General features: G+C 32.0%; 2 protein-coding genes and 2 long non-coding RNA genes across 6 annotated transcripts; 3 read left to right on the top strand and 1 right to left on the bottom strand.

Moving 5' to 3' along the window:
• Window positions 1-5,661: 5,661 nt before the first annotated feature.
• Window positions 5,662-20,574, bottom strand: LOC101258384 (26S proteasome regulatory subunit RPN13). 3 transcript variants are annotated; one of them, XM_004242844.5, is made up of 14 exons: window positions 20,394-20,574; window positions 20,192-20,268; window positions 16,658-16,750; window positions 16,442-16,501; window positions 16,249-16,287; window positions 15,879-15,953; window positions 15,719-15,785; window positions 14,856-14,937; window positions 14,043-14,158; window positions 13,912-13,935; window positions 6,910-7,004; window positions 6,753-6,830; window positions 6,610-6,664; window positions 5,662-6,041 (listed from the first exon to the last, which is right to left on the bottom strand). In XM_004242844.5, the coding sequence occupies exons 2-14, from the start codon at window positions 20,228-20,230 to the stop codon at window positions 5,899-5,901; spliced, it is 966 nt and encodes a 321-aa protein (XP_004242892.1). In that variant the 5' UTR covers window positions 20,231-20,268; window positions 20,394-20,574; the 3' UTR covers window positions 5,662-5,898. The 3 variants fall into 3 exon arrangements, with proteins under 3 accessions (XP_004242892.1, XP_010323381.1, XP_069142830.1); XM_010325079.4 differs by having other exon boundaries at window positions 20,192-20,256; XM_069286729.1 differs by lacking the exons at window positions 16,249-16,287; window positions 16,442-16,501 and having other exon boundaries at window positions 15,879-16,007; window positions 16,629-16,750; window positions 20,394-20,460.
• Window positions 20,575-23,315: 2,741 nt separating this feature from the next.
• Window positions 23,316-24,667, top strand: LOC138337284 (uncharacterized). Its single transcript, XM_069287189.1, has 5 exons — window positions 23,316-23,359; window positions 23,444-23,549; window positions 23,628-23,977; window positions 24,064-24,277; window positions 24,581-24,667. Exons 1-5 carry the CDS (start codon window positions 23,316-23,318, stop codon window positions 24,665-24,667), a joined length of 801 nt encoding a protein of 266 aa, XP_069143290.1.
• A 7,366-nt stretch (window positions 24,668-32,033) lies between these two features.
• LOC138337278 (uncharacterized) lies at window positions 32,034-38,638 on the top strand. The gene is made up of 4 exons (XR_011210862.1): window positions 32,034-32,258; window positions 32,372-32,397; window positions 37,600-37,721; window positions 38,279-38,638. It is a non-coding gene; the product is annotated as an uncharacterized lncRNA (long non-coding RNA).
• A 6,921-nt stretch (window positions 38,639-45,559) lies between these two features.
• On the top strand, window positions 45,560-47,614 carry LOC138337277 (uncharacterized). The gene is made up of 5 exons (XR_011210861.1): window positions 45,560-45,885; window positions 46,049-46,146; window positions 46,236-46,727; window positions 46,823-46,896; window positions 47,172-47,614. It is a non-coding gene; the product is annotated as an uncharacterized lncRNA (long non-coding RNA).
• The last annotated feature ends 13,334 nt before the right edge of the window (window positions 47,615-60,948 follow it).

The following is a 60,948-nucleotide window of genomic DNA, read 5'->3' as shown; positions in this document are numbered from 1 at the left end:
ATGACATTATCAAATCCTTTGGAGTAGACACCTAATCACTATTTTTGTGTTTCAATAAGAACAAAATAAAATATTCTTATATAAAAAGAGTCTCAACTTTTTTTTTTCACTTAAAGGTATGTTCGATGACATTATGCTTAAAGATATTTCAAAGATGTAAATATAATTTTCGAATTCAACAAATTTTTATAGTATAAATTAAGAGAATTCAAGAGAAAAAATATAACTGAGGAGAGAAGGAGGAGAAAGTGGAAAGCAAAATTCGAAATTCCAATTATTATTATTATTATTATTATTTTAGTTTCACCAAAATACTTGATATATAGCTAGATGCTTCAACAATTAATCGAGTCAAATTAATTTTTTCATACAAAATCTCTTTAGCAATTAGTTAACAACTATATTGATTATTTCAAAGTAGTCAAAATGATGAATAAAAAGTAAATAAAAACGACTCTTTTTTTTTAGGTTACTTATTAATTTTCAAAACAAATTACTCCATCGCGTAACCATATATATATATATATATATATATATATATATATATATATGTATGTATGTATGTATGTATGAGTGTGTGTAGATCACGACCAATAGGACCTACAACCAACTTCAACCCCTATTCGAGTCTGACACTCTCTACACATTCTTGACAATCGCCTTATGTTATTACAATTTTCATTATCTCCTTCTCCGCGATTTTCATTATTACTTGAAGATGTTGTTGTTGTTGTTTGTCTATCACAATTTTCTCTATGTTCTGTGACTTCCACAAGTTCAACCTCCTTTCCAATCTTTTTTATTTCCTTTACAAGAAATTCTGGACGTACTGTTCCAATCACTATTAATTTTCTCTGGCCAGTTTTTATATTTACAGAATCAATACCTATTGAACAAATAACGGTGATAACAAATTAGTTGCATGCATAACTAACACAAAAGAAGAAAAGATAAAAAAAATTAGTGTATGTTTCACCTTAGTCATATATGACTGAAATACATATAAAAAGATTAAAATTTCAATTGTGTGTGTCCAAAAAAAATATAATAATTTTTTTCAAATTTCACAATTTAACACGCAAGTTAATACTCAAATATATCATAGATAAGCTCAAATTTGAAACATATCATATTTCATAGACAACAAAATACAATCATCAATTTACCAAAACCACACAAATCTAACAACAAAATACAATCATCAATTTATCAAAACCACACAAATCTAACAAACTTATTTGACATCATTTCAATCATGCATACATGGCTGAACTACGTGAAAAAATGGGCTGAAATTTTAGACATGTGTGTTTGAAAGTTTTTGCCAAATAATCTTCTTCTTTTTTTATAATCTAAACACCTAAATCTACTCCAAAGAAACTCAAATTTCAAACATGAATTTCATGTATTAAAAAAAAAGTTTAATCATCAATATATCAATATGACAATACTTTTAACACCTTTATTATGCCTAAAAATTGTCTAATATTGACTATTCAGGCAAAAAAAAAAAAAAAAGAAGATGAATATTACTTAAATGGGACGATTAAAATAGGACACTAATCCATGAAATTTATACATAATTGGGTAACAACATTAAAGACAATAGATTTATGTTCTTTTCTTTCTCTATAGTGTAATATCTTTAAAAGACATGAAACCTTTAACTCCATGTAATAATGTTATTGTTGTTAATTGTTCTATTAAAAAAAGAAAAATTCAAACTAATAAGATGTTAAATTGTTAATCATGCATTAGCAAGAAAATTCATTGTGGATGTTTTATAAACATCTAGTTTTTTTTTAAATTCTTGTAAGGCATGATTTTTTTATTGCTTTTTTTTTTTTTACTTTTTGAATTCTTGTAAGACATTTTTTTTTTGTTTTACTAATTACTAGCTAATAGAGGTTTTTAACCAAAAAATAAAAATTAGTTATTAATAATATAAAGATGTGATAGTTTAATTCAAAGTTTTAAAATATTTTATTATAAAAATAGACAAAAAAAATTATAAAGATTTTACCTTTTTATTTTTTCCTTTTAACTTCAATATTATTTAAGAGAAATAAAATTATTAAAAATCAACATCACTAAGAAAAAAATACCAATAAGAAAATTTGAGACTTTTAATTTTTTGGAGGCCTAAAGCATAGGTGTTATGTTCTCCCCTTCAACCACTCCTAAATGAATTACCATAGCTATCAAAAAAAACATTAGATCTAAAGTAATCGTATCGACATGAAAATAATAAAAATAAAACAATTATTTTTCATTATATTTTTTCTTTGTTAAATATGAATTACCTTCACGTCTTGAAATGGCTTGAAGAACAAATTTTTTGCACATAACACAGTTGAAATTAACTTGCAGAACAGTGGTTCTAATCATATCTTGGATGATTATATATATAAGCAAATCTTCAATTATTTGGTTATTATGAAAACTAACTAAGAAGGCATTTTAATTCATGAACCTTGAGAGAAAAGACTCAAAAATAATGTTGTATCATTCTTAATGTTTAAATTAATTAGTAGACTTTGATGTGTGTGTATATATATATAACAAATATTAATTGAGTCTTTTTAAAAATGTTTTTGAAGAAGTGGACTTTCATTAAGGAATAAATGGTTGGCCACTTTCAAAAATGATTTAATACAAGTTCAACTAACACTATACCACTAATTAGATTTTCTACACTTGAATAATTCCTAGGTATCATTTTTAAAAAAAAAAAAGTTTATATGAGGTAATTAATATGGATTATAGATTAAGACCAACTCAAAAGACTTATTCTTTGGCTTAGAGATCAACATAATTATTTTGTTAATTTATAAAACATAATTTACAAAAAGTATGCTAGACCAATGACCTAAGCAAAAAGTAGACTTTAATTAATTGTTATCCAAATACTAATTAATTATATATGTTCAACTGTCAAGATTAGTAGATTAATGAACACTAGTAAATTTATCTTAATTAAGTAGATTATTTTTTTATTATTTGGGAATATGTAGTGGGTGGCAATTACTTAAAAAACATCATGAGGTCAAGGTAGGAACTAAATTGGGATATTAAAAAATTGATCATAGTGAAGGAAAATTTCAAACTCAAATGGATTGATTTGAAGGCAAAATGAGAAACTTGAATTAATTATAAGGTACCTAAACTTTTCGTTTAATTTAGAGATAACTTCCTCATAAAGCTAAAATTAACTATATATGAAACAAGAATGTAGACGAGAAATAAATTTAGAATGTTTGGTACGAGAAATATTTTTGAAAAATAAGTTAATTTCTATATATTTTCTATATTTTTTCATGTTGAGCCGGTGAGTAGAAAATATTTTTGAAGAGTTTTTTTTTTAAAAAAAATATTTTCTAGAGATTGATTGGTGAATGAAAACATTTTCCAGAAAGCATATTTTATTTTTTGCTATGGAGTAGAAAATACTTTTTAGGAAAATATTTTCTGACACTGAAAAATCCTCATAATCCATCTAGGACTCAACCCTGATAATCGAACCGAGATCCAACAATGATGATCGATTCAGAGTCTGACCCAAATTTCCAAATTGAGAGCAGACCTGACTCTCGATTCAGGTAATGACAATCAAACTAGGATCTAACTGCCACTCCGACCCCAAACATGGGCACATCTACGAATTCGAGATCTGACCCGACACTCAAATTGGGACCCGACTAAACCCGTCCTCGACACCCAACACTCGACGAGAGATCCAACATTTGATTCGGAATTTGATCCCCTCTAATGCCTAAGATTTGACTTACAAACTAGGATTCAACTGTTACTTCCGAACTATGATGCTACCTTAACACCCTACTCGAGACTAAACCCTGACTCCCGATCCGAAACCAAACTTTGAAATTGGGAACGGAGACCAAATCCTGACCCAAGACCCTAACATCCGACCCGAAATTTGACTTTGACACCAGACATGGATGATTGATTTAGGATTGAAATACGACACTTGACTTGGGACCCAACCTCGCACGAAACCAGACTCCAAAACCTTACTTAAAACACCACCTCGACACTTCAGTAGGGAACTGACCCGATACACAACCCAAGATCTAACCTCAAATTCTGATCAAAGACTTGACACTCAAATTGAGAACTGACCTTGACCCGACTTGAGACCCAACTGTCAAATCACGATCCAACCCCAATTTATGATATGAGACCGAATTTTCAAACTAGGATCAAACTGTGACACCTGAACTGGGATTCGATTTTTTAATTGACATCCCACCTCGACGATCTATTTGGGAACCCAACTCAACGCTGACCTGGGATCTGACCTTGAATGTCGATTTAAAATTCGACTCTGATACCCAAATCAGAACACTACCCCGACAAGTAAATTGGGATCCCACTTCGACTCTCTACTTAGGATCCGACTTTCAAATCAAGATTTGACCCCAACTCTCAACCTTGGAACCGACTTCCAAATTAAGACCCGATTATAGCACTCAATTAAGGATATAAATTTTGAATCGGAGATTGTGGCATCCAACCATGACAAACTATTTGAGATCTGACTCTAACTTCTGAATCGGGACTCAACCCCAACACCTAACCTGAGATCTAACCCCGACACGCAACTCTAATGAATAATTTGGGACCCAACCTCTACTTTCTTCTAGGAACCCGACTTCTTAATCAGATCCCAACCCTAAAACCCGATCCCGGCCTAAAATCTAGACACGACCTTGACTATCGATTGTGATCCAACCACGACACTCTATTTGAGACTTAACTTCTCACTTCCTAACCCAAGAATCGACACCTAAATGCAGACCCAATTTTGAAACATGAGACGATCCTGACATTTAATGTGGGACCCGATCTTGACTCCCTATTCAAGACCTAACCCCTAAATTGGGATTCAACCCCGATTTGACTCAAGACTTGGGAGTTGAGTCTCGAGTCGATGTTGGGATTCGGGTCTTGAATTGAGAACCAAAGATCGATTTTGAATTAGTATCGGAAATTGATTTTCTAGACTTGAGTTATGGTGGAAATTTGAGGTATAAGGTTGAAAAAGAGTTTTGTAAAATATTTTTTTTATTTTTTTGAGGTAAGTTATTTTCCTTAAATTTGAAAAAAGTAGATCGATTGGAAAATATGGGTAACTCGTATTTACTCATTTAAAATATGACCTGCTAATTTGCTACTCCTAATAACAACCTTCGATTTGTTTTGACACAAGAATTAACATTTAAATTTTAATCATTTTGCTTCCCCTAATTCCTGTATAAAATTTCAAACTGCATGGGGCTAATACTTTAATTGGCAAAACTTTCCAATTTTGTTTATTTTCAAGTATCTATTACAAATAGGAATGTTTTTCAAGAATATACAACAATTTATGTTGGACTGATCAAATAAAAGAAAAACACCTTTATCAATATTAGAACAACAATAAGCGTTTGGTCAAGATACTAAAAAATACTTGGGAAAAATTACTTTTTCAACTCAGAAAAATAATTTCTACTACTAAAAACTTGACCAAACGCCTCAATTCACTAAAACAAACTTTCAAATATTTTCAAAAAGACACTTAGCTATCGAGAATTCGAGATGCTTGACCAAACAGTCAATAAATATGTTCTTCGAAAATAGGTGGGAGGAAAAAGACAATTTCGAGATCCAATGAATAAAGCGATAGAACCTCAAACTTTGGTGTTGAAACATCATACATGGACACATAATTGGAAATGACTTGAATGTCTATCACCTCTAACAATACACAACTTATGTCACCCTGAATAAATACTTCTTTACAGTGCTTTTAACATGTTCACATCATCTGAAAATCATTTCTTTCAAGTAAATATTGTGATCACTTCACAAGAGTCTTGATTTGCACTGTTTATCTTAATGCCCTTCATCCATGGGATCACTTCTGTTGCACGTTTGAGATCTTAAATCCTTCTCATCTTGCCTTGATTCATTGGAACCTGATCCCTTGGAAACAGAATCTTCTAGGGCCTCCAGAAAAGATGGAACCGTCAACTTATCTGCAGCAATCATGTATGAAAATTAACCAATTTTAAACTAAAAACGACACTGATAATTAAGTTGATGAAGCATATGATCTAGTGCATCAGAAATGAATGAGAAACAAAGTACAGTAAGGGTCACAAACAGAGGTATAACCAGCTGTGAACTAGATAGACAGAGTTACACTTCACATGAGCCGCAGCTCAAGCTGCAAAAGGCAAATTTCATATTTCACCCACTTATCGCATGATTACAAAATATAGTACAGCAGCAGTTAAAGAATGGCTTAGAATTTACAATATATAAAATTTTGGATGATGTCACTATTTGGATCATCGAAGATTATAATTTGTTGAAATTGTTGCACGGAGAAGAATCTTCCATTAAAGTAAAGGTCAATATTTTTTAATGAAAGCAAGTCATGTATACATACAGGTCACTGATTATAAGCATCCTTGCTTAAGTTTTAAAAGAGATGAAAGAAAGTAGGCAAAATATGGAGCATATAAAATAATTAACCAATAGAAATTAGTGTGTTTCATTCCTTTCAGCTTGAAATGAATTATCAAACAATGTTTTACTTACATTGGCTTGGATCAATTCCAAACTGAGTCAGATCTATTTGTCCAGTTCGAAGAACCTGCAGTGAGAAGAGAGTCAATTTACAGACATAACCTGCAAGCATACCAAAAAAGCTGAATGAAAAAAATGAGATTTTGATGACTCACATAAGTAAATGAATCTAACTGCTGACGGAACGGAGGACTCTGTAGCAATTCCATTAATTCATATGGTGTCCAATGACCCTGTGCAAACATAAGAATTTTCAAGATAACATCAGCACTGTAATCCTTGTAGCTTGCGTACCAAGAGCCAATTTTTTACCTCTGGCAAGTGTGAAGCTAGTTGTTCTTCTAGTGGTATTTCCTCGATCAGTGGTAATATGAGCTCAGGCCTCAAAATATCTCCCAATCCCAATCCTGATACAGTAGCAAGACACGAAGTTAAAGTAAATGGTGTGTATGCTATATTTTTTTGTATTACATGAATGTCCAGATCTTGGTTTCATTCCAGTGAAAAAGAATATTGTTATACTCAAACCCTAGATGTTGTTCTCCAATTGCAAGGATAAAGAAAATGAAAAGATGGAAAGGAGAACCTGTAGGGAAATAAAGCACTAACAAAGGTGCATGACAGTGTAAAGATGTTGTTCTCCAATTGCAAGGATAAAGAAAATGAAAAGATGGAAAGGAGAACCTGTAGGGAAATAAAGCACTAACAAAGATGCACGACAGTGTAATAAATAGCGAAGGATAACCAAGTCTAAACATTCCCTTCTATTTGAATCAAGAGGAGACAAATAAATTCAAGCACAAGCAACACTTTGGGCAGCAAGTATATCAGCAAACTGAATATGACAAGAAAAAACTACATCAAATCAAACGAGACACCTAGATTTTAGGTGGAAAACCTCTGCATAGTGGAAACCACAGGACCAAAGCTCCACTATAATCAACAAGAGTTGCAATATGTTCTCCAAAATGGCCACCAAAGAAAGGTCAAACGATGGGATAGCACCAAAGAACTTGAGAAATAGAGTAAGATCACCAAAACACATATATTGTGCACGAGCTGAAATCTGGTGCTATGGGACTCCAAATCCACCTCTGTCATTTCCCAATCAAAGATTAAGATAAAATGAACAAGCTGCCCATATATCAATGCAATCGGACAAGGAATGAACCAGGAACCAATATTTGAAATTGGCTGCTAGGGCTGAAAGATTTTGGGCAAAAATCTACACTCACACTTTTCTCTATATGGTTGTTAATCTCTATCTATATGTGAAAATAAGACAATTAAAGAGGTCTTACATATGCACCATTTAGTGTGCTTATGGGCAAAAGTGGACTCCAAATTGGACTTTTATTTATCCACATAGCCGAAGACCCTGCTTTATACAATATTTTATCAAAAGGACCAATATAGTGCACCACCATGAGACCTTATCTTAAAAGGATCACACAAATCGGAATGCATCAACACCAGCAAATCAAGCTTTCTTGAAGATGGTTATCATACTCAAAGTGACCAGTCTGATATCAATGCTCCAGTGCACGATGATATGGTTGGCCAACAACCAACTGTTATTGGTGCATGTTATTGATGAACCTGAGAGATCTCTCAGAAGATCTACAAGAGAGAAAATACCTTCATCTTGTTATTCTGCAAATGAGCATGTACTCTTCACTAACGGGGGAGAACCTGAGAGTCTTGACGAGGTCATGGAAAGCGAAGGAAAAGAAAGACGGTTTGATGATATGGGAGATGAGATTAAATCTTTACATAATAATCATACACTACCTAAAGACAAAAAAGCTTAGAAAAACAGGTGGGTCTTCAGGGTGACACATGAAGATGGCCACCCAGTTCCATGATACAAGGCTAGATTAGCTGTGAAGAGATTTATCAAAAAAAAGAAAGGAGTTGATTTTGATGAGATATTTCTCTCCCGTTGTGAAGATATCATCCATTTGCATGGTTCTTGGCTTAGCTGCAAATCTGAATTTAGAGGTTGAGCAAATGAATGTTAAAACTACTTTACTCCATGGTGACTTAGATGAAGAAATTATATGGAGCATACAAGGCTTTGAAGTTGAGCGAAAAGGAAATTATGTTTGTAAACTGAACAAGAGCTTGTATGGTCTAAAACAAACTCTCAAGCAATGGGTACACGAAGTTTGGTTCTTTTATGGGTCAACGGGGCCTCAAGAAGACTCCTTCAGATAATTGTGTTTTTGTGCAAAAACTCTATGATAGTAACTCTATCATTGTTTTGTTATATATTGGTGACATGTTTGTTGGTGATCATAATGCTTGTTGGATCAGAAAGCTGAAGCAAGAGTCGAATAAGCCTTTTGCTATGAAATACTTGGGACCAACAAGACAGATTCTTGGCATGCAGGTTGTGTCCGTGACAGGAGGCCAAGAAATTGTGGCTATCACAAGAGAAATACGTGAGTTCAACATGGACAAAGCTAAGGTTTGAACAAGAAGCAGTATCCTAATAATGAATGGTGAGAAGGAATATATGAGAAAGCTCTTTATGCTTAAGTTGTTGATAGTTTGATGTATTCAATGGTGTGTAAAAGCAGTGTTTTGGGAGGCGAGAAGCGGAAAAAAGCGACGAGGGCTTGCTTTACAGAAGTGAGAAGCGAAGCGCGTACTTTTTTTAAAAAAAAGCGACATTTAGTATAAAAATAAAAAAATATCAAATAACTAAATAGAGGTAATATAGTCTTATTTAGATTAAAAGAAAATAGATAGTCAATAATACTCATAAGTCATAACATATAAAGCAAAAAATCAAAAACATAATTAAATCACAAAGACTCGAACTCCTATTCTTCAACAAGATCTTCAAACTCGTCAAGTGTCATAACCAAGGGTTATAATTGGTCATCATCTTCTTCATCATCAGAAGTGTCAAAAAATAATAAAAAAAGAGCTGCTAGCATACACACTGATCACTAAATAAAAACGAAAAAAAAAGCAAAAGAATTGAAAAAAACGGAGGAGGCAGTCAGTAATTGTGAACAGAAACTGAGCAGATCGCAGCAAAGATGAAGAGAAGAAGAAGAAAAAACTACAGCAGTCGCATCGTGAAGAGAAAAGAAACTCACAGAGATGAAGCAAAGGCGAAGATTTTATATTTCAAAAGAAAAGAAACTCATAGAGATGAACTAATAAACATTGGTTAAAACTTACCTGCAGTCGCGGTCGAGATGTGAAGAGAGACACAGTCTCAGGCGCGGTCGTGAAGAGAGAAGAAGCGAAAGAAGAGTCGTGAAAGAAAAATTAAGTTATATTGTATATTTCAGATTTAAAAAAAAACTAATTTTTTTTTAAAAAAAAACTAATTGTCGCTTTTTTATAAAAAGCGCGCTTTTGCCTTAGTGTCGCTTCTCGCTTCTTTATCTGAAGCGAGCGCCTTTTTCAGATCGCATCGCCTCAGGAAAAAGAAGCGCACTGGTGTCGCGTCGCTTTGAAGCGCGCTTTTCACAACACTGTGTAAAAGACCAGATATTTCTCATGTTGTTGGTATTGTTAGTCGTTTCCTTTCTAATCTATGAATAGAGTATTCGAATGTCGTGAAGTGGATTATGAGATTTTTTTTTTAGGATTGGTATTGTTGTATTCTTCAGCATTGGGAATGTCGGCCACCATCAAAACATGCTACAAAGCAAGTAGACTCCAGCTTTTCCAAGCTCCTAGAAATTCTTCTAACTCCTCTATTTTTTAATGACACTTCTAACTCCTCTATTTCCTCTATATAGTTTTGTTTACACCAACAAAATAAAATCATCAGACAATTCCATTTCACATCATGGACTGCTTTGATCTTGTCGAATCATAAAATATTTTTATGGCGAATCTAGTATGAGTTTGTGTTATGGCCAGGAAAGCCTATTCTTTGTGATTACACTAATTCAGATTTTGTCGATAATGTTGATACTCGCAAGTCTACTTTAGGCTACTTGATTACTTTTGTAGGAAGAGTCGTGTCTTGGAATTCTAGATTGCAAAATACGTGTTGCTCTATCTACTACAGAAGTTTAGCTTACGAGTTGCTCGGGATGAAGAGATTCTTAGGGGAACTTGGTTGTGCCAAGGAGAAGCATGTGCTTTATTTAAATAGTCAAAGTGTTAATTCACCTTGGCAAGAATTTTACATTTCATGGTCGATCTAAATACATTGATGTGAGATACTATTGGATTCAAGATGTGTTGGATTCTAGGTTGCTTGAACTTACAAGGTGAATTATTTCACATGGCTTTTGGCAAAGGAGGAAGTCTTGACACATGAAAACTTGAACAAGAGGAAACACAACCTTTCCTCTAGATGTTATTTATGCGAAGAACAGGTGGAGACAGTCAACCATCTCTTTTTAGATTGCAAATGGACAGATCAATTATGGCAGATGTTCATTCACAAAAGGAAGATCAAGTGGACAAAACCAGGGAGAATCACACAAGTTCTAAAATGCTGGAATAGTGATGGAAATGCAGGAAAAGAGGAGGAGAGATGGAGGATTGACCCAACATGCATCTGGTGGACAATTTGGAATGACAGGAATCAAAGATGTTTTGAAGAAAAGAACAACAATATTCAGAAGATAAAGATAAACTGCCTAGGTCTTTATTATTTTTGGTGTAAGCAAGTAGTAATAGAAAATTCTGAAGATGTTTTTAATGTTATTGACTGGCTGTAACTAGAAGATATTAGGGCTGATGTAAGTATAATTTTTGGTGGGGAACTACACTTTGATGTAGTATACCTGTGGATGTATAGAAGTAAATGTTACCTTTCTCAAAAAAAAAATGGTTGCTTGAACTTGATGATAATGGTTCCGACATGATGACTAAAGACTTGCCAATAGGGAAGTTAGAAGAATGTTGCATAATTGTCAGGATAGTGATCTTCTCCACATAGTAGGGAGGGGAGAGAATTGTCAGATTTTGGGTCTTTTTTCTTTCCTATGAGGATAAATGAAAGCGTAATTTGGATCAACCCAATTTTGCCCATAAACCCAATACTATGGTGCATATTAAGACTTCCTTTAAGGTATTATTTCCAGATATACAAGAGTAGAGATTATCAAACATATAGAGAAAAAAGTGAGTGTAGATTTTCGCCCAAAAACTTTCAGCTCTAGCAGCCAATTTCAAATTGCAATTCCTACTTCGTTCCTTGTCTAATTGAGCAGATATTTAAAAAGCTAATTCACTTAATTTTAATCTTTAATTGAGATCTGTCAAAGGTAATTCAATGTCATGTAGCTCTATTTTTTCAATTCGTGAACAGTAGCTGCATTTTGGTGATTATATACTTCTCTAGTTCTTTGGTGCTATCTTGTAGTAGTTATTGTTGCTCGATATTTGGCAATTCTTTGGTGGTCATTTTGGAAACGTATTGTAACTCTTGTTGATCACAGTGGAGCTTCGGTCCTGTGTTTCTACTCTTCACTCCAAAGAGGTTTTCCACGTAAATCTTTGTGTCTTTGTATGGTTGGTTTAGTTCATATTTATTTTGTTGATATACTTGCTGCCCAAAACGTTGCTTGTGCTTGAATTTGTTTGTCTTCTTTTGATTCAAATAGAAGGGAAAATTTAGACTTCAGTATCCTTCCGATATTACTCTATCGTGCACCTTCGTTAGTGTTTGTCTTTCCCAACAATACCCTTAGAAGAAAATTAGAAGGCAGTTAAGGAAGCAAATTAGACATCAAGCTTTTAGTCTTGTATACCTGTTGTGGATGTGGGTTACTCAATTAAGTTAAGAATTTAATTAAATTTCAAGTAGATTTATATTTTTTATATTTTAAGTAGCTTTATTTATTATTCTAGAATAGGATTTATGTTTCATAGCTTCATAAGAATTAGGTTAAGCTATAGTTATAAGTTTGGAATAGGATTTAGGTTTCCTACTTTCATAAGGATTAGACTTCCTATTGTTGTAATAAGACTCTTATTTGAAAGTGTTTCTTATGAATAAATCAGTAAGTCATATATCAAAAACAAAAAAAAAGAGATCACCATTCTCTCTCCCATTGAACTCCAAAATTTCAACCTCCCTTTAATGAGTTGAATATATATATCGCTCCGTGAGTCAATCCTTTCCTAAAGATTCATAACATTTGATATCAGAGAATGGGTGATAGAGATCAGTTCCAAATTTGAGAAGAGAGTGTCATTAAAGAAACCTAAATGAACTCTAAAATTGCAGCAATGGAACCACACCTCGATGAAAGAATTATCCAAGTCATTCAAGAAGAATTGTCTAGATTGGGAGTTGGCTCTACAAAACTACCAACCCATAGACATAAATCAAAGCACAGAGATGACAAGCATATCAACAATTCATGCTACTAACTGTTATACACAAACTATTCAACTGCCGCTAAAAATCATCCAACAAGTGGTAATTCACATCCGATAGTGCCAAGTTATACAAAGATGAATTTTCCTAGTTTTAATAGCATCAACAATCTATTATTTGGGCACATCGTTGTGAACAATTTTTAGAGCAATTTGGACCTCGTGAAAAAAGCAATCTGATCTGAGAAATAGTCATGCTTCAGCAATCTGATAGAGTTGAAATTTATTCCAGAATTTTTGGATGATTTCCCTGAAATTTGCGCTTGAGGACAAGCTCTTTCAACGCGAATGGAGTAATGTAGTGGATGCGGGGACTCATTTAATTGAGCATTTAATTATATTTTTAAGTAGATTTATTTATTATTTGTTTATATTTCAAGTAGCTTTATTTATTATTCTAAAGCAGAATTTATGTCTCACAGCTTCATAAGGATTAGTTCAAGCTATAGTTATGAGTTTGGAATAGGATTCAGGTTTTCCTATTATTATAAGGATTAGACTTCCTATCTGTAATAAAACTCTTATTTAACAAAGTTATCAAGTTCAAAAAATAAGACTTTTATTTAAAGGGGTTTCTCATGAATAAATTATTGAGTCATATTTCAGCAAAAAGAAGAGATCAAAGTGATCTCTCGCATTGAACTCTAAGGTTTTAGCCTTCGCTTAAAGAGCTGAAGAGATCGAAGTTCTCTCTTCCATTGAAGTCTAAGGTTTCAGACTCTAGTGAGCTGAAGTAATATACTATCGCCCTGTGAATCAATCCTTGCCTAAGGATTCATAACAATACCATAAAATTTGTTAACAAATATTCTTTACTTTAATTTTAATCATCTCACCAACGGTTTAACTACCTCAAAATCCTTTCAACCACAAAATAGTGAACTATGGCGTGCTGCCCAAGCATTAAAAAAACAACCAACAGAAAGTATGAGTTGATCAATTGCCTACCTGCATCAGGATCTACAGCTTCATCTGTACCAACCATAAGAAATAGTATTAGGTCCACATGAAGATTGATTGAAAGAGATTGTTAAACAGTTAAACTTCAGAAAAGTTGAAGGGAAGTAAGTCAACTGAACCTGAGGACCCTATATTACTCAATATTCTTTGAAGATCAGACAACTTTACTGGGCCTGAAGATGTCACATCGCTACTTGCTTCAGTATTCATGCTTGCGCTAACCAAATTCCCCGCCCTGAAAGAGGTAATCCAGAACATTTTAAATGATAACTTCCAGCCTCTAGCAACTTCATAGAAATGAAGATGGTTGTGTACTACTACTTAAAAGGAATGCAAGAAGGAAAAGAAATTATTCAACTGTCTCAGGACCTAAGTTTCTCGGACTCTCCAAAAATGTTGTTGCACCCATGTCAGATCCTCCAAAAATGCACTACTTTTGAAGGATCCGACACGCACCTGATGACATTTTTGAAAAGTCCGAGCAACATCTTGGTCCAATCTACTTTTAAGTGGAAGTTTTTGGCAAATATAAAAATAACTTAAAATAAGTCAAAAATGACTTCTTAAGTTAGAGAGTGCTTGGCAAAGTTAAAAATAACTCAAAATAAGTTTAAAATGACTTTACAAAGTTAAAGAAACAATTTAAGCTCAATCTGAACGGGCTCTAAGTTTATTATTGTAGCAGCATGGTTAGTGAGGAATTATATATCCGATCTGACTTAATTCTGACTGGGATTTAGTAGTAGTTTTTGTAATCAACTATGACTCAATGTCGAACTAAGTTGCTTGTGTTCTTCAGTAAAAGTGAAGTGAGGCAAACCAATTTGCATCAGTTCTTAAAAATCTTTGTTAGCATGTGAATCTCCCCCATTTTTGTGACAAGATGCAACATCAAAAACAGATCTTATACTTCTCAATGATATCAGTATTACCTCGATGAAATATCTTCTTCTACCATATCTTCAGAATTTGGTAAAGGAGCTGAAGCTTCAGGCTCATCTTCGCCAGGAAACTCTGTTCAAACAAGTTAAATTTTACCTAGGTTAAAACAGGTACGTTAAATGAACTTCCACAGTTACCTTCTCAAAAAATAAAAATGAACTTCCACTCTGCCAATTATAGAAGTCATATAGATGAAACGCCCATTAACATCATCCAAATGTAGTTACTAGAACAACATATTAGAGTGCATTCCCCAAATTAAAATTCCATTTTCAGCTCCTTTATGTTGTTACAACCAGTCAACTACTGCCACACTTGAAATTTCATAAAGGTGTAACATTCATGCTCGACACAGAACAGCAAATAATCAATAAATCAAAAACGTCAAGAACCATAATGACACTTGACTTTATGAATAATTTTATGAATTGAAATCAAATTAACAATTAAACAAGGGAGAAGAAAAGCTAGTCACATTGTAAGTCCATGATGCAGAAGCCTTACAAACTATATCAGAAGGAAAAGAGACAAGGGATGGCTAGTCGACAGCTAATACATTTAGGTCTACAGGATTGACAACAGGCAGAGAGGAAAGAAAAGAATTTAAGGCAGAGACTAAAAGAATATATTGGCCTTGACAACTTGAAAAATCTTAATATTTGTTGAGTTCATGTAATCCTAAACTAGGTTGGTAGGAGAAGGTAGGAGAAGTTATCATTCTTTCAATAAACCAACTTTTTCAAGTTACTAAATTTCAGAAAGGACATAAAGCAAAATAAAAGTGAAGACAAAGGAAAATAAAATAGTAAGAATTAAAACCCAGAAAGACAGGCACTGAATAAATCTTGATTACCTAGTGGTTGATTCAAGTAGAAGTTGACTGAGCTACATAACTGTGCATCATTGTCAGCTGCTGGCTCCTGGTAAGAAATGAAGGAAAATTTTATCACAAACTCAAAGCATGATCACAAAATTCAAAAACATAAAGTGATATCTATGGCAACAGATATGACCTGCATCCAAAAGAAAAGCCTTCTATCGTCGGTACAGAACTTCAAAATGTAAACCCTTCCAGATGATTGATTGACCTGAAGAGTTTCGAAAAACAATGAATTAGCATCAGATATTAATGAAGTAAACCTCTAAACGATGATTTTAAGGATTTTTTTTCAAATGGAGGAAGTTTGAACCTCTTGTAATTTGTAAGTGAAAAGTGAACATTTAGATTGGAAATAAAGTTTAAAGTCGGTCATTGGTCACTAGACACTATTGATTCTGTATGTTGTGAACTTCATCTTAATAATCACAGAATTTATTTTGTTGAAATTGAACTTGAACAGTTTTTCAGCAATCTGAGTAACAAGCAACAGGGAATAGAAATACCTTCTCAAAGACTGCCTCCTCTGGGAAAACAATCTGATCCTATGATCAACTTTTGTCAAGAAACAACTTTCAGATTTACAGTTTAATCACTATGAATGGTACCATATGCAGAATAAGAGCAACGATCAATAAAATCAAAGTGAAGCAACATCAAATAACAAACTTCACAAATATTTGGCTGGAACTAGGATACATCTTCAACAATGTTGAGATTACGGTCAAGCCACTGAAAATGGAGTAGTCCCTCTTCACCCTAAAATATCAAAATGACATCTTATCACAATAGGAATTTAGACAATTGTCAAGCAACATTTTGTAAGATCACCACCATGTAAACTAAACAAGGTCTCAAACTTGGGTGAGCAAGAAAAATGATAAACCAAATCAAATATGATTGCTTTTCCCATACCCTGCCTATACGAACAAGTCCTTTCCGTGAATCAGGGATAACCTTTTTGCCCTCCATGAGCATTTTACCAGCACGAAATTCCATCAAAGTTTCCTGAACAAAATAAACCAATGTCTTTTATACCACACCATTAAGACAATCAAATGTCACATGAACAGAAAAATATTTATCATGACATGAGATAGGATACACATATACTGTTTGTTTTTCTAATTTTGATTTCTTTATAAAGGGGGAAAACAATTGTTAATGATACAAATGATACAAACAGAAAAACAATACTCACTTATCTTTGATAACTAACTATTTTCTTATGGAGAAAAGCAGAAAGTTCATATATAAGAGAGTTATGCTACAAAGGAAAGAAGAATAACAGTGAAGCTCTCTGCGACTGTCATCAAATTTGTGCATACAAATTGGATGCCTATGTACTCCAAGATGAACAAAAGGTACTTGCATATTTTCCATCAGACCAGTGACATCCTTGACTTCTTTGAGTACCTTCCATCCATATCCTTCCAAGTGTGAGATGGACCATCTGATGCTTTGTACATCTCCTCATTCCACTACTCCAACTTGTTGTAAGCTCCTTAGCGCATCCAGGAATCACCAAGCTAATTTATTCTACAGTACTGAGGCCATATTGTGATGTACCAGAAGGATCCAGTATTCCACATAAAAGCACCACTTTATGAAGGATCTTCCTCTTTCTTACATTTTCTACTGTTTAAGTAGCCAGACAGACTCTATGAGGAAGTCCTTCCTCTTCAAGACAGATTAAACAAGGAACACCAGGACCCCTCCAGTTCTCCAGATGTCCCCTCAGACACCATAATGGTGTACAATTCTTACAACCAACATTGTTTTTTCAGTATTCTTATGACAACCAATGATGGAGTTAATGTGCTTCTCAACCACCTAACACCTCTGGACCAAACATTACCCATATACTTTGTAAAATGTCATTGCCCATATATTTTCCTTTCTATTTCTTATACTTAAGTAAAGGAGGGAAAATGGTTGCTGCTGCCGCCGCCGCCACCACAATTTAAAGAGTTTGCAGAATAGGTAGACCCACAAAATGCCAAATGCAAAATCTCTCTCAAATTATGATGTGTGCTACTAACTAGAAGTTGTCGCCCACACAAAAGTGTGTTTGTTTTTCAGTAAGCAGAATTTTAAGAGAGGATCTTTCTTTAGAAATACATAATGCTTGCATCCAAACCTTATTCTAATATCTCTCCAAATAAGCCCTAAAACTCTGATAAAGAAGCTTGCCACTTCAGATATATAGGAATTATTTTACATCTTCAGATTTCTAGCTCAGTTCTTTCTACTATAACTTTCGAGTAAACTGTAAAGAACAGAAAAAGCGCAACACTGATACAGGTGGCACTTTAGACTTCAAACTGCTTAGTCTTTTAGCTTCATGTAGTTATGTTTTGAAGCTAAATAGTTCAGTCACTTTGTAATAATGCATCTTCTTGATGCCTTTTCAATACAATTTAATTACTTAACCAAAAAAGTGTTGCATCAAGTATTTGTCTACCTCCAACATGATAACATCTATGCAGTAAATAGTGACTCATCCAAAACCTATTTTACTCTATAGATTATCAAAGGCGCGCTTAAGCCCTGAAGCGAGGTTCAAAACGTGTTGAGCGCTTTGACTCGCTTTATGTGCGATTCAGCGTCTAACATCAAGGTTCTAAGGCTAACATTTCCTTGTCAATGAGCCTCATATGAAGAAGCAACACTAAATAATTGATATTTCACTTTATCATAATTTTTTTTCAATTTCTTTGGACATATATTTGTCATTCGTGTTTATAATTATTTGTCTCTAACTAAACATATATATTTGTATTTTTTTCTCCCTTTGCGCCTTTTTTCATTAAAGCCCATGCTTTATTTGCGCTTTGCGCTTAAACCCTCACGGACCTTAGAGCTTTTTTGTGCTTTTCGCCATTGATAACACTAACCTTAAAATGTAATCTTATAGATATTTCCACTAAACTAATAGATATGTAATCCTTGATGCTCGTAATTTCTCCCTTTTTGGAATGATGGCAATGGAAGAAGCATTAAGACTTATTCTGAATACTTCCACCTCTTGAAAAGCTTCAATGGTCTCCATCTTTGGAAACTGCAAAAGTTAAACCAACATTGTCCCCTGCAAAGACTCAACTGCCTTTTGAATCTCTTCTTTCTCATTGCCCCTCTCCAACCACACACTCTTTACTTCCCCTATTTGGGGTCAAACGCTGGACCCCTATGGTAGGCCTCCAACCTGCCTACTCGGCTCCTTCCTAAATAGCTGCACATAGACTCCTATGATAGCCCCTCCTACCTCCTCCTCCGCTTCATGCACTACACCTTTCCATAGATTAAATGAAGTTTCTCCTCCTATTTGTTATGCGTACCTTGTAAAAAAAGACTTTATGTTTGAGTCCCCCTCTTCCAACCATAATGCCCTTAACTTGTCTATAACTACTATCTTGAGTTATTCCTAGTTAGTATCTTTTAGTACTTCCTATAAGCAAACTATTTCGGTACTCACATACCTTCCTGGTTTGTTTCTTCAAAAATTTCCTAGAAACACACTAAATCAGCACTCTCCTACCTTCCCTGTAATATCATGAAGTTAACCAAAAAGAGATGATTAATACGGGCCTGTTTCGGCGTAATAGAATTGCTTTTTTCCAAGTTTCATTTTCAAACCCCTGTTTGATTATACATTTTGTCAATTTTTCACCCAAGCTTGAAAAAACAACCCCTCACAAAACTTCCAACACTTTTTCAAGTGTATTACATGTACAAATACAACTTCAACTTTCAAGTATTTTTTGAATTTAATGAATTGCAGACCAATAACTTTTCAAGTAATATACATCATGAATGGTTGTGAAAAATTTTCGACCTTGGCCATATGGCAAAATGTTTACCAATCATATCCTTGGGTTCACCATTAAAGTTCTTTGTTAGCAAATCAACTTGAGGTCTTGTACCATAATAATAATATGTATCATGGTCATAAGATGATTGTACTAGATCTAGCAGACCAAATTATTTTGCTTCTACTTTACTAACAAACTTGCATCTTCTTCGTGCCTTTAATGAAACATTTACTTCAAGAAAAAAAATACAATTTCATTATCAATCAATTAACTAACTTTTTCAATACTAAAAACTAATATGGATCTGCTATATGCTCTACTTTGAGTCCATATCCTATCCCTATGTTTAATTTAGTTGTTTTACTTTTCTTCTCAATTTGTTTAAAAAAGAATGACTCTTCGTGTATTTGGTAACTCTCTAATTCCAATATTTTGCATGGCTTGTTTAAGATTATAAGATTCAAAGAGCATTTTGGTAGATTACACAACTGCAAGATTAAAAAATCTCCTTTATTTTCAATTTCAAGTGACCAGATACAAGAGCCTCCTCAAATAAATAGCAAAAAGTCTATAATTTGAGACCTTGATGATATTACAGTACTCCGGGCAAGACAATAGATACAAATTTAGTGGGTACCTGAATTTGGGGAAAAGCGTCCGTTGACGAAGAACCCATTGATTCTCCAATGTATAAACAAAGAACTGAAAACGAAACTGGCAATTTAAGGAAAAACTAAAACAAGTTACGAAACCTTAATACCCAATTTGTAGGTTTGAAATTGAATACTGAATAATTAGCGAAACAAAAGAAAAAAGTGTGAAACAAAGCAACAGTTTACCACTCTATCACTGTGCTCAGATGAGAGAGAAGATTCGTACAGTTTTGCAAACCCAACAACTTGTCCCGTCGCCGTCGCCGAGTTGGGCTGCTCAATTTATACTGAACTTTTTTCTGGATTCAGGACTACTTAGGGATTGTTTGTTTGATGGACACAAACCAATATTCGGAGAATTTACACTAGGTAGCCACTTTTTGTGGGGTGTATTTAACATTTAATCACAAATGTTGTAAGCTTAGCCAAAAGAAAACATGTCTCGATTTTTAATTATCTAAATTAAATAAATCTCATAGTTTTAATATGAATTGCAATCTATCCCTAAGTTTATAATTATATTAATCTCTTCAAATTAAAAAAAAATATAATAATTGAAAATTGGATACATTAATATATAGCTCAGACATTAAATAATATCTCAAATATATTAATATATAGCTCATATACATTAAAAACTAGCTCGGATATATTAAATACGAGCTCATATACATTAAAGAAATAGGGGATTTTGGAGATTTTTAAAAGTAATGAGAGATAATAAAAATAAGTGAAACAAAAGATGTATATTTATATAATTTCGCCTATTTTGCTTGATATATATGAGAATACGATTAATTTGAATTTGCATCGTATAAGATCCATTTAAGGGTAGTGCTTCCTATTAAAGATTGAGTAATTTTTCATATTTGGGACTTAAATTTGAAACATCTCATTAAAGGATGAAAAATATATATTGATATTAAACCTGTTCTTTTCACATTTCTCTCATTCATATTTATTTTTTTAAGAAAAATGTGTTAAACTTGTAAACTCCACTCAGAATCAATATATTCATAAGATAATTTCAAAATCGAGAAAAATTGAACTGGCTTTTATTTTTTTGTGATGATTTAAATATCACAAAAATTAGTATTTTATAAAAATAGAGCAAAATTACGAAATAAATCAAATATATGTTTTAAAATTTTGTATACAAAAAAATATCAAAATAATGAAAGAAATATTTTTTTCCTTTGAACCATATCTTTAACTCTTTGTAATAATTTTTCTTTTATCTCATTATATACAGAGTTGGGAACCAAAATAAGCCATCAAAATATAAAAATGATCAAAATAAGCCATTATTTTAGTTAGTAACTAAATTAAGCTTAGTGGAAAAAAAAGTTTCATTTTATCCAATTTTTCAAACGTTTTCCGTTAGTATCATAACGTGTATTTTTAATGTATAATGGAACTTTTTCTTACACTTTATAAAGTGGAGCTTTTTCTTCCACTTTATAAACTGAAACTTTTTATTACACTTATAAGAGGAATATTTTTTACGTTTGTAAAAAAGTTTTTTCAGTGTTGTCATACAATTATGTTGATTTGACATGTCATAAAACAGGAAAAAAAATATTACACTATGTATTTGTATTTTTTTAATTTTTTGAAAAAACTTTCAATCTCTATTTAAGGTCGTTTAAAATGATTGATATCACCTACAACATAAAATCTTTCAATTTATTGGAATGGCGAAATTATACATGAAATACCGTTTATTATAATTTTCCTCCCAAACACAATGTTAAATATCCAATTAATGTTCGATATCATAAATTCATTTCATCAATTTATAAAAGAATGGGTATAAACAGTATTGATTATAATTTGATTATAGTCGGAAAATACCCTACTTCATTTTTATCACAAGGACAAGTTAATTTTGGAGTGGATTATCTATAATAACGAATCATTGACCGACTTTTTGAGGGTTCCAAATGACTACATAGATCAAATCAAGTTAACAGTACTTGAAATCTATGTTAGGAAGGAGCCTAAGATTACTCAACAACGTTCTATTTATCAGACGATGTCAATCCCCAATTAGAAAATCATAATAGCGTTGATATTTCCAATAACTCAATTTGCTGATTTTTCTAACATGACTCATTATCAAAATATTCTTATCGATCGATATTTGATTTAAATGAAACTATCAATGAACGTGATCGGTAATGCTCAATAATTATATTTCAATCATTATTTGTTGATTTTGTCAATTATTTATTAGTTTATATGATTTATTTTTCTTATTATTATAAATTTTGTGGCGCTTTACCTCAACAAGATAGGAATACTGCTCCAAGTTATGGATTAGATAATTATTTTGGTCAGTAATCACACTTTGAAATGACGAAAAATGTTGGGACATCCTCAATTTTTCATGTCTCACCTACTTTTGGTGCAAATGATTTTCGGTATGTCCAACGTTCGATTTTTTAATTTAAGTAAGTTAATTGCATGTGCGAAATATTTATACTTTTTTACATATATAGGGAAAATATTACACAAGATGAACCCATTGATCATGTGAATATCGATGATCGTGACCATCCTAATTATGGCTCACCTTCAGCTAGTGATATTGATGATTTGCCTAATGCTGAGGAATCAGGAGATAATGTTCCATTTGAGGCATCATCTAGTGATGATGATTTTTTGACTCTCAATCGATCGCCAAGACCAATGTCCATGAGCCCGTTTCGTAATCATGAAATTCGTTATCTTGATCATCTCCCGCATGGTTAAGATATCTTTGGTGATACATATGATGAGTATACATCACAACGTACGTGACATGAACCAAAAGATTTCATGAATGGTGTTATTTATATTGAAAAAGGCATGTTATTCAATTCAAAGAAGCAGTTGCTAAGAGCAGTTAAACTTCTACATTTGAAAGTAGCAAGGGAGTACTTTGTTATTAAATCGACAAAAAAATCATGACGACTTGTTTGCTGGCGTGTAGAACAAGGGTGCCGATTTAGGTTGACTTCTTTGATTAATAAACATACTAACATGTGAAAAGTTGAAAGATACATTGAAGAACATACATGTGATATGGGTACATGTCGCGAATGACATTTCAACTTGGATGTTGAGATGATTGCTAACATCCTCCGTGTTGATATAAAAAGAACGCCAAGGTACTATTTTATCCTTAGATGATTCTTATTTAATAAGAAAATATTCATTTTTATTTGATAATTAATATTATTATTACTTTTCAGGTTTCCCATCAAAGACTGTCAAACAGTCGTTCTTAAAGCATATGACATTTCGATAAGTAGAAGAAAAGCCTATCTTGATCGCAAGCGGGCTTTTGAAAAAGTCTTGGTACTTGGGAGGGTTCTTTTGCCGAGTTACCGAGGTTCATGGAATCTTTGAAACACTTCAATTCTGGAACAATAGTAGAATGAAAAACAGAGCGGTGTGTCGATGTTCAACTATGTGTTTTGGGCTTTTAAACCATGCATTGATGGGTTTGTGCATTGTCGTCCTGTTATATCAATCGATGAAACACATGTTTATGGAAAATATGATATCAAGTTGTTGATTGTGATTACAGTAGATGGTAATGGCTCTATATTACCTTTGGCATTTGCAATAGTTGCAAATGAGAGCATAGAGACATGGACTTTATTTTTGGATCATTTGCACTTGCACGTTGTCAAGGGTCGTAGAGGGGTCACATTGATATCATATAGGCATCACAGAATACTCTCATCCGTGTATAATTCTCTGAATCGGCAGGCTCCATTTGGGTTTCATCGTTTTTGTTTAAGACATTTGAAGGCAAATTTTCAAAAAAAATTCAAAAATGTCACTTTGAACAACCTGTTATGGATAGCTGCAAATCACTGTCAGGAGATTTTTTTTTTGGAAAAATGAAAATGATCAAGGAGATTAATGCGGAAGCATGTAAGTGGCTAATGAAGAACGATCTTGACAAATGGACATTGCACATGGATGGAGGTAAGAGATGGGGCATGCTGACAACAAACAGTTCTGAATCATTCAATGGTCTTCTCAAATCAGCAAGGGGTCTGCCAATTACTGTAATGGTAAGACTCACTTACAATCAAATTATGAATCGATTTATTACAAGATCAAAATTTGTTAATCATCTAGTACAGGAAAAACAACAATGAATGCCTAAACCATTCAAGATTTTTGAGGATAATCGAAAAAAGTCACAATGTCACACACTGGTCAACTATCACCAACAAAGGGAAAACATATTTGAGGTGCAAACATATATGCATCATGGTCGTGGTGGTAATAAGCACATTGTAAATGCATCACAAGGAAAATGTCAATGTGGTAAATGGCAATCATACCATATTCCGTGTTCTCATGCAATAAAGGGATTTGAACAAATTGGGTATCAAGCATGGGAGCATATGGCACCAGAATTCACTGTGCGTAGCTACAAAAATGCCTACTTTGGATAATTCAATTCACTCGGCGGTGAAAAGTATTGGCCTGATAGTCCCTTTCTTATGATAGCAAATAAAAATTATTTACAGAAAGTGGACGTAAATAAACCACCCGTATACAAAATGAAATGGATGTTCCTGCAAGTACACTCACTCGCAAGTTCTCAACGTGCAAACAAATAGGCCATGATAGGCACAACTGTCGTTCACGAACTCGAAACGCCTCATATGGTGATAGCAGCTAAAGAAAGATGTTTAATTGTGTTAATTTATTCTTGTATCAATTTTTATGCAACTTTTTATTCGAACTTTTGATCATCTTCAAGTCATGTTTAAATTTTCAAATTTTTTTATTCACTTTTTAAAAGAAAAAATACATACACAAAATAATAATAATAATATATATAACTAAACCAATAATACTATACACCACAAAAAAAAGATACATACACCAAAATAAAACTATATATGATTAGAATAATTTACTATACACCCTCAAAAAAAGATTCATACACAAATACAATAATATTCTGTTCCGCAACCCTTTTTTGAAATCCGTAAAACATCTCACGGTCTAAGTCCCGTATATCCATCTTCATCTTCATTGTTCCTCTTCCTCTTTTTGGCCGGAAGATCCTTTATGTTCACATTCTTTACAATTCTTTTAACAAATTTTTTTTCTTCCGAGTGTTTGCGGCATACCATCCACTGGAAGAATGAAAGTAACATCCGGAGACGAGAGTGGTGATAAGGTGGTCTGTAAATACAAAGTTAGATAGTAGAAATTAAAAAATAAAAGTATAAATGATAGAAAATATGCAATGTGATGCAAAATAAAAGTCTACAAAATAACTAATATAAATATTTCAAAAAATAAATAAATAACATAAACCTGTGTAACATCGGGATCCTCATAAACTGTCGGAACAACATCCTCTATGATCATCGTGGGACTCTCCTCCACTGTAGATGATGGTCCCGTAGTATGAATCTAAAATTATTAAAACTTAATTTAATATAAAATCAAAGTTTTAATAATTAGTATAAATATTTCAAAAAATAAATAAAAAACATAAACATGTTTAACATCGGGATCCTCAATAACTGTCGGAACAACATCCTCTATGATCATCGTGGGACTCTCCTTCACTGTAGATGAAGAACCCATAGTATGAATCTAAAATTATTAAAACTTAATTTAATGTAAAGTCAAGGTTTTAATAATTAATATAAATATTTCAAAAATAAATAAATAACATAAACCTGTGTAACATCGGGACCCTCATTAACTGTCGGAACAATATCCTCTATGATCGTCGTGGGACTCTCCTCCACTGTAGATGAAGGTCCCCTAGTATGAATCTAAAATTATTAAAATTTAATTTAATGTAGAATCAAAGTTTTAATAGTTAATATAAATATTTTAAAAATAAATAAATAACATAAACCTATGTAATATCGGGACCCTCATTAACTGTCGGAACAATATCCTCATTAAGTTTATAATTAATTGTTAATGCTTACCGCGATATCAAGTATATAATCTCCAACATCTATTGTTGATTTATAGCTCATACATTCGATTCCTTCCTCATCTCGAGTCGATCTTGAATAAGGATCAAATGACATATGTAATAAATTCATGATGTCTGACGTGCCAAACTGATGAACACGCAAATCATCAGCCTCTACTCTCACCCCTGCCTCTATGTCTGGAGGAATAGGTATACCACCAGCGCCACGTCCTAGAGCGCGTCCTCGAGCTCTACCTCTATGCCCCATCCGTCCACGTCTGGGTCCTCTTGCACGCACATGTTCAAATAAAGGATCTCCCTCAAAAAATGGCTCACTAAATTGTATTCCAGCCTCAAGCAATGTATCTTTAACAAACTGAGATACCTCTTCACCATGTGAAGCTGAGGTTGTGTCTCTCTGCCACTGTAATGCAAGACTATACAACTTAAATAGTCCTCTGGACATTGCAATACTAGTACCAGCAGAATGAACAAAGCCTGACGATACGTCAACCCTAATGCAGGCCTACCTATAAGCAATCTTCCATGCCGCATGTACCATAATCTATACACTGCCCTGCTAGTACCATCATTTACCTCAACAACTAAACTCTGATGTCGATTACACCAATCACAAAAATATATATCCATCATTTCAAGAACCTCTGGTCCAAGCCTCCTACGCTGATCATGCACGTGGTGGTTTGTTCCCCAACTAGGAATCACAGGTACATGTTGGGAATGACCAAACTGACGCATTACTCTATCAGGCGAGTGCACTTCAACAACCTCTAGGCAAAACATAGGGACACATGCCATCCATAGAGTCTCATCGACCATACAACAATGGGGCAGTGTATGTAAAATTTCATTGTACGGTGTCCATCAAAACTATTTTTAAAATATAACAATTAAATAAAATTAACATTAACTGATTAGGATACAAATAAAATTATTATTGATTTACTTTTATATGAAAATTATATTTTTTCAATTATTTTAGTAGAGTTGCAAAATTTATTTGATGTACATGATCCTCTGTCATGTGGTCTAACTGGTCTCTAATCGGGATAAGAACATGATGTGACTCAGTATCCCTATCAATTCCACGTGTCCAACGCCTAGCATATGGAAGTAACATGTCACCATCATGCTGAGGAGGAGCTGATGACTGTACATGCAAGATCCTCTCCCAACAATTATCATCATTAACAAAAAAAAGTAGATAATCACACACACACAAACACACACACACACACAAAAAAACACACACACACACACACACATATATATGAAGTAAGTTTCAACCTTTGGACCTTTTTTTTTAAAACTATGTAGGTTTTCTAATAGAATAACATTGTGCTTTATCAATGCAAGTTTCTGTCGAAAGAAGCAAGCAAAGAAAATAAACTATTTGTATGTAATTTAAATATTTTAAAAAATTGAACATAGAAAAAATATTCTTGTACGGTATAATGTTAAAGATTTTTACATTTGAATGTATTTTAAAACTTAAGTAAAGTTACTTGAAGGAGAAGAATAAATCCGCAAATGTCAACCACATTATCGATAGATGCTTAACAAAGTGCACGGTACAAGTAGGCTAGCACTGCACTGCCCCAACTGTACTTACCTACATCGTGGATAGGATCTAGGAATGCCAAGTATTGTAAACTAATAAGGTTTCCTGAAGTGTTCGGAAATAAGATGCCCCCTAATATAACAAGCATGTAAAGTCTAGCAATCCTCTCTATTCGTTCCACTGGAGTAGTATCTCTTATCCGATCTACTTGTAACTAATCTCGAAAGTAGCCGGTAATGCTATGTATCCTCACCCGACTCGCATTATCCATATCAGTAGGTGCTATGGTACATCCTGTGAGTGTCTCTAATAAAGTACGTCATGGACGAATCCTCCGGGTAGCATCCTGAATGTACACAACATCACCATCGATGCGCAAACCAAACAGACCTGCACATCCTGCAATGTAATCGTGACCTCACCAAAAGGTAAGTGGAAGCAATGAGTCTTTGGCCTCCAACGCTCAACCATAGTTGTAACAAGGGCACGATCATACTGCATCCTGACCACACAAATTACATCATACAGTCCAGACCTACGTAAGATCTCCTCAACACGTTCATGAGGTCGGTGCAAACGAAATAAATTTCAGGCATCATTCATGCGCACCGTCCTCATAAGGTTACTAAATGGTTTCTCACCTTTCCATAACAATTCTGATTTATGCTCATGCTGAGAGAGAAGAAGTGTACGATCAATCGATCTAGGATTCACAACACGCTCCATTATATACTGTAAGAAAAATTATATTAATTCGTATAATATAATTATATTTTGACATATTAATGCCTAGACAGTTCTGCTTTTTATTTACTTCTATAGTTTTGTTGGACCTCTACGGTAAAAGTGAAATTCTATATTATACCTCTTATTATTTGTCGAGGTTCCTCAGCGAGGTTTTAGCTTTTGAATTGAGAAGGGGAGTAAAAGAAGAAAAAATACTAATTGAGTAAGTAGTGAGAACATATATGATGATCGAGAATATTTTAACTAAATAATGTTTAAAATTCTTAGTTATTAACTATGACATAATCATGAAGAATGCTTCCTACTATTAATCAAAATCTAACAAAGAATAACGATATGACTCTCTCGGCTTTCAACTCAAGTTGGTGAAATAACTTGAGTATGCTAACTCCAAAAGAAATTCCTAAAATAAAATCACAGAAATAGTAATCAATCACCCAAATAGTGTTGGCGAAGTAGCATTTGAACAAGTAAACAATCACTGGTGTACAGAGCTCCCAACACATCCTTAGTATTTTTTTTTTACTTTTCCAGATTAGCTTCAGGTGTTATATCATTATATTTTGATTCATTCTATTGTAGTTAAATAATAAGATAAAAACAAACTAGACTATAACTTTGTGGTTTAATATCATTCTAAAAAATGTTTAATATCATTTTGTCAAAGCTAATGGGTATTTTAAAAAACTCTCGCAAAATTCAAAAAATTCAACTATACTATACTATTCAAAATTTCAATCTCCTTTTTAATGTAAGGTCCAAAGTTGGACCATAGGAATATTTCTTTCATAATTTATTTTCAAATTTAATACAACATAGAGATTGAGCAACTAATCCTCTTATGAACTTCAATAATTATCCCACTAACAAGCAAAAATGAAATCTAAATTAGGAATACGGAAGAATGCTAAATCAGCTTTTTTTTCTCCAATATTTTTAATATTTCATTGTAAAATAAAATTAAAATAATTTAAGAACATGTAAGTTATAATTTAATCCGTGAATCAGAATCATTAGGCAAAATGATACTATACTAGACATAAGATGAGATAAATGAAACACATTCTAAGTATAGAAAATATGAGATGTTAAAGAAATACCTAATTTATATAATTTGTAGAGACGGATTGTTATGTTGTCGGGTTGTGCTACTCCGAAATATTGATTTATTTAGTGTGGGGTCTCTTGAGTTGTCGAATTGGGACCATCAATGCTCATCTTCAAGTGTAAGCTTAGAAGCCATGAAAGTGAAAGAAAGAAGGAGAAGCTGAAAAGATAAAGTAATTTTCTATAAAGTGGAACTTTTAGTTCCACTTTATAAAGTGTAATTTTTACTTACACTCTATAAAGTATAAGAAAAAGTTCCGTTATACGTTAAAAATACACGTTATGGCACTAACGGAAAACGTTTAGAAAATTAGATAAAATGGAATTTTTTTCCCACTAAGATTATTTTAGTTAGTAACTAAAATAGTGGCTTATTTTGGTCATTTTTACATTTTTGTGGCTTATTTAGGTTTCCAACTCTTATATACATGACTTCTTTATATCTTCTTAATTATTTACGTATTTATATATTTATTAATTTTTTTAATAATCACATAGCAGTCTATTTATTATATTATATTTCAGACTTTAGATTAGTAAATACTTTAGTCTCACCTCCAAATTTGAACATAAAAAGTCCTATTATTTTTTTAGAAAAAAAATTGAATTTGACCTCTACAAAAAATATTTGGGTAAAAAAAATTGAAATTCTTAAAAAGGTATAGAGACATAATTTACAATGACCATAGTAATATAACAATGAGTGTAGTTATTAGGAAATTTTTCGAGTATAGTCACTCAAAAATAATTTAATTAGACTTCATAGTTATAGTTTGCTAACTATAATTCTAGCTACTGGTTGGAGGGAGGAAAGAGACAAGCGAGGTTGGAAGAGGGAGGAGAGAGGCAAGCTAGATTGGGAGTGAGAGGAGAGAGGCGAGCTAGAAAGGGAAGAGAGTGGAGAGAGGTGAATTGTATTTGTATATGTATATCTTTGTCAAATACTTGTATATATGTAACTGGTATACATATGCATGTATATATCCGACGAGCGAGATTGAAGAGGGAGGAGAGAAGTGAGCATGAGAGAGTAGAGAGTGGATAGGGGCGAAGCATAAATGTATACAGTCAGATAATTGTGTGTGTGTGTGTATATATATATATATATATATATATATAAATGGTATACATAAGTATTTGTATATCTTGCAAGCGAAATTGAGAGAGGCGAGAGACAAGAGAGAGATGACAGAGAATGGAGAGTGACTGTGTATTTGCATATCTTTCATATAATTGTGTGTATATACATGTATAAATTGTACTTGTATATGTATAAGCGACGCAACTACAACTAAAATTAAGTTGTGGGCCGTAATTGGTTCAAACCATAAGGAGCCGTTTGGTTATCGTATAAGAAACATCTTATTCATGTATTAAAAGTTATATTAGTTTTACTATGTTTGGTAGAAGTTTTGTGTTAGGTATAAAAATTAACATAACTTATATCATGTTTGGTTGGTAAGAATTTAAATGTTGTATAAAAGTTATTCATGTATTAATTTATACGGTGTTTGGTTGCATATTTTGTAGTCCTACATAATTAACACCAACATAATCTATGAGAAAATTTATGTATAAAGTTATGCATGATAGAAGATGGAATAAGTTATTTGGATATTAGTTCTGCATGTATTAAAATGATAAATTACAAATTTACCCTATAAATTTATTTTATTTTTTTTAATTGGCAACTTTACTGTTTTCCTATTTATGTTTGTTTTTTAATTTCTTTTTATATATAGATCATTTTCATTTTTTTAAAAATTGAAAACTTTATCGTTTTCTTATTATGTATAAACTATTTTCATTTCTTTTTATATACTTATCATTTTTTATTTCTTTATGCAAATATAAATATTTTTTTAATATTAAAAATTTGATTGTATATTTTTTGATGGTACATATGCTAATCAAACATTAACATTATATATTATTCAATATATTCTACATTTTATTAGCATGTATTATGATTTTGTAAATAATATATATTAATAATTTACAACAGATATAATATTCAATAGTTAATAATTTATGTATTATAATCTCTACATAACAAAATAATACTAACATAACTAATATCCACATAATTAAACTAAACATAACTAAACCCTGCATAATCAATACCTGCATAACTCTAACCAGTAACTAAACAACCCCTAACTATGTAAGTTAATTAACCAGAATATATGTTTGCTTGTCCACATAATTTTCCTAGTTATTATTGGTAAAAAATCTATTATGAAGAGATAAAATAATAGTTTGAAAGAAAAAACATTTCTCCATTATTTTAAAATTTCTTTCGTAAACAAACTTTTACAACAATATATATAAGTTTATTACTAATTTCATTAAAAAGAAAATTCTCTTTTTAAAATTTTTATGATTTTAAAACTATCTTTAGTACTAATAAATTAGAAATGATAAACGAGAGACAAAAAAATTTGGAAAGCAAAAAAATTATAAGACTACAAGTCTCACACTCCTTTTGTTTGTTGAATTCTAACGTGTATTTACTTCTCTTATAACTATTTTTCTGTCAAATTCACAAGGTTTGTGAGATAATTCCGGCCATTTTACACCGGAGGATTTTTTCCCCAACAATTCTCCGTCATTGCCTCTACCATCTCCGGGCAACTTCGTTGTACCAAATAACAAGGTAACTCTTCTCTAACAGAGCCACTTCCTCTTCCTCCCTTGGTTATTTTTTGTGCGATTTTTGACACTTTTTTACTTGTTTATCTGAATCGTTCCATGGAATTACTTTGCTAGCTGGTTACGATATTGGACGACGAACGGTAAGGCAGGCCCTCTTTTTTGAGAGGTTGAAACATTTTTTGTAGTTACTGATACTGCACTCCATATATATGTGTTTGATTAATTGACATAGTGTTATTTAGATTTGGTGAAGTTAGACTAAATCAGAGGCTTATTTCTTATTGATAGTCACTTAATAGTAAGCGTGAGTTGCTTTTGACATAATTATGTTGTTGCAGTAGGTTTAAGTATGTGTCACTGTAGTCTATTTTTTTTGTGCATCATGCTATTTGGTTGTAACTGATTGAGTTCAATTGTTTACCCGGACGGTTTTACCTTAGGTCAAGCGGCGTCATCCAACACTGTTTGGTTAATCTTCTTAGAAGTACACATACATATAATAGGGATAATGCACAAGTAGCCTCAACCTATTCTCGAAATCCCCCTGAACTTATTTTATAAGTAATTTTCTACCTTTTTAGCTTACGTGACACTAGTTTGAAAAAAAAGTCAACAATCGTTGGGCCCACAAGATAGTGTAAAAAATTATTAATACAATAAATTGGGTAATAGGACCTTAGTATAATATAAGTGTGTCTCTAAGATTTCGGGCAGAGGTTGAGGGGTACTTGGGCATTATCCCCATATAATATGTGAAAACAAAAATAATAGTCAATAAACGAGAAGTTGACGTTGCTTGACACTAGGACATCTCAGCAAAGTGGTCCAGTGCTTCATATCCCCTTTTCAGTTACCAGATTGAACCCCACCATCCACTATTTGTCGAAACTTTTAAGCTCAAGCTCTAAATGTAAAGGTAGACGGATATCAAACTCTTGACCTTTTGTATAAAACTTAAAAGCTAAACTTTTGAGCCTAAAATTCTATTGGTGTCTTACGCCCAAAAAAAAGAATTACTTAGTAAATCTAAATGAGGTTAGTATGAATACACTTCAAAAAATGAGGATATTTTATAGGTGAGTTATAGGAATATATTTTTGAATTGTGTTTTATTAACATAGTGTAAATTTTATTTTTCTATAAATGATGTTATTTTTATGATTCGTTTGTTTCACCTTTAAAATTTCAGCACCGCTTACAGAACATCCTGAATCTGTCCATGCTAACAGTAACACATGCAGGTTCAACACACTGAACTATGTAGTATCAAGTTCGTTACCTTGCTTTTACATTGTTTTCCTGAAGTCCCCATCAGATTTGACTTAGTTCTACGTGTGGGATGGGCTGAGTCATACTTGCTAGCCTCGAAACTTGATTGTGTGGAGTTACAGACATATGCACCTTATTACAAATATCTGCGAGTGCTCCTATTATTATGATTGTTCCAATTCTCTGTGATAACCCATTGAATTAGAAGGTCATAGCACATGAGCAGTCTTGGATTGTGACTTACATTTGGCCATTACTAGGATGATAGGTGCCTACTTTGTATTGCTATATAGATAAGGTTCACATAAGTTGTTCTCTAAAACTGAATGTTCAAGTGTAACTGTTGAAGATACCAAGTGTGGGGTAATGCTATGTCTGTATTGAAAGAGAACTTTACTCGGAGTTGGGACAGGTATCTTTCCACTAAGATTAGATTGTTTTAGATAATCGAATAATCTCTCCACACCCTCTGAGTGTTATCTCTTTTAATTTTTGTTTCAAGAACTCAATCACTAAAACACTATCAACATTTATTACATATCTTAACTTTAAATGACTAGTGTTAACCTTTTATATATTTGTATAGAATAGAAGGGGAAAAGAGCAAGTGAAATTAATTGAAATAAAGCACCAACAATGTAATCCAGTGGTCAATAAGGTGGATTGAGAACGATGTGGTATAGAATAGAAGGGGAAAAGAGCAAGTGAAATTAATTGAAACAAAGCATCCAAGAATGTAATCCAATGGTCAGTAAAGTGGGTTGAGAACAATGAGGTCTCGCGTTCAAATCCTAGTAAAAACAAAATACTAGGTAATTTCTGTACAATTGTCCTAGCCTTGGTGGACAAAGTTACTTGGTACCTTTTGTTGGTAGGTAAATATTTTGTGGATTAATCGAGGTGTGCACAAGCTAGCCCAAACACCATGATTAAAAAGAAAAAGATAATTTAGATAAAGATGATGACAACTACAAACAAGAAGTTCTAATACCAAACACCAAAATATATAGTTTTGAAATTAATCTTTATTCAGAATTTGGATTTAAAAGAAAAGGAATAATATACATTAAGTCTAAGAACCTGTTTTGATTGGCTTATTTCAAGTGCTTTTAAGCCAGAATAGTTTTAAGTACTTGTGTAGTGTTTGAGTAAGATAAAAAAGTGCTTTGAAACACTTGTTATTAAGCCAGAATAACAAAAATAAGTCGAAATCCACAAGTTAGGATTTCTAACTTATGACTTTCGGCTTATATAAGCCATAAGCCCATCGAAACAGGATCTAAGAAAGTTTAATAGCACTATATGATAAAATATTGGTAATGAAGAAGAAGAAGATATAAGATAAAATATTGGTAATGAAGAAGAAGAATACATACGATAAAATTATCTCTAAAAAAAGATATAATTTCTAACTTATGACTTTTGGCTTATATAAGCCATAAGCCCATCGAAACAAGCTCTAAGAAAGTTTAATAGCACTATATGATAAAATATTGGTAAATAATGAAGAAGAAGAAGATATAAGTCTCTAAAAAAAGATATAAGATAAGACTTCGTATTTATTGGGAAGATATTGCATAACACACTATAAACTTCTTTCAGCTTAAGTTCTTCTCAGAAAAAAACCCACAAAGTACCTATATAGGAGCACTTTACTATAATCTACCTTACATCATACTACCATCAAACATGTTCCTTTTTTCTTTTGTGCTATTTGTGGCATCATATAATTCCGTCCTACATTCCGAACGATGTAGTTGTTTGATATATTAGAAAACTTACCTAGCCACCTTCTTGCACCATGCTATTAGAATTTTGTGCAACATGAAAGTGTTTGAAACTATTTTTCCCGTTTCTATATGAAGCATTCACTTATTTAGTTATCCATGAAAAAGGTGAGATGATACATATTGATGTTCTTAAGCGGTGTAATTATGAGTGTAATTGTCAAGTAACTTTTGGTTTCTTGAAAACGTGGCTTTTGAATTATCTTAATGAAAATTGATGTTCAGAAGAATGTCTTTCACAATTCATTGATTGTTGTAGACAAGAACTTCCATATAAGAATGTGGCCTTTCATTACAAGTCACCAATGATTAATTCTAGAGTTGCCTTTTTAGCTGGTCCAAATTACCCCTATAAATAATTTAGAACTCTTTTTGGAGTTTGTTAGCTGTATGGTTTAGGAAGAGGCAACAAATCCTTTTTTTGTGAGCTTAACCGATCTATCTTTGTAAAGTTTGCATCTTCTTGATGCCTTTAAATTAATCTACTTACTTCATCAAAAATAAACTAAAATTCTAGAGGTTGAAATTTTATTTAAAAAATTAGAGAATCACAACCTTCCTAGACGACAAAATATCCATATAAAATTTTTTCAATGTTTATCTTACTTTAGTATTATTATTTGGGAAAATGCATAAGTACCCCCAACCTATGTCTAAAATTTCAGAGACTAATATTATATTAATGTCCTATTACCCTTTGAGCTTATTTTATAAATAATTTTCTACCTTTTTTCGTCTTACGTGTTATGTAGGCCGAAAAGGGGTAGAGAATTACTTATACAATAAGTTCAAGGGGATAATAGGACCTTAGTATAGTATGAGTGTGTCTCTGAGATTTCGGGCATAGGTTGAGGATACTTGTACATTTTTCTTATTATTAAATAATACTTATTTAAATAAATGACATCTAATTTGAGATTCCCATATAGAATAGATAGATATAGATTATTAAACAACACTCTTATTTAGAAGAAGGGTTTACTCAAGTTATTTAGGAATTAAGAGTTCCAACAACAACAACAACAACAACAACCACAACCATAACCACAACCACCACAACCACAACCACAACCACAACCACAACCACAACAACAACAACAACAACAACAACAGCGGCAGCAGCGGCGGCAACATCAGCAACAACAACGACAACAACAATAGCAACAGCGACAACCACAACAACCACAACAACCACAACCACAACCACAACCACAACTACAACCACAACCATAACCACAACCACAACCACCACAACCACAACAACAACAACAACAACAACAACAACAACCACAACAACAACAACCACAACAACCACAACATCAACAACAACCACAACAACAACAATAATAATAATAATAATTTCTATCTATTAAAAGTAGGAACTCACAAACAGTGGCAGACCCAGGATTTTCTTTCATGAGGTTCAAAAAATAAAAATATAAACGTGTAAATAAGTCTTTCAAAATGGGCCCTTTGAATTTTTTTGGGTTTAAAACCACATTTTTGGCACGTTTTGAAATAAAAAATGCTTGAAAAACAAAACTGATTTTTTAAAACAAAATTAAATTGAAACTATAAAGGAAAATAAATAAATGTTGTTGCAAGGATTTGAACTTGGGGCGTGTAACTTAATATTCAGGGGTCTTACCATTAAGCCATCTATTTTTATTTGTTATTGAGTGAGTTCAAAATATATTCACCTATAGATATACAGAAAATTTACTTTATATATATCGTGTATTTTTTTGCCGAGGGTGTTCGGGTGAACACATACATAGGAAATATAATATACAAGAAATTATTAGGTGAGATACGATTTATAACATTTGAGGAGTGTCAAGCAAATAATATTACAGAAAGCTAATGAAAATCTCATTGTTTGTATTCATAGGTTCGGTGATGACAATCACCATGCAACTTTGGAAGAAAATGCTACTTTCGCGTAGACACATGTAGTGATAATTAGGATACAAGTGACGGATTACTACTCAAATGTAGCCTGAACTGCTTGACACCATAATCTGAGTCGCAAATGATGATTCAAGATCAATTAGAAACTTATAAATTTTCTTAAGTTTCAGTGCCAAGATACCGGTAGCATTAATAACAAACGTTGTAAAAGACGTATGTATACTACTCCATAATTATATGAATCTCAAACTAATCTCAAATTACTGGTTAACTGAGTAGTTTCAATAGTGATGAGACCACCCTTACTTTATGTTTAGAATATCTATATATGAATTTGAAGTTGCTCTAATGGAATTTTCGGTTACTTAAATGCAGATGAGGATAGCTGTAGAAGGGTGTATGCACGGAGACTTGGATAATGTTATGCCACCTTATTGCATTTGCAAGAAGTTCAGAATATAAAGATTGATCTCCTTTTATGCTGTGGTGACTTTCAGGTAGATCCACTTGTTCATTGTTAGCTTTTGACGCATTACTTATTTTTTTGATTTTCCCAAACGAGTTGATAATAGATCAGGCTTTTGCTCTTTTTTTTACGTATACCACTCAATAATGATTACACTTGGATTTTGTTGTTCCGAAGCTTCTACATATAATTATTCTTGTAATTGTTATCCATTAATTGGAAAAATAGGCTTTGGCTCATACTTTTAGTTCAGTTTAAGTGTGCTCTTAATCATTCTTCTTTGATACAACTCTTTAGTGTTTTTTTAAAACTAAATACAACTCTTTTTTTTTTCCTCAAAAAATGGTTATAATACAACTCTTTAGTGTTTTGATCTTCTACGTTTCATGATGTTGGTAGTGATATGGGTTTCCTTGATTATTCTTAATTTCATGGTTATATTGAAGACGAACACAACCAAGAATAAAATTTGAGATAAGAGATTTGTCATATTAACTAATTGGCTGAAATGTTGCAGTAATTGAATTGCAAACACTTAAATCCTTGACTTGGATAGTACGAATTGAGAGATTTTATTTGTGCAAACAGGCTGTTAGGAATGAGAAGGATCTGGAAAGCTTAAATGTGCCATCTAAATTCTGGAGCATGAACTCTTTCTGAAAGTATTACTCAGGAGAGAAAGTATCACCATTTCCAACTATATTTATTGGAGGAAACCACGAAGCATCTAATTACCTTTGCGAACTGTGAGTTGGTGCCAATATATGATAACTGCAGTCAATATTGCATGAGATTGTTACCATGATTCATATACAATTCTGCACCTCATATCTCTATCTGGAACTTCCAAAGAATCTTTATCAGTGTTTTCTCTTTTATATACCTTTCTTGCACTAGATCTTGTTTGTGATGATATATAGTCTTAATAAAAGTTGTTAAATCTTGAAATTTAAATGGCTGGTCAGACGTCTTACAATCATTTGATGTAGTTGAAATGATCAAGTTACCAGTGATAGATGACTGTCTTCTGCAATGAACTATTCAAATTTTGTTGTTCTTGTATTACTTGACATTCGAGTGCCTATTCACTGCCAAGTGCTTACAATAGTACTTAATGGAAATTTAAGAAAAACATCTTGAAAGAATCGCAAATGAGCTATCGGTCTCTGTATGAAGAGCTTGTGTTTGTGCTGTGTAGTGATTGTTTATTTTAGGTGAATCAGTTTACTTCCTAAATCTTTATTCTCTTGACTCGTGAAATGCTTTCATCTCATATTTAACAAGAAGAACACCGACTTTGGGCCATTGATAAATGAATTATCCCTAAAAGTAAACTTTTCTTTCAACCATTTTTTATTATATTTCCTATCTATGGAGATTTTGATTAATGTGAGATTATTCCACGTAAAATTCTTATAAGAATAAAAGAGCTTCCTAGGGGATCAGTTCGGGTAAAGTATAGAGAAATTCTAATTTCTATTCATACCATCACAATCCTTACGATTGATTCACACTACTTGTCCCTTGTTGACGGTTATGATTATAAAGAAACCAAAATGCCAAAATATAAAGTAGTGTCACTTTTTCGTCAAACATTATCTTTTTTAAATGAGTCAAGGAAAAAAAGTAAAAAAGAAATTGGTGAGAAGAAGTTTCCATGTGATTATACAGACAAGTTTCAAAGAGCAACAGTACTCAATTCAAGTTGGTGCCAAAATTTGCTGAATTAATAATAGAGAAAAAGAATAAAGAATTTTGGGATTTTCATTTCTAAGAGAGAGAGATAGAGTAATTCTTAGCCACGCAATAGTGATTGGAGCTAGGTAGGGTTAAGGGATTTATCCAAAAAAAATTCAGCAAAAATAACTTACAATGTTTAATTATGCATGGTGAAAAATATATATGTTTTTATGTGTATATAGTAATTAGTAGATATTCAACTTTCTCTTTTTCTGACTTTTTCATGTCTTTACTTTTTATATTTTAAATCTCTGCTGAAAATATTGGTTGTTGCGATGACCGAATAGAGTTGCACAAGAATTGGAAAAATTTAGTTTGATCATTTTGACATTTTGATTCCTGTTGACCGTCGTCAACTTTAATTCCATATTATTTCAATTAGAAATTAACTCAATGGTTTGACTCACTCTCAAAACCCTTTGAGACTCATCTCAGCAATAAATTAGACGCCTCATAAAATTATATTAAATGAAATATAATATTATTATATGGTTTGATTAATAGCCTACATATTTAAAAAGACATAAAAATTGTATAGAGAAAATTTCTCCATAAACAAACTCTTTTAGTGATTACATTGTCGATGCTATTGTGTTTTTTTCCTTATGACCGAGAATTCAATTTATAGAGTTCGAAATATTTCCTCTAAATAAAGTATAACCAAATATGGAAGAGAACTATATTTATTTTTAAATTAAAAACAATTAATGCTTTGACTTTCCTTCGTGGGAAAAGTAAACTCGAATATGGTAAGGAAAATAGGAGGAAAACTCTAACAATTTATCCATTTTAATTGAATTTTCTTGATAAAACTTAATTTGCTTTATTCATTCAATCTTCATATATCACTGTTATTTACCATGATTAAAATGTGATATGAATTAACACTTGGAGTCATGTTCCCTAAATTAAACAAAGGTTAACAATATCGGAGTCATGTATTCAATGATATGAGCAGTATTGAGAGTAGAACTCATGCGTTAAAAGTAATATGCATTAAGTTGAAAAGTGGAGCCCAAGCCTTAAAAAGTTATCACCCAAAGCATCCACTCTCTTTCCTCGTTCTATGCAACTCCATCCCCACATCGCACTCAACACCATACTCATCGCTTTTCCCACCCTTTCTTTTCTAACAATAAGTTCAAGAGGCAATACCGCACCCTACACCCATACCAAGTGAAGATGCAAGCTACCAAAATAAGGATCAGACCAACATTACCTAACAACATAGCGCCAACCTCCTAGGTAATGACTCGAATACGACTATCCCCCCTCCTCAGGTAGTTCCAATCTAAGAACAAAAATGTAAATATAGAAGAAATAAATGATGTCGTAGTTCTACTAAGGAAGAAGAGGACATAGATTATGGAAGTTTAAGAGGACTTAAGGGTCATGATATTCGAAGAGAAATGCATCCAAATCACATCTTTAATTGTCCCAACGATCTATCCAAAATCAAAATCGATGTAAGATTTTTTTGTAACTCGGAAATAGGGAGTTACAAGCTGTGATGAATTAAACTTTGATGAATGGGAAACCCTTCAACATGGAGAGGGGAATACCGGTGATTCGACCTCCCCCCCCCCCCCCCCCCCCCCCCTTAAACCGATCTAAAATTTGAAATCATGTGGACGTACCATCTTCAAACAACCCATATCATTTAAAAGCTTGGAAGGAAAGTTATAATACTCTCCGGGACGTCTAACCTTCACAAAAAAATATTTTTGATTGAAATTAAAAATATCTTTGAAATCTCCAAAAAAAGAAAAATGTTTAAATGCATTGAAGGAAGCAAAAAATCCCCAAAGTATATATCCGATGAAGACTTTGGGAAATATTTAGGTTTTTCAACAATAAACAATAGAATGCCCCATAAGGACCTCCAATTTATACTTGACAATCTCCATTCAAAACTAGCGTAACAATAAAACAAAAAGTTTCTCAACATTTTGGGGAGAACTAATAACTAGCTTAAACAAATTTGTCCTTAATTTATAGTATCACCAGCCATATAATTCAATTCATCAAATTACGTAGATGCATCACAAAACTGAAAGCTACATATGTTAAATTGGGACAAAATTACCCTACGAAAAATGGAGGGTATTGATGCATATTAGCGATTAATAGAATATATATTCTTTTACCCAAAAATGAAAACTATTACTATATTTAGCAAATTTGGATGAGGGTCAATGAGAGAAAAAGTAAAGTTTGACAAATCCTACTTGATCTTTGAAGCTAGAACGAAGATAATCTTAAAGTTTAAAAATAACCACATTCAAACACTAACTAATTTTCTATACGAAGAACTCAGATTAAGGGATGAATGGTGCCAAAAGGTAGTGAAATTATACATATTATTATGTTGTTTTTTATTTTTCAATTGTTCTTAAAAATAAATATTTTTCTTTTTTAGTATTTTTTATGTGACACTATTATTTAAAGAAGTCAAACGGGATGAAAGAGCAAAATTTGAGGTAAGTATACTAATTTATACATAGGGATACGTATAATGTAAAACATTTTGGTCGATCACTTCATTTTTTTCATTGTAACTTTACATTATCGTCTTCTAGTTGACCATAACCATTTTTGTTATTATTAATTTTAACAAATAGTTGTGTTATATTATGCTCATTTACAATGTACTTTATTTCTCCATTACCTTATTATTTAGAGTGTGTTTTCCTACCAACATAATTTGAAATTTTAATATCAATGACAAAATTTTGCTCACTACATTTAATTTTGTTCTTGATATATTTTAGTGTAATTGTGGGTTATCAGGTTCTTTTTAAGTAGACTTATTATTTTACGTTATTTTTTTCAAATATTTGTATTAATAATATAACACACACTACTTTTTTTTATATAGTATTATACATTTATTATTAATTAATACAATATGCACACGTAAACGCATAGACTTAAATAATACTATCTGAATGTGAATTCATAATTATGAACTTTTAATAAAAAAAGTCACATGACCATATCTGAATTAGGTTGACCAACTTTTTTTATTTATTTCATATTTGACCTTAATAGCTTTTTGCCCTTATAAATTAACTACTTTGGAGCCTCCTTTTTCCGTCATTGTAACTATCATACACTTCACACAACACTCTAAGTTGTTGTTTTTCAAGGGAGAGAAGACTCCCTTGTAAAAACTTTAAGATGGGTAGAACAATTAAGATAAAGAAAATAGTAGAGACGACAAAACGTCAAGTCACATTTTCTAAGCGGCGTACTTGTTTACTAAAGAAGGCGAAAGAGATTGCAATTTGCTGTGATGTGGACATGTTGTTTGTCGCGTTCTCGCCTGCTAATCGGCTCAGTAAATTCTGTAGCCAAAAGAGGTATTATATTTACAATTGATACCTATAGAAATTGTCGTTACATCGTGCTAGGTATTAATCTATAAAACTATTATCTAGATTAATTTTGTTACTAAATTGTTACTTTTGTAGAATTAAAGACATGCTTCAGCACTATATTGAGCTTCCGGTTGAGAGGAGATTGACGTACATGAACTAATCTTAAATTTATAGAATTGATTATTATTTTTTTTACTGTAGCACTAACTTATGATTTTTTTTACTTTTTTTCTCTTGTGGGGTTAGTCACATGGCTGATGTTCAGGTACTTTACTCTTTTACAAATTTACTCTACTCTTTTACATATTTATTATTGATATCTATTTGTAGGAATTTTTATTTTTCTAGAATTGTCTTATTTCTATTAATGTGAATTAATTGGTATAATCTTTAAATAAATGTGAAATTAATAAAGTTTGCATTTTAATTTTGTTCTCTCCTCGTTTCAATTTGTTTAATTTTTTTAGTTTGTTTTGAATTTTTTTTTCAAGTGAAGTTTTGAGTCTAATTCATAACACAAAAGTCAAAGGAATGAGGATTGCTCAAATCTTATTAGGATTATCACCCCATTCCCTTCCACGCGCAGATGTGGACATTGTTTATTTGGGATTGCGTTTATCATCCCACTTCATCTGAACATTCTTTATCTGGCATTTCATTTACCCCCCCTCCCACTCCCCACCACCACCACACCCAGATTCATATATCTTTTATCTCGAATTCCATTACCCGATCTAGAGTGTGATTTTCACGCCAAAACTATTCCTTTTCCTAGGGGCCACATCGGTTTTGGCACTGATCATGTGAAGTTAGGTCATGTGCCTAATTCACACTCAAAATTCATTGGGGAAGGGAAGAGGGGGGGGGGGGGGTAGATTGTATAAATTTTACAAGTAGATCAGGATTCCATTTATTTAGTGAAGTGGAACATTCAATTCTTGCATCAGAGTGTTTGTTTTTCTTTTTCAATAACTCTTTTGTTTTAACTTTCTGCATAACATGTTTATAATCACAAAATAAAGGATATATTAAACACATTCTATTTATCTTTAGTTTAAGACCACAAAATTGAAAAATATTTTTTTAATTTATCATATTTTATGTCAATACAAAATCAAACAAACAAATAAAATTGAATCAATAATAATTAAAAGGTTTTGAAAATGACATCATCAATATTAATGAAATACTAATTGATTTATAATTTGTTAATACAACATTTTTTGCTTTCAAGTTAAGAAGAGTGTAATTAAAAGAGAGTTGCCATGAAATTTATTTATTGGGATCAATTTTACTCACCATTATTAATATATTTTTTGGTATATTATTGAAGGAAAAGATGGCAAAATTGAGACAATTGAACTACAATTTCTTGATAAACAGTTTGATCTCTTACCTTTCTCGTACTCCTTTATCTTTGGATTAATTTATTTTCTCTCTCTAATTACATATTATTCAATAATATTTACAATGTAAATTAAAAAAGAATATGTACAAGGAGATTAAAGAACGATGAAAATGGAACCAAATAGAAGCTCAATTTTTTTAAAAAATGAATGAGGATAAGAAAAGATATTATGGCTAAACGAGTGAAATATTCAATCAAATAAAAATGCTTATTAAATGAAATCTATAATATGGAGAGGGGTAATAACTTCGTGCTTTTTAATTGATTTTAAATTTTAGACGCTTAGGTTATAAATGATCTGATTAATAATTATAGAATATGAATATAAGATTAATTTGGCCAACTTATAAATTTATATAATCATACATATAGTTATTTTTATATTTAAGTACACTTATTAAAGAAAAGATATCAAAAGGTCCGTCAAAGCATGATTAAGAAAATCTATTTTGACCAAAGAAAATTATAGACTTGCTACTTATTTTGTAGTATAGTGTCCATTAGCTTTAACCATTAAAAACATACTTACTTGCAAGAGCATATACACAAGTGTTACACCACCACCAACAAGCTTAGATGTAATTTGACAACTATAGTGTGAAAATAGTAAGATGTATGTAATTTTACTTTTATCTTTATGGAGTAGAAAAATTATTTTTAATTGAATCTTGGTAAGCCTCCTCCATTATTTCGTGATTCAGACTGAAAATGTGAGCGAGCTCACACAGGTGATGTAATATAAGTGTCACACTATTTTTAATTTATCGAAATATTCGACACTACTACCTAGTGCCTCATACTTGATTTCTTTTGTATTAAGTGAAACTGACTATTACTAATGAATTAAACTATTTCATGATGGCTTCCTTTGGATGTTTCAACCTATTGTTGGTGATCTATTTCTACAGGATTGAGGTGAGCACAATTTTGTTTGATGTTTTATAAGTTTTTTTTTTCAATCTATCTGTACAATTCTAATTAGTACTCCTTCCGCCTCACATTAGTTGATCATTTATCTTTTTACACATACATTAAGAAATCATAAGTAAGAGTACGATTTTACCAATTTACCCCTATAATTTTTTTTGAAAATTTTATAAACAATTTTGAACACTTTCAAAAAGAATTAATTGGAAGGGTAATATAATAAAAATCTAATTAATGATTTATTGATTTAGTAAAGTGGACAACTATTTTTTTAGGATGATTAACTATTATACGCCGAAGGGAGTAGTTTGTTAGTTAAGTGAGACATTGAAATAAAAATTAAGAGTAGTCTTAATAAATAAATGTTAATTAATCATTTTATAGACAATGAGGAAATTGATCAATTCATTTGAACTTGAAATTCTTTGATCCAAAATTTGGAGCTACAAATAAAGAAGAGCACATTGGAATCGCAGATTTTGGATGCTAATATAAGGCATTTGATTCAGTATCACAAGTATTTTTTTTTATAGTTCATATTAATTATAACATCAAGGTTGAATACAACAGTATCACCATAAACTTTCATTTAGACATTTAAATTATAGTATATTTCAATTGTCTAAATATGATTCCACAGGGATTTCGAACCAGGACCAGGGAAAGGACCTTCTCTTCCTCAACTCATTTGGTGTGAGAGAAACTTACAACTCTCTCTCGAAAGAGTCAAGGCTAGAAAAGTTAGTTTTTTCACCAACTATTTTTTCTTGATTTATCATTAAAAAATAATGTGAAATCACAAATTTCAAGAAAATAATTATTTTCTTAGAAATGGTTCATCAAATCAACTCATATATATATAATCAATAAGATTTTGATTAATTTCTAATAAATTTTGATTAGATGGAATTGGAGAAACAAGAAAAGATGGATGTTGACCTTGTTGGACAACAAACAACTCCTCACCAGTTTGATACTAATAATTGGACTAATCCATACAGGTCATTATTTTTTTTCAAATAATATTTCTTTAGAAACTTTTTTTTTATCTCTTTATTTTTTTTAGAGTCATTATTTGTTATTATTGCAGTTCAAATATCCAGGAGAGCATACTCCAAGATTGGATGAATGAAGGGAAGGGAATAACAAATAGTTCTGGAAATTACGCATATAGCCCTTCCTTTTCGAGTTCTTCACAAAATGGTAATATACCATTTTTTCAAAGCCAAAACTCGTCACCTTATATTCCGTTGCAGGTAATACTTTTGAAAAATGCAGTAGCTAGGACCTCCAAAAAAAGAGATATTTTTTTTTAAAAAAATTGATAGATTTTTTATTCGCATAATAGAATCAACAACAAAACATAATGATAGATGTCCATGAGAATCCTACACAAACATTTGGACAATTACAAGTACATTAACATTTTTAAAATATTATTCCTTGTAAAGATAAGAACTCAAGCTATTTGTGTTAAACAGAAAATTTATATAATTATTTGTATTTCTGCAATAGAGTCAAGAACAAAACATGATGGTAGATTTCTAGCAGAATCCAACACAAATATTTTGGACAATCACAGGTACATTTGTATTCATGAAATATTATTCCTTGTTAAATCCTACCCCCCACCCCCCACCCTTCGTACTTCACTAAATAGTTTATACATTTTTGCAGGCACAAATGACTTGTGGTGAAAGTAATGACAACTCTCTCTTCAACTTCTGGCAAAATATTTGTGATTCTACAAGGTTTCTTTTGATAACTTTTGATACGAGAACTTATATTGTTCACAAGATAATATTTCTTATATTTGAAAAGAATAATAATATTAATTAGAATTATAACAATCAATGGATATTAATTAACTCTATATAAGATCAAAATATCATCATAAAGGATACTAGTAAAATAGTAATAATATCATATAAAACGAATCAAAAACAATATGTTTTATTATTGATGTTTGTATAGTTTTTGTTTAACATGATATGATAGCTAAGAACATGTTCTCTTTGTATTTCAGGTCTGTCTCGTGTACACAATTGAACAATACCTTCCAATTAGGGTTGGAGAATGACAATACAACTTGGAACAACTTGAATAATGCCTCCTCGTTTGGTTTGGAGAATGCCCATTCAAATTGGAAGAATAACATGAGTAACAAGAACAATTACATCAATGAATATAATGATCCTCCTTCAGTTTAAAGTGATGCAATAACTCCAAATGTTAATGGATTTAACTATTCCATGGAGGTTTAATCCAAAGTTCTATTCTTATTATTATCGATCAAAATAATTTTATTTTTTATATTATTCACACAAACAACTCACTTTAAATGTTTGTAACAATGATTAGGAGAATACAATGAGAAACATTGCTGAAAGTACTACACATGAGAATGATGCATGTAAATGGGAAGTTTTCCTCAATGAAGCTTTCAATGGAGAATACTATTAAAATTTAGATTGATCCATCAATAACCCAGAAAAAAACTTTTTTTATCTAGTTCCTTTATGTTTGGTCCATATTAAAATTCACAAACTCCTGAAACTTTAGCGTTTTATTTACTGATTTCAGTATGCAAGATATCATATTTAATGTATGTTGGGTGACCTATATATGTTGAAGCGAATAATAATGACCTATGAATGTTAGAAATAAATTGTGTTGGCTACATCATATGTAGTAATACTAATTATTAAGTTGTCTGTAACGACTCTTTTGGTCGTTTTGAGTACCAGAGCTTTTTATTTCGTAAATATTTTTTTCTAATAGATTTTAAATGGATGTCTTGGGTTATTCATAATTATAACTAAGAAATTAATAGGATAGTTTTACTAATTTATTTAGTTAATGGTTAAAAAATAATATTATAATTAATAGTGGTCACTTTTATCACTATTATAATTAGATGAGTATAATAATTAGGGTAACAAATAATTTGTAAAGAAAAGAAAAGAAAAGAAAAGAGGGGAAGCGGAGAAAAGCGGGTGAAATGAAGAAAAATCACGGGAACATCAACAGATCATCGTGAATATATTTTTTGGGGTACGTTTTCTGTATAACTACTGAATTTTCTAAGTGACAATGCATGTGTGCCACTGGTCTCGTGACCAGTGGCTTCAATTGTTGATAACATATTATGAATTAAGGGATAATATGCAAATGGTTGCTACTAACAATTAGGAAAAAGAGATTTATGCATGTGTGCCACTGGTCTCGTGACCAGTGGCTTCAATGTTTAATGTTAGTGGGAAATTAAGAAATTGTCTTCGAGGATTACTATTCTGCCATTGGTTTCATAACGAGTGACCTAATTTTAATATTATAAAATTTTGTTATGATATAAGAAATTAAAGGTTGATATATTGAGATAGGTAATTAAATATTTGGCGTATTATATTATATGATTATTATTAAAATTGTGCTAAGTGGAGGAATTAAGACTTACTCTTAAGTTTGAAATTTAGGAAATATATATATATATAAAGTTAGGTGAATTTTGGGTCTAGGCTAGACATAGAGTAATATGATGTCTGTAGACTCGTTAACTTACACCTTATATATATATACACACACACACACACACTTGATAGACCGGAAGGGGTCGGAGGCAATAAGGAAGGGAAAGACATTGGAAAAGTAGTTGGTTGTCTTCGATTCTTCGGTGGAGGTAGGTTATTGTTTATTTCTATGTGATAGATAAACTCTAAATAGCGATTGATATGTATTGAGTGATATTGTAAAGTCTCCTATGTACTTGATTGTGTGGTTGTATGTTTTGTTTGTGTGGTTTGTGGTTGACATAAAATTATGAGAGTGTTGAATTTCTAATCTTGAACCCTCTTTATTAAAATGACGCCTTGAATAAAGAAGGTTTGATGAAATAAAATAATGAGATAGTTGGATCAGAGTGTCACGTTCCGATACGATATTATGGGATCGGAGTGTCACGTTCCGACAAGGTATATGGGATCGGAGTGTCACGTTCTGACACGATAACATTAAAGGAAAGGAATCTTGAATTAACCTAATATACTCAAAACTCAAAGAACCTATTTCCCAATAGAGTATGGTGTTGAGGCATGAGTCCTCATAGGTGTGCTTGATGTTGTGATTGATGGTGTACCTATTATGGTGTTGTTGTCAATGGTTATGTGTTTGTTGTTTACCACCTTTGAGGTATCGTAGTTGATTTTATATTATTATTCAATGTATATTGGTTTCTATTTTGAGTTGGCCGATGATACCTACTCAGTACGTGTTCCTTGTACTGACCCCTACTTGTATTTTCTTCTTTGTTATTTGTGGAGTGCAGCAATTGTACCATCGACTTCAACTCGCCCTCAGCTCTAGTTAGTCTCCAGCACATCAGAGTTTAGGGTGAGCTATTATTTCTAGCTCGTGCTGGATTCTCTCATTCACGTCTTGATGTCTTTGAAATTTGGACATGGACCATCTTTTTATTTATTTTGGTTTCTTAAATACTCTTAGACTTGGTAATTTGAGGATAGATGTTCTTGATGTGATGACTTCCAGATTTTGGGGATAATAAGTGTTAAACTTTAGAAGCTTACTTAATTGGTTACATTAATAAGTTTTGGATCTTCCGCATTATTTTGTTATTCATAGTTGAACTATTGGTAAATGTTGGGATTTATATTTGTTGATTCGTTCACCTAGTAGGTTAAGTGTGGGCGCTACTCACGACTCGTTTTGGGTCGTGACATTGTCCATTTAGATTATATGGCTACATCAAAATTGATTTAGAGTATGGTTTAATTTGAATTGACTTATTATAAATTTTTTAAGTTAAAATAGCTTTTAAGCACTTAATATGATACTTTGACTTTTTACGTGATGATTTTGAAAGATATTACTCATATTTGAGTCATTTATAATTCATACCTCTTAAAGAAATCTGAATTCTTAAGAAAAAAATCTCAAACCATACAAGAAACCCCAAAATAGGTTAACAGTGTATACTTCCTTAATTAAAATTGTGTTTGGACAAAGTGTTAAATATCTTCTATATTCTTAATGTCAAAGTGATACTATCATGCTTGTAATTACCCAGTACTTGTTCCTACTTCATGAGCACGATTGGAAGGAAATAAATTTTAAATCATATTAAGAGAAATTGAAATAGTTATTAGACATATATAGTATGTGTTTGATACATTTTTCATTTTTTCTATGTTTGGTCCATACATTTTCTCTAGAAAAAAAAGCTTCTTAAAATGAAAAAAATGACTTCTCTAATGGAAGTAGGGAAAACAAGTTGCATAAATGACTTTCCAAGTTTATTGTCTGATCTCACCCACTCAATCTTCCCCCCGCAAACACAAAACCCCAACTTCCATCTCTACCCGCCTTCACATAACTCTTTGCCAGATAACATTTTTTGCTTACTTACCAAATACTAAAAAAAAGTAAGAGAGTCACTTATTTTTTCTTAAAAAAAGAAAACCTTCGTACCATACACTGAATGGAAAATATTTGATGTATTAATGAATAAGGCTCTAGTTAATATTTGAAAATTTTGCCTCTTAAATAAAAAGAAGAGGTTTTTTCTTTTCTTCACAAATCACAAGGATTGGAACAGGTAGGGAGATCTTTATTTATCTAAGCAGCTGAAACACTTCCTAGTGATATCACCAACAAGATTTTGTCTAAGGTTATGACTCTGAGAATTGCTCATATCCTTCCTACGATAATGTCTAAGAATCAATCAGGTTTTATCAAATGAAGGTTAATTATTGAGAATAACTTACTTGCTCAAGAAATAGTTCATGGCATTAAAGTTGACGAGGAAAGGGTAACATGATTTTGAAACTTGATATGTCAAAGGCTTATGATAGAGTATGTTGAATTTTTCTTATGAATGTTCTCAGAAAATTGGGATTCAGCGAACACTCATTGGACTCATCTAACAATTGGTATTCTATAATTGTTAATGGGGTTAGACATGGTTTCTTCAACTCTTCTAGAGGGCTCAAGCAAGATGATCCTCTCTCCCCAGCTCTATTTGTTATTAGAGCCGAGGCACTCTTAAAAGCCCTTAATCAGCTTAATGACAGAGATGATTTCAAAGGATTTTCTATGAGCATGAATGGCCCTCAAGTCAATCACTTATGTTATGTTGATGATATCGTCTTGTTTTCCTCCATCAACAAGACATCTATCAAACTTATCATGAGAGAACTGAAGAAATACCAAGATTCCTCTGGTTAGGAAATCAACAAGGATAAAATTTGTTTTATTACTCATCAAGATGTCCATTATAGAACTAACAAGAAAATCAAGAAGTGGACTGGATATAATCATTCCACTTTTCCCTTTCATTATTTGGGGGCCATATCTATAGCGGTAAGTATAAGAAAAATAGTTTGTTCGCTAATTTGGATACTAAAGTCATCAATAAATCTAGTGTATGGCAGAATTACTTCCTCTCTGCAGGTGGTAAGGCTTTTATCATTAAGCATATTTTACAATCCAAAAGACATTATACATTTGCTGCTCTTGAACCTACCAAGATTATTATTTATCAAATTGAGAACTATTTTTCAATTTTTTTTGGGAAAAGAGAGATGTTAAGAACAAACATTATTGGTCTTCCTGGAAAAATATGTCTTATCCCATTGAAGAAAGTGGTTTGGGCTTCAAACGACTATGAGATTTGGAAGGCCTTCACTGTCAAAAGATGGTAGAGGCTGAAGACCATGAATAACTTGTGGTTTTACTTTATGAAGGTCAAATACTGTCCTAGAACCAATATGGTGGTCAAAGTTATTAACTTAAAAAAATTCAATGCTTGAAGAAATTTGCTTCATATTAGGCCAATTGTGGAACAAAGTATCAAATGGGAAATGAACGAAGGTAATGCATATTTCTAGTGTGATAACTGGCCTAATAAGGGTCCTTTAGCCAACAGACGTAATTTTTATGTGATACAAATAAAAGAAATATATTTGGCAGTTATGTAATACAATTTTGATCACTAGGATACAATTTTAGTTTCACTATGCAAGTAAAATACCAATTCTAATTTAAATGGTAAAGTGAGCACATAAAATACAAAATTTGTTGATATACAATTATGATGAAAATATAATAAAAAGAAATACAAACTTTTTGTCATTGAAATTGAAACTAAAATACGAAATGAGCACAAAAAATACTCACATCAGTTGGAATACAAAATTGACTTTGTTGGTATATCATTATGATGAACACAAAAAATACGAACTTTTCTGAATACAATGTGAGAATTAAATACAAAATGATCATAGTAAATACTCACCACAATTTGATATTTAATTTTAATTTGAATTGTAAAGTGAACACATAAAATATAAAAATTGTTGATATACAATTATGATGAAAACATAATGAAAAAGAAATACAAACTTTTTGTCATTGAAAATTAAGATTGAAATACAAAATGAGCACAATAAATACTCACTTTAGTTGAAATACAAATATGACTTTGTTGGTATACAATTACGATGAATACAAAATTAAAAAAAATAGAACTTATTTGCATACAAAGTGATATTGAAATATAAAATAAACAAATTGAAATACAAAATTATCGTCATTTTTGTTCTAAGTTTCAATTGTGATATTTGAAAAATAGAAAATTGTTGATTAAGTTGAATGCCTCTAGTAATTCTCTTAGATTCTTCCATTGGAGAGTGATCTAGAGTTTATCAAACCGAAAAAGTGATTTCAACTACAAACAACAATTTTGAACGATTTATACAAAAATAAAATCATAAAACAAATATTGAAAAATGAATAAAAAATCATATTTTAATAAAAGGGATTGTGTGAATATCATTATAAATATATTTTTCTGGAAAAAAAGAAGAAGAAGAGAGACAGATTTTGAAATGGAAAAGAATTCGAAGATGAAAATATGAGAGAAAGAGAGAGAGAGAGAGAGACTATTTTATTTTTTTTAAATACATATGAGTGAGGATTAATTGAAAAATTTGTAATTAAAATGAGATTAAATAGGAAGTAAATTAGAATACACAATCTATTCTAAAATAATGACATTTTTGATATTTTACTAATATTTATAAAGTATGGAGGTTTTTACTAACTAAGTTAAGTTATTTGACTAGTTTACTAATTTTTCCTTGTTAAAACTAGAGCCGTAAAGTAGGATTGAAATAAATTTTTTCAAGTCCATTCAAAACTAGAGCTTATAAGTCCAGCCCATATAAACTCTTGATCCTTGATGCTTGATTGAGGCTGGGCCAGGGTCAACCCATGGACCATTTTTTTTTCAAGGGTAACTTACAATAATCTCACTAGTATATAATCAAATTACTTAAATACACACCATGTTGTAATATTATGATTCTTACCAGATTTTGGTACGTCCAGATACATGTATCTCAAAATATATCGATTCAAAATTAAGTTAATTGGTTCTAGATATACTCTATCCAAGTAGATTTGCAGTATCTAGGATACGTAGGCAAATCTCGCTCCCTCACTTCACTCACATTTTGTTTGTCACTCTCTTATCGCGCTCGCGTATCTGGTATGTGAGATACATGTTAATTATACTAGATTTTTACGAGTGTTATTGAAACAACACCATTATTTGTCATATTTGATTTGAAAATCTTCTCATGTTCATGATATTATAGAATTATTAGTTTAAAAAGAAAAAAAAAATCGAAAAAGAAGGGTTAGCCCGCCCCAACCCTCGACCCTTCTAGGGTTGGGCCGGATTGAGAATTTTCTGGCCCTACCAAATGATGGGACGACCTGCCCTAGCCCTTCAAATTTCTTGGCCTCGAGGCTTGGATCGGGTGGGGATGGGCGAACCCTTTTTGACAGCTGTGGTTAAAATTTTAAGTTTAACAAGTTTCGTCCCATAAATAGAACTTTCGATTTTTGACCTTAAAGGTTTACCAATGGATCGACAAGTAGAGGTCAAAAGTTTAAAAGCAATTACCAATTTCAAAGTCACTCTTATAAATCATCGACATTTTTGAACTGTGATCAAATTAAAAGAATAATGTACATGTATTAGGCCATAAAAACAAGATCTCTTTTTTTAAAAAAGTAAAAGATTGTATAAATTTTATAGTGTTAAGAGATAATTATATTCTGTGCCTATTATTTTCTGAAATTACAAAAAATTCTTAAATTTATAGGATCTCGAATACATCAAGAAACTTGCACATACGTATACATGGTACTTAATGGGAGGGACGTATCTGAGAGGGGAGAAATATCTTCGAGTGAGGAAATGAATGTATCCCAAAAAGAAACTTTTGTAATTCTTTAAGAAAAAAATGACAGAAAATGTTAGAGATTATAATATCGTTTTTAAAAAAAGACTTGGCTTAATTTTAACATGGATTTTTCATGACGATTGAGCTTATAATGATTTTTTATCATTATAAAAATTGACATGTAGGTACAAGTCCTACGTATATATAATAATATTGACATTCTTTTATTTGGATCGTTATTAGATCATGCTATGACCATTAAGCTCAAAATCATGTAATTGAATAAAAACAAAGAAAAGATTCAATGTGAGTATTGGTGTTTGAAACTAATAATGATTCTTTTCTTCAAATTCGATCCGACTTCAACTTACAAAATAATCATCTAGACAGTTATTCCGTTGGTTGGTAAGCCAATATATTTCAAAGGGAAGAGGGTTTCCCTATAACTAAAAATGCTACCAACCTCAGTTGCTTTAAAATATCTCCAACTCTTATTCTTCACATGATGAAAAAAATAATCACAAGCATCACTTGATTCTTCTATCCAATTCAATATTGTAAATACAATTTCTTCATCACCATACTTGCAAACACCATAGGGATGCAAGTATATATCATCCTTATGTTTCAATTCTAAAGGAAATTCAAATATTTCATGTTACCAAAATCCATATATGGATTTCTTTACTAACAATATCATCTGGAATATACATAATCCCCAACTTTTCATTCACCTCTATTAGCATATAATCTAGGTTCCAAATTCGTCGAAATTATACGTATCTATACTGTTATGAAATTCGTGATAGTTGTGATTGTTTCTGATTTAATATCAAATGCAACTATAAAAAATGCAGTACGAGAATAGCTCAATCGATAGATGATCCCACTAATTACGCAATGTCCATATGTGATATCAGACATATGATAATCATATTCGTCACATGTAATTGTCTCTCTCCATGAATTATCTAAACCTAAAGTAAAAACCCATGCTTTTGATATATCAAGATAAATTAGTTTACAAATAGTCAATAAAACTTTATACTCGTTTTCTACTACAAGTCATTAGCTTCTATACATGTATCTCTCAAGTATACATGTCTACTGGTCAACAAATTTCCTACTACCTAAGAAGGTCATGAAAAGTATAATGACAGTTTGTAGAAATTTCCTTTGGAGCGGCCAACTAAATACATCTAAAGCACCACTTGTAGCATGGGAGATAGTTTGCCAGAGTAAACAAGAGGGAGGCTTGGGAATTACAGAGTGTATGAGATAGAATGAGGCTTCTGAAGCAGAATACATAGACTAAATTTATCTTTGTCAAAACAAGACCTCGCTTTTGTGTTCTATGAATTAAAGGAACAAATGTTATTGAATGAAATAGCAGGGGGTTACACATTCCATTGTGCCGACAGACACACACTACAACAAACTGAAAGCCAATCTTAAACAGAGAAAAAGAAGAGTAGTAGTAGTCCACCAAAAAACACAAATTATTTTAATTCCAATTTAATGATACTGAACAGAATAATTCCAATTCAAAACCAAACATAAAGGTACTAGGAGTAAAACATATTGCAGAAACCATAAAATATAATGAGGGCTAGGGAAAGACCCCGAAATTGCATTTGTCTCTCTAAAACAAGTACTGATAGCGAACCACAAATAATATTCCATTCTCAGCGAAAACCCGCCTTAGAGATTGAACGTCAATAAGATAAATTAAAGGAACAGAAACCAATAGACCCCATAGATCTTCCTTGTATGTTGGAATTAGTATCTCTCATTCTTCTGATAAGCAGTCGTAGGGAACGAAAAATAATTCTTTACCCACAAATGCTCAACACTTCCCGGCTGAAAAATTATAAAAAAGAAAAAACTAGTAAATAATTTTACAACGTATTTCTCTATGATAAAAAAATAATTATTAAAAAAAGAGATCAATACGTTACCCTTTTCAGTTTATTCACCGGTCTTTCCTCTGCAGTGCCAGTAGCAATAGATTTACCTTTTTCGTTCTGCACAGTGAAATAAGACAGGAGATCAATATGATGTGATTGTAGATTGATCAAATGACGAGTCCGGTAGTTCGACAGCAGTACAATGAGTAGTAAAGTCAGTGTTACCGAATGATTTGAACTTGCATAGGAGACAAGTCTTCAACTTAATATGATATTGAAATGTTAGACATGTTTGTTGTTAATTGAGATATGATTACCAATTTACCATAAGGATAAGTATAAATGGGAGTAAACCTTGATGGATCCAGTAGTTAACGACGTGTTCGTTAGACTTTGTTCACAGTGCAGAAATAATATACTTTCAGAAGATTAAATACTTTCATAATATATTTCACAATGATAAAAGAAGAGGAAGAGATATATGACAAACAACCTCGGATGCCTTAGTTGAGGGAGCATTACAGACATGAACCAGCATTTCCTTTTCAGTATTAATAGTTTTATCCTGTTCTTTCTGCACAGCGAAATAACACAATATAAGTTGTAAGCATATTTTATGAAAATTAGTTTTCACATTATACATTTGAAAGTTATTGTATAATTTTGATTTTCAATATTAAACCATCATAAATAGAAATGACAATGGAGGAAAACCAACAAGATTTAGAGCCATGAGTAATAAATGAAATCGGAAATGTGGATTAGACTTCCAGAGGAATTTTATGACCACACAATCCTATCCGAGGTAGGGGAAAAGCTTGGTAGGTTAATAAAGACAGTAGAGAATAGCAGAAGAAAAGTATAATTCGGGAAGCCTTTTGCTAGCCCCAAATAATTAACCTAGAAAACATAACTTGTTTATGAAAGAAGACTATTTTATTTGAGATATAAATAACAATTTACCATAATGATAAGTACAAATGGGAGTAAATCTTGATGGATCCAGTAGTTAACAACATGTTCGTTCGACTTTGTTCATCGTGTGTTTAGAGACTACTGATAAATACCTCACTAATGGGAAGGTTGAAATGGCATACTTTCAGAAGATTAAATACTTTCATAACATATTTCCCTATGATAAAAAAAAAGAGGAAAAGATATATGAAAAACAACCTCGGATGCCTTAGTTGAGGGAGCATTACGGAGATGAACTGGTATTTCCTCTTTAGTGTTAATAGCTTTATCCTGTTCTTTCTACACAGTGAAATAAGACAATATAAGTAGTAAGCATATTTTATGAAACCATTGTTGCTCAAGCCTTAACTATACTAAAAACTTTCCCCATTCTTCTTCTTTTTCAATAACTTTTTTAGTCATATGTCTCATCTATATCTTTTTATGGGCCCTGCTTTGCAACAACGATAACATTTGAGATGCTTCTTACAATAATAGTTAGAAGGCTCTTCCTTCTCTCTAGGTGAGTGTGCACCACCTAAGGATCGAGAGTGTGACATATCTCTTATTTTTCCTTTTAAAGTTTCTCTTGTCTTCTATAAGAGCATCTCATTCTCCATCTTTGAAAAACACACTATCCAACTTTCTGGCTAGTAATTCCTGTGACGACAACAAATTTTCAAATTCCTCCAAGGATAGTTGTTGATTCCATCCTTGAATTAATGTCACAAATAATATATATTCAGATTTCAACCCACTAAGGATTATACTTCTTATTTGTGCTTCAGAAATAGCCTCCTCCGAATTCAATAAATATATCTATGACATAAGTTCTTAATCTTTAAAAAATACCCAAATATAGAAAGATTACCTTCAGTGGTGTTAGCTAATTCATTCTTCACTATCTACAGTCGAGCTTTATTTTCCTTGTTGAACAAACGATCAAGGGTCCTCCATATTTCATGAGTTGATTTATACTTTATAATGTGATAAAATAAATCGGAGGATATTGTCCTCTTTTGAATGAGCTCTGCCTTTGCATCAACCTGCTTCCACTTCTTGTATATGCTACTATTTTCCGGTCCTTCAGCAGGAAAAATTGTGTTACTCCCATTCACAACATCCCATAAATCCTCACCCATAAGGTATGATTTCATATATTTTTTCATACCTTGTAATTAGACTGATTCAACAACTCCATCCCCAGTCCATTATATTAACATGGCCCCTAGAATCCATATGGACAACCCAGATGAATCTACCTAACCCGATCTTGAATAAAATCCAAAATTCAAAAAATGACTATGGCTCTGATATCACGTAGAGAATAGCAAAAGAAAAATATGATTCGGAAAGTCTTTTGCTAGCCCAAGATCGTTAACTAATATCAGAAGATTCAACTAAGGAAGAGGAAGCTAGAAAAGAGAACTTATTTATAAAGGAAGACTCTTTTATTTGAGTTTTTCTTGGGCTTGTTTTTACAAATATACTCATATTTATACTAACTTATGGATGGTTCTATATACTATAAAATTTATAATAGTCCATGATTCTCTATACATATCTAATTTCTCAAGAACATCTACAGGAAAAGTCTGGTAACATTATCTTCTGCCCTAGATACTTATCCAAGTGACTACACTAAATTATTCAAGAAACTATCCTTAAAGTCTAGGATTTTTGTAGTTCCAAAAAATCATCTTTATTATTCACAGATGTATGTACATTTGAGACACTGTGAGGATGTCATGCCCATATCTGTGTAGAGGTTCCTATTGGTTTGTGTGAAAAAAACCATACATATTTGACAGTGCATAAACGAACAATTATTTACGAGGGTTATATAAACTATGCACTAGATGTGGAGTTCTGGAAAGCACTATACAAAGTTTCTCAATCCATATATTAAACACTAGAACTCTGACTAAAGTAATCGGTGCTGGTGTCTGCTCTAACAGTGAAAGAAATGGTGGTGACGATAATAATGAAGAATACAACACTGACATGCTTGAGAAGAAGGAACTTGAAGCTAAGCACAAGAAGCATGGCAAATGTAAAATTTGGAAAAGGAAAAAAAGTCATATCAAGAAAGTAATACCTTATGATTAAATAAGAACATAATCGTCACTAGTTATGTTCATCGTTTAAAACATTTTTTTACCGACTCCAAGTCATATATGACTTGATAGGACTGAAAATTTGGTCACCAGGTCATTCGTTTGGTTATTATGTGTATTTTCGTGTTTTGAAGCTTTTTAAACTTGAGGTGTTGACTTTCGGTAAAAATTTTAGGTAAACGGACTCAGAATGCATTTCTAACGATTCTATTAGCTCTAGAACGTCAAGTTTGATCTGAAAGGACCTTTCGTGTGGGCCCCGAGGCTTCATGGCTCATTTCAATCTACCTTATGGATTTTGGCTTTAGATGGAGCTTAGGTGTGGGAGACTACCATTTTTGGAAGTTTTGACAATTTTGTTGAGTATTAAATGTCAAATTTTGTGAGGTAACATAGTTCGTTGAATGCACGGGGTTTCTATTGAATTTTGAGCCCCCTTCATGGAACTTCGCCAAATCCAACATGAGTTGGTGAAGCCTTTGCTAGTGCACCATGCATTTGTTCTTCGAGTTCAAGGACCTAGAGTTGCATTCACGGAGGCCAAGAAATTGGTCACATCATTCGTAGAGTGTTAGGCTTCTCACCCTTTGTTAGGATTCTCACCCTTTGTCTTTCACAGACTAGGTTCTGCGTACGTAGAGAAGGGTCAGAGTTGTCCTGGTCAGTGCCACCGCATTTCATCAATGAGGCCCCTGGTCGTGGAGGTCATTTAATTGGCCTACTATATTGTGATTAACATGAATTTCATAATCATTTTCTAACTTTGTGAAGTTAATTTATGATCATTCTAGCTCCGCTTGAGCTGATTTTTATTGCGAAGTGCTGAAAATTGTTGGGGCTTCAAGATAGGACCATTTGTTTTGTGTTGGGGACTCGTCTAGGAGGTTAATACTTGTCCTGAACCTCCCTTCTTAGACTTATATGGTTATTTGTGGTTCTTGTTGTTGCATGAGCTGTTTTGGCTCTTTTTGGAGATCGGATTGTTCCCGTTTTCGGGGTTCAAGCTCCTTGAGATTAATGGGACTGATTGACGGAGTCAATTTTGGGATTCCCCACTAATTAATTTGGAGGAAAAGTGGATTAAAAATTCATATGGTGAAAAAAATGATAGTGTGTACAAACTCTTTTAAATCTCTTAATTTTGTAATTATATTTTCAAAATATAAATGTTTATTAACCATATGTAGGTATATTAAAAAAACTACATCAAGGTCCAAATATGGAAGAACATAGTGGTGTTGGAATGATGTATCCTCTACAGTAACAACTTCATAATTATTTTACTACATAGTAAAATCATACATAAAAAATTGTTAGCTATTTATTGACAAATATTTCTTTAAGAATTCATAAGTTATGATATAATTTTGAGTTTCATTATTGAAATATTTTATACAACACGAATTAAACATTTCTATAATGAAGGTTGATCTTTTGGGTTACGCAAAAATACAAAAAATAATTTAATTCAAAATTAACCAATCAAATTATTTGAAAATTCTTTCGGCTAATATACAACTATATCCACTAATTATGTAGTGGAGGGAAAGTGGAAAAAG

The sequence above is a fragment of the Solanum lycopersicum genome, chromosome 7, assembly GCF_036512215.1.
Source record: "Solanum lycopersicum chromosome 7, SLM_r2.1".
Classification (NCBI taxonomy): domain Eukaryota; kingdom Viridiplantae; phylum Streptophyta; class Magnoliopsida; order Solanales; family Solanaceae; genus Solanum; species Solanum lycopersicum.
Note: the sequence above shows the minus strand (reverse complement) of the source record. Positions and strands in the feature narration are given on the sequence as shown.

Excerpts from the sequence above, each read along its gene's own strand:
- LOC138337284 (XM_069287189.1), top strand. The coding sequence starts at position 23,316 with ATGATTGCTAACATCCTCCGTGTTGATATAAAAAGAACGCCAAG. Across the intron at positions 23,360-23,443 it reads GATATAAAAAGAACGCCAAG|GTTTCCCATCAAAGACTGTC; the intron begins GTACTATTTTAT and ends ATTACTTTTCAG. Across the intron at positions 23,978-24,063 it reads AATCGGCAGGCTCCATTTGG|CTGCAAATCACTGTCAGGAG; the intron begins GTTTCATCGTTT and ends TGTTATGGATAG.
- LOC101258384 (XM_004242844.5), bottom strand. The coding sequence starts at position 20,230 with ATGGGTTCTTCGTCAACGGACGCTTTTCCCCAAATTCAG. Across the intron at positions 14,159-14,855 it reads GAAGAAGATATTTCATCGAG|GGCGGGGAATTTGGTTAGCG; the intron begins GTAATACTGATA and ends TACCTCTTTCAG. Across the intron at positions 6,042-6,609 it reads TGGAATTGATCCAAGCCAAT|ATAAGTTGACGGTTCCATCT; the intron begins GTAAGTAAAACA and ends TGATTGCTGCAG.